Source organism: Homalodisca vitripennis, chromosome 5 (genome assembly GCF_021130785.1).
Source record: "Homalodisca vitripennis isolate AUS2020 chromosome 5, UT_GWSS_2.1, whole genome shotgun sequence".
In the NCBI taxonomy this organism is placed as follows: domain Eukaryota; kingdom Metazoa; phylum Arthropoda; class Insecta; order Hemiptera; family Cicadellidae; genus Homalodisca; species Homalodisca vitripennis.
Window position 1 is genome coordinate 17091367 of NC_060211.1, and position 72089 is coordinate 17163455.

The 72089-nt window shown below is 31.4% G+C and overlaps 1 protein-coding gene across 1 annotated transcript; it reads right to left on the reverse strand.

Moving 5' to 3' along the window:
* Window positions 1–940: 940 nt before the first annotated feature.
* Window positions 941–38876, reverse strand: LOC124363368. The gene is made up of 3 exons (XM_046818618.1): window positions 38800–38876; window positions 1661–1801; window positions 941–1052 (listed from the first exon to the last, which is right to left on the reverse strand). Exons 1-3 carry the CDS (start codon window positions 38874–38876, stop codon window positions 941–943), a joined length of 330 nt encoding a protein of 109 aa, XP_046674574.1.
* Between the last annotated feature and the right edge of the window lie 33213 nt (window positions 38877–72089).

The following is a 72089-nucleotide window of genomic DNA, read 5'->3' on the forward strand; positions in this document are numbered from 1 at the left end:
TTTGCCAATCTGAGAACTGAGTGGTTTTTATTTTGGCCTCCACATCCGTCAGAAAAAATATGTAAGTGTTCAATCCCTTCTATTAAATGATTTTGAATGTAGCTCAACAGAAATGAACAGACTTCATTTGGGCCCTTTACCACCAATTCCCTCATGATACATAAAAAATACTACACTGTTGTCTTTAAGATTATGGACACAGAAAACACTAACAGTGAGTTGTCTGAGATAAAATGTTTCTTGGACTGGGATAGTTGGTAGCTGTAAATTTTGGCATATAATCAATACATATGCCACCAATATTTTCATTAGTAGCAGCCTGTTCCTGAACTTCGTTGATTTTATAGTAAAACTTTTTAGCCCTGCGCTTATGGACTATTTTTTCAGCTACATGGACTCTTTTAGCTATATCATTCAAGAATTTACTTTTAATTTTTATCTCAAGAGCCTCACAAGTACAGCAAGTGTCGACCTGTGGACGACCAAAATGCAGAGTAAAATTTTCTTTAAATATTTTAAGATAAAAATTTGTACCCAATATCAATATCTGGATTCGCCTGTTTAAACAGTTTATACATCTCAAGAACATTAAGTTTTTCATTCAAGTAGCTATAATCAGTTGTACCATAGTGTGTTATTTTCACAGGAAAGGAAAGCGATATGTTCTTTAACTCTATTGACAAAAATTAGTTGGTTTTGCATTGCCCGGGACACTTTTGCCTCTCATATCCTGAGGATTTTTACCCTCTGTTAGTAGTTTTGTCAATCTCCTGATGCGGTCACTACTTATTCCATGTATATTAGAGAATGCAAGTTTGCATACCTGCTGCTTCCAGATGGTGTTGATACTTCGTAAATGAATGTATTTCCTCTATCTGGACTTACGTGATATTTTCACTTGATTTCCTCCGCCGTTTCTGTTTAACTTCAGTTGCTGCAATCAAAGATTGTAGATAGTTGTCTTGCTCATTTTAGACCCCAAACTTCTAAAGGTCTCAAATATCCGTTTCCGTTCTTCATCTGCCACTTTTGTGAAGCACTTCCGCCGACACCTGAAAAAAACAACAAATTATTTCTGGGAATATATCTATTTATTTAAAGTTTTTAAAGAGTTTCTTCAATGTTATAGATTATATTGCATCAATTAGGCCATGTTGCAATTGTTTGTGTGAGTGTGTTTAAAATATTTTTCTTCACTTTAACACATCAAATTTATTGGTTTCATATAAGGATAGAAACTTAGTCTATACCAAAGTGTATTGTGAAAAGGAATTTTTTAAAGAAAGTTTTAGTTTATTAGTGTTACTCCAACAGTAATAGGTATGCGTATGGTGCGTTCATGTATGTGTGTGTGTGTGTGTGTGTGTGTGTGTGTGTGTGTGTGTGTATATTATATATTAAATTGTGTTTACAGGATAAGAGCTAAAAAAGTAGGCTATCACAAACACAATGATAGAAATTATTGCTATAGCACTATGACAGCTAAGGTAGAAAAAACTGACGTAGTCCATAATAGGACAGTAGTAAATAATAAATGTTTTTACTTCTATCTTTTATAATCTACTATTATATGACATTTAAGAGATATGCACATAAAATATGTACAAATATGTAAGCTTAGTACTTGAACGAACATAATAAAAAGTGGAAAAATACTTACTTGCAATCTTCTCCTGGAGTTATTTCTGGTACTTCTTTTCCAGTCCAACTTATGTATGAGCTTCCTGAAACTCTGGCTTTTTTAATTATTTCGGCCTTGTACTCGGATTTATTGAGAACACCCTTTTTCCTTTTACGTTTTCTGAATCTCTAAATTAAACATCTAGCTCATTCATTCTGATAATGATTTTAAAATGTTTCAATTTCGATATTAGACGAACAAAGAAAATAGGCTACTCTTTAATATCCCACCATAACCTCAAACCTGGGCTGGAATTGTTAGTGCAATGTAAACAGCTGATCACTGATCAAGGTGTCAGCTGTTGCTGCTGTTCACTTGAGAAACACTATAAGTCACTGACTTATGGTGTTTCTCAAGTGAACTAAAACTTTGTGGCATTATAAAGTTGGTAAAAAAAAGTCTGACTTATGTTGTTTCTCAGAGGAACTGTGTATTTATATCTGTTGATTGCAAAAATATAAAAAACTAAATTTAGCTAAAAAATTGACTTATGGGGTTTCTCAAATGACCAATTCAATTTATAAAGCGTTTTTGTAGGAAGAAATCAAAGAGCGAAACCGTTTTTAAATGTACCTGTAAAACTACTCGAATTTTTCTTCATTATTCTAAAATTCTTTATTGAATACCCTCAACAGTTTCAATACTAATTGAAATATTTTAGCGATTTTCTATAGTCTTAGACCTTATCTTTTCAGTTAACGCATTTATGATATGATATAAGAAATAAGCATATCTTAGTTTTATATAATTATAGTTTTCTTCGTTTGGACGTTCAGATGTTCAGCGAAAATTCGTATGGTTCTGATTTTATGTATTGCGCGTGTATGAGCACTTCTGGTTCCGAAAACATTATGTTTCCGACGCCATGGTGTAGTTTGCCGTGTTGCCTAGATCAAGAATATGTATATACATAGTTACATGAAGGCCACTTCAGTCATAAAGCGTCTATTTTCTACTATTATAATTTTCTTGGGGTCTAAGATATATCTGGTACTATATATTTTAAGATTGCTTGATACCCCGATCAATAAAAATATATAAAATGTGCAGTTCTAAAAGCCATTATTCTGTCAAAAAACCAATTTTTTGTAATAATTATATTACATTGGTTGCATGATGATAAAGTTATATTTCGATGATTTTTAAAGTGTTCAGACTATTACATGAAGAATTTACGTAGGCTAATCTAAGCATTTCAAAATTGTCTTATCTATAAACTATGTTACATTGAGTTCGACGAATATTTCGCAGTCATCTCTGTTAGTTTTATAACCTATATCATAAACTTGAAAATATTTTTGCTGGAGAAATGTTTAATGATAAGAAGCAAAAGTTAGAATTTGATCGAATCAAAGTTGAAAATAACTGAAAATTAAGGTGGAAGGTAACTTTAGAACGGGCAGTTTACACAGAACTCATTTTAAATCTAAAGGATTCAGGTTTATCTTTGAAGTAGAGTAATTTTATACCTTTATTAAAACGAACTGGGTTTCCGTAAGCAAACATATGATTTATTTAAATGAAAAATAAAAGATCTTTAATTACTTCCACTACCCACTCAACTATACTGTTCCTTTCATCCCAAATATTTTCTTGCAGTTATATGGTTAAGATATTTAAGTTGAGATAGACGTGTTGGCGTTGTTAGGTGGGTGAGATTAATAAAACTCTCTCTTTTATTCAATAAACAGAATTTAGTCCCTTCTTCCAACTAAGTTATCAAGTTTTAGTAGGTTTTTGATCCAATCATAAGGCTTGAGCAATTCATTGTCAACTCTCCTACCATATTTTAATCAGTAAAAATTCAGCTTACAGTCTAAAATATTTGTGTACATATCTCTTTTGCCGATATTACTTTATTTTTAAATGTATAAAGATATATGTAGCAAACGCTACAGAAGCTAAATCTCTGCAAATCAAAGAGACCTGTCGAATTTATGAACTCGAATGAGCTCAACAAGACGTTCAAAAAATAGACGTTAAAAATAATTATAATTTGATACAGAAATTCCATGTTGGATCAGCATTTTGGTTTGGTGATGTAATATCTTCATAACGTGATTATATCGATATAGTTATTTTTTAACGTGATATTTATAAAAAAAAAGAATATTCAAACTCCCAATAGTTACAAAAAGTATTTTTAAACAATCTTTCCAATATATAGGTACTAAGTACTTCAATCAATTACCATATGTGGTAAAAATTTGTATAAACTTAAAAATGTTTTCTGAAAAATTAAAAGAGTGGTTATTTTTAAAACAAGATGTAGACTTTATGAATGTTTGCTTAGTATAAATTCTGTACATATGTTGACATTAATTTTAATTTTTTTTTCTCGTCTGTTTGTTGTTTTATTTTTCTTCTAAAAATTTAAATTTATATTATGTGAGAAATGTTAAGTTGAACTGCAGTACCACCTGATATAGGACTATAATCTGTATGTATATAATGTTTTCAAGTAAACCAAGCGCCGCGCAGAGAGTGTCTTTGGATGTATGGAGACTGGACTCATTTATAATATTTTTTACAATTTATTTATATTAGTTTAAGGATGTTGTAAATTTGTTTATATTTAATAATTCACACTGGCCACACATACTTGTAAATGGGGTCAGTTATTTCCAAAGACATTTTATGTTATATTCATGTAAATTAACGAATGGAAAATAAATAATAATTATTATTATTTATCATGAAAATGATTTATTGTGTCAATGTGAAGGTCCTGGGATAGTAATTGTATTTTTGATTTTGAATATCTAGTTCCAAGAATGTGCAAACTGCTACATACCACGAGACATTAGGGGTTGTTGTATGCAAAGTTTCCAATTCGGATATTTCTGGTTTTTATGATCACCAATGGCCACCAAAACCTCACTTTATTACACAGTTCCCTAGTTCTAAGTGTTTATCTCTACGTCTTTTAATTCCGGATAAATCGTAATGTTTGTGCTTTCTACCTTTATATTTTCAAAAAGGGTATGGCAGTTTCTTTAAAAAACGATAATTTTTAAAACAGTTTCAGTATTAGTAATAAAAGACTTTATTTAGTGTTACTAATAATTGTTCTTTAACTCTCGTACCAAATTTAACATCAAAAGGCATCTGTGTTATTTGATTGGGTATTATTAACACCAGTACATATTGGAAGCTTTCACCTACAATGTATTCCAATATAAGTTTATGGCATAGCTGTAGCAAAAGATACATGTGAGTGGGTGGCCAACAATATTATTATTCCTTATTCCTTATAAACTTTATCAAACGATACGCGTTTATACTGGTACAATTTTGCTCTTGTTTTAATCAAGAAGTTATCTGAATATTTTAAAATAAAAATAAGCATCACCTAGATGCTCAAGGTGGATTTTTCATCGATACAGAATCCACCCACTAAGATATGACCAGAGGGATGAATTTAATACCTCGGTGCTGAAATGGTTTGAGCTCGAATTTTCTTCTTATTTCAAGCAATAAATAGATCCCAGGAAGTAAAATAAACGTTCAAAAATAAATGTTTGAATATTTATGTATAAATATATTAGTTGCATAGCTCAAGATATAAAATATTACTAAGATTTGGAGCCTTTAAAAATGTTTAATATAACTTTTAGTTTCAATGTCATAAGAACTACACCAGCAAACAAACTTTTTTTATCGGAAGAATGTTGTTCACACAATTTATATGTTTAATGCTGTAAAAAATAACCTCGGTCCCTCTTTGAGCTGGAAAACTCTGGTGCCCAATTAAAATTCAATTCGAAATATGAATGTAATTATCGTAATTTAATTACGGAAATAAGAAGTTCTTTTCAATATTTACAAGCAGAGGTATTTACCACGGAACGGAAAAAATTCTCATCAGTTGCCTTTATAAATCCATTCAGTTTTAATAGAAGCACTTAGCGAAGAGACAAAGGTGGACATTACAACTGAGAGAGGTGTCATCTAGGAACTCAAAGATATAGTAGAGGAGAAAAAGTGTTTGGAAAATTGTATCTAAACTATAGAATTCTAACAGTATCAATCAGATAACATGACATAACTCTCGATCATTGGATTTTCATTACGTCTATATGTTCAAATTTGTAGTAAAAACCTTTACGTGAAAATTCCAAATATAATGACAAACGTAAATCATTGTCATACCACTACTTTACCCATATATGAAAAGCATACTTGTAGATCACACTTTTGTATTTGCAAAGCACTCAAAACTTTACAGAACATCTAACGTTTTACAGATGGAATAATAAATAAAGGGGACTTCAAAGAACGTAAGTTAGTATTGCATTGAGAATTAAAACTTGTGTGTTTCCATTCTAATATTACACAGTTTGGAGTGATCCGTTTATTATTATGTGACTGTGGGGAAATATATAAACTTTCATTTTATTCCTTTATTAAACTTAATATTATTATTAAAATGTATTTAATAAATTTACATTTACGAAATAAATTTAATTTTAAATCTAAATTTATCAATATTTAATCAGTAACGTGATATCAGCTGTTTGCGAGGATTGACCAAAAGTCAAATAAAATCAGTTGTATTGCAGCGACAATTGCACATTGTATAGCAAACGTCATTAATTTTTATGAATATATGTATGAAAACTACTTAAACTGTGTTCTTTGACTATTTCTTAAGGCCGTTACGTTAGGTCCAATAAAGATCGTCACATAGTACAATAATAGTAATAAACTGAGAAAACGCGGATAACCCAACCTAGAGTTACAACCCCTAAAGGATCCTGGCTCCTTTATAAATGTCGAGGCAAACAATGGTCAGTGCAGTAACAGACAAAGTCAATTTTAACTAATCCTCAAGAATTTACTCTATGTAAAAATTTAAGTGCATTTCTTCTAGGTAGTCTTTAAGGTTACACTATGCAATACAGTTTACTGTTTATTTCTCTTGCCAATACTCTAGATACTGTTAGTGATAAAAAAAGTATTTGCTTAAGCGGTAGGAATTAGAAATTAACAAACTTAACATGAATGGTAGCATGGTTCACCCTATAATTTTAAAAAGGTATATGTTATGTTAAGTGTATTAAGTGAAAATAAATAATCAAATAGCATTTGCCATTCAATGCTATAAAATAATACACAACTTAACCCATGGTTAAGATAAAGTATTAAAGGAACAACGCATAGATCATTTGAAGTGCAAGAATAGTGATAATCACTAACTTTATTGTACATTTAAATTATGCATAACATGGATAGTCACGTAATAGTAGTAACGGTACTAGAATTACTGATTATACATAAATACATTTAACTAAAATTTTCAGAGTAAACACAGTAAACCTAAATTTACAACGGATAAACGTTTTAAAGTCTTTAGGCAACAGAGTGTAGAGCAATACCAATTCACGCTTCCGAAAAATCTGTTAAAAGGATCATCATGTTCAAATCACGTTTTGCTTACATTGATGGTCTGAACTCAGCACATGACGTGGTATGAATTCATTATAATGCATTGTATAGATAATTTTTCAAACGTAAATGGGGATAAAAATAAATAAAATAAATAAATAAACATTTTACATAGGTTAGACCACTTAGGTACTAATACTTAAAAAAAGTAACTATAAAAGCTAAACAAGCTTTAACAGTAAAAACAAAATTCCAGCCAGTAAAATTAGAACCCACACCATGAAGAAATAAAAAGAACCTGAAGAATAATTGAGGTGAAGAATAAAAAAACCTGCCCCGCCGTCTCCCAACGATTGCCATTTGGTTTATTGTTTCAGATGTACAGGATGCTAAGTGACGTGCTGATATTCATTCCCTCTCGGCCTGTCACATTCTCTGGCGTGTACTGCGGGTTTTGTGTATTGTTGCGGTTGTATTATACTTATTGTTTGTGCCTTTTCTTAACTGATTCATTTTTAATGTGTATGCTTGATTAATTTGATTGATTTTGAATTGTTTTGTTGTCAAATGTTTAAGCTTGGGTGAGTTCATCACTTGATACGTGTAAATGAAGTGATATGTGTTTCGACACTTTAAGAAGAGAGTGGATTCCAATCCTTGAAACGTAGTAATATTATCTTGTTACATAACCAAGGAAAATCCCTTTATTCTTTGAAATAATCCATCTTTATATATGAAATATAATGGATGCATATATATTTATTTAACGTGTTTAAAATTACAAGACTTTTTAATGAATTTGTTATGTATGCCGATTTTTACTCTAAACGGTTTGATTATATAATACTATTATTATTCTAATTACACAAAATTCAATTCCAACCAAACAATGACCGAGCTATTAAATAATTATTGTTGCGACGCACCTAACCGTACCTAAATTACATTACCCATTGAAAGAGCACCGATGTCGTTTAATATTTATTTTTTTGTGTACATGTGTTGGATCCCTGCCATATGCATCCCTTTTCCTAAAAATTCTTTTATGAAAACATCAAAAATTACTTACTTATGTTTAATTTCACATACGTTAGTTTACATTCTAATTTACAAACGTTTTTCTTTAAAAGCATTGAACTATATATATATATATATATACAACTATATACACATTATTAACTTGTATAAATATATACAAGTTAATAATGAAAGAACGTCAGAGAACCACTTTAAAATTTTAAACGTTTACTATCCTCACAATGTTAATGGTTTTCAGTTTTGCTCACTTGTCGCTAAAAACTAAAAAGTAAAAGACACAATTAAAGTCAAAGTGCTCTTAAATTCAATAAAAATGAATAAAACAGATTGAACCTCTCTTGTGGCTGCGAGTTTGTTGAATCACGTTGTAGACAAATTGATTTAATCTCTCTAAGTACATATTAAGCATATTTGTTGTGCTCTTTATTGGAAAGTGACTGTCGTTTTATTGCTTGTAAAATCTCATTACCGACAAGGAGACCATTAAATCTTGTCATATTCTATCAAATTAATTTCTGAAATATTTTTGTTGAGGGATTGGATTGATACTGTATATTCGTAGGTTTAAATGTACAAAAATATTTTATGATATATGTCTCATGTAGGAAACACAATAATATTTATCTATAACACAAAAAAACTTTGAGAAATTTTAAAAAAATAAACGAACTTGAAAAATACTTTTTATTTGGTCCAACTTCTTTGGTTAAAATAAAAAAATAAATTGCTAACATTTTCCTGTACTTCAGATGTCACTTTAAAGGTAAATTGAGAAGGTGTATTATGATTTAACTAAGAAAAGAATCCCTATCCTAACAGTCCACACGAATCATAAATTTGTTTATTTCATTCTTTGAGGACTGTTATATCATAGCTGAATAATTAAAATTATATCTTTCACTTGAAATTATCCAAGCAAACTTCCTTATTAAAGGAGCCATGACTGTATTTGGGTTTTTATCAGATTTCGGTATTGTAAAGTTCTTTATATAAAAACTTTATATAAAAAAGTTAGGCAGTATTTTTTTTGAAATATTATATATTTGTAAGAAAATGAGATTAACTAAAAAGATACCTATTAATTTCATGTAAAGGTACCTGTAACCAGAACACATGAACTTGTAACTGCTTGTTAAAAATAAATTATATTTATTTTTCAAATGTCTTGTTTGAAGTATAACTGTTTTGTTCAATAAGCTACTCAAGGATTCTACTAGTCTTCATTTCCAAGAAATAGTGAAGCAGTCGAGAAATAATTGCATTGTAAAAGTTCTCAACCTGGATTTACTTCGAATTAATATACGGATTACTCTTAAGAAAGACATTGAATGTCTGTCGCCAATATAAGAGTCTGTATGATATTTGTTAGCGCTAAATTAACAGTTATATTAGCGGCTAATGGTTGGTTTTAGATTCGTAAATCAAATGAAATTTTAATCTAAGAATAATTATTTTTTAATATTTTTTAACCTATTTTACACCCTCCCTTCACCTTTAACATACTAGCGCCGCTGACGATAAATTTCTTTGTAAATGAAAATTATGTTCATTAAAAAAAAACCCGAAGCTGAGTGATAACAACGCGGAACATGTTCTCGGCCTCTGGACTGTATAACATAACTGGAAGACCTGAAAGTTGTAACAAACGTAACGACATGCATCAATAAAAGTTAATTATTTTTTTGACGTTTGTTCTTGAAAACTGTATAGTTGTAAAGGAAACAGGGATTTTTCATAAAATTTTCATCGTTCAATGATAACAAAAAGTCAGTAAAATTATAGTTTTGGATTTGCAATTCGATCTCTTCACCAGGCGAATAACCAACCTAACACATACCTAAAACTTTGGTTAAAATAAACAAATCCTACCAGAGCGTTGTGACACGCGTACGTCAGGAATCACAACCATGAAATTTTGAGTGAATTCCATTAACTATCAAACATACATTTAACAACAGCAAACAATTATTGAAACTTTATAAAATACAGGTCACATTATGTGTACACTCGCCGACCAATAATCTGACACTGAGGTTTAAGTAATGTTTTAAATTTTTTTAATCTTTTTGGTTAAAAACCCATCGGATCCCTTAATTACACTTGGTGGTGTACATGAAAATATACATCTTTTAATTCACCCTGAATAGTAATGGGCTACTTTTTAATATAACTGAGATGTGAAAAAAATCATCGATTCCCTCGTTCCTAACACCTGGTTTTCCCTCTCCCGAAACATTACTCTCTCTATGAAAACATCTCTTACCTGTTTAAAAATTAAAAATTTAAAAATCTGGTTCAGCTGAAAGGAACACTGATTATTTACTTTGTAAAATTATGTAAACAAAATAAAAAGTAAATTTTTGTAAATTGAACTTTTAATGACAAAAAAGTATTTTTGATTACAAACATAAATATATCATAACGAATTTAAATTCAGTGTAATGCTTTTGTTTGACTGTCCTACATTCAAACAACTGATTTCATGACATATGTGACGTATAAAAAACTACGTTCCTTTTTTGAAGAATAATTACTAATCTACTAATTACCTAGATAATCTTAAAAAAAATGGCATATGCCTTTAGGATCGTGATGATAAGTACAGTTCAATACTCGTCCCAAAATTTATATGTGTTTTTGTTCTACGGTAAATGAAATTTTGCCCCTCAGTAGGTCACTTTCAAGACAGGTAATGAAATGTAGCATTTATTTTCTTTTCATTATAATTTCCAAGGGATAACACTACCACGCTTAAAATACTTCAATTAATATGATAGTTGTAAAATAATGTTTCGTATAATTTACATCAAAATATTAGTAGATTCAGGAACAAAATAATATCTTAGATGATCTTAGATGAATCATTTTAGTATATCATAACTGGTCTTATTACAACAGCCGACATGTTAAACACAAACGAGTGATCAAAAATTACGGTTGTATTAATTAAATACCAGAGAATATGTGTTACCTGAGATTCAGCATTCCTGAGTTTTCTTAAACAAGGAGTTTATTGTTGTAAAATGTATTCATATATAATATTAAGTTGATAATTTTATCATCTTTTCTATATAAAATGAAATTTCGTATATCATTAATTTGAAGTATATTGATGAAATTTTTTTGGGATTTTTTGTTTCATAATACACACATTTTGTTCATTCAGTTGAGTTTCATAGCAGTATTTGAATGATAAATATCTACAGAACAGGTTAAAAAGTGATTATGTATTTGTTGAGGTATTTCGACTGCATATTTAGTTGCTACGACACAAAACATTGTGCATATTACAAAAATAAACATGTTAAAAATTTCCAAAAGTTATATTCATTTTGTTATAAGTTGTATTTATTTTGAGGTTTTCTTGTTGTTAATATCTCGTTGGTTATCCATAATACCAATGTAAACTTTATCACTACCGCTCAGACAAATCCCATAGTGACATGATTTATCATCGAACTCAGTCTATGTATATTGTAATTTAACCTCTATTGTAATTAAAATAAGCTTTTGCCATTTATAAAGTTTATATAAATGTTGAAGAAATTGTTTTACTGGTATTTTATCATGGCAGAAACGGCAGAATACAAAATAATAAAATCGTAAAAAGTACTGTGGTGTGCACAATCATCTGGCAAAGAGATTGGGGTCAGAGTTTCTGTGGAAGATGTAATTTTTGAAGTGCAATCTTTAAAGAAGTAATAGTAATAATAATATAATTAACTGAGCGTTAGAGAATACTAATAAAAGTGCTGCAAGCTTTTCATTTCCGTCTGAATATCTGTCTATCTGTCTGTCCTTTCACAAGATATTACAAGAGTGAATAACTCTTGAGTAACTCTTTAAAGATATAAATCATACTCAATGAGGAAGGTAAAGTTTTTAAATTTCTTTATTTTTGAATTTACTTTGAACTTCAAGAAAGAATCACAATTGAAATTGAAATAAAAAAGGAATTTTGTTAAATAATATCCCTTCGATGTGAAAGACCCTCATACCACACTCTATTACACTTTGTTACTAAATATATTCAGTTTTCAGGATTCACTTGGAAAATAATTTCTAGATAAACAAAGCTTGATTTTTTTTTAAAGATGAGGTCTGCTGGGAATTATAATCCTCACTGAACATAAACCTCGTATAAAGTTTGATTGGGACATACCTCCTCACTCACATGTTACTTTGTGTAGTGGTATTTTGTATAAGGGTCAATAGGTGTCATTGCATAATATAGCATAAAACATAAACATCGCATAAAATTAAGTAATAATTTAGTGATATTTTTATAAGTTATAATATTATTTAATAACTTATTTTATTTATTTCACTTAAGCAATTAACACAATTGTACTCAAAATTTGATACTTATGTTGTGGTCATACAACGTGATTAATGTAATATAGTCAATTACTACATTTTCAAATTACATTATTATATCTAATTAAAGTACATACACAATAAGATACAATTGATCCTATTTTATTCCTATTTAATTTTCCATGAAGAAGAGTAATCTTTACTTTACAGGACCACATAAATAATACTGCCTCTTTGCCTTGTCGAAGTGAATCCTCAAGTTGGAATAAAGCCAAACTCGCCTTACACAACCCTCAACGACTCCAATATCTCCTGTTGGAGCTCAACTCGACTTTACGATTATGAAGCACTTTAACTAAAATACGTTTCCAGATACACGATTAAGAGAAAATATAACACATTCATTATCTAAGCCCTCGGTATTTTTGTATAACCATTGTATCAGACATTGATACTCTTGATAGCCAAATTGTTACATCTTACCTCCTGTTAATAAAGTGTTCTAACAAACAAAAATGAATCGTTGATTAATATAATGATCTATTTAATTTATTATCTATTTAAAGTTAAACTAGTTAAATTTATTCAATGTCCGGAAGCTGTACCTCACTAGAGTATAAGAATATCCAGTAAGGCAAGCATAGAGGAATAAGTGTTAATCATCCACAGCGAAACAGTTTCAAAAGCCACTGATTTTAAAGAGACGAATATAAATGTGACATTTTGTAGGCACTTGAAAAAATAAAATTAAGGTTAGATTATATTGGCTACCTACTTCGCTTTGACGAATATTACAATAAAACACCTATAATAACATTTTGTAGATTAAATATTCAATTATGCATCCATAAAATGTCATTTTTAAGTTATTAAAAGCAATATTTCATTATTTCTTGTTTTATGTTTATTTTAGGAGTCATAGATTTTTATGAAGAACACTGTTTATTCGTTTATAACTGAAGTTGAGCTAGGCGGGTTTCGAGTGAATGATGTGTTTGGAAATCGAAAACACATACATCTACAACATTTACTGGCATATCCATACTGGCAATCCATGAGTTATGGTCCATTTTATACAGAAATTAAAAATGTATTTAGACCAAATTTTAACATTAAAATAAAATTTTACACAACAAATAAGTTAAATAATATAATTGGAAATCCAAAAAGATAAAATTTTAGATACAATAGAAGTGGAATTTACAAAATTAATTGTCAAGATTGTGATAAGATTTACATTGGACAGACAAAAAACCCAAAAACAGATTTAAAGAACACAAAAGATATTATAAATACGGATAAACTAAAAGTTAGCTAATACCAAACATGCATTAGAAAAAAATCACACCTCTAAAAACTATACATTATTAAATAGATTCCATGAAAAAGAAGAACTCAACGCTTATGAAACATTATACATGCAAATAACATAAAGATAAAATATTAAACATTGATTTTGGACCCATTCAAAATTCACCTTCCTTTAAAATACAAGTAAATTATTTTGATGCGAACTTTTATACATATATTAGTATTTATTTGATTTTACTTGTATTCAAACAAATCTTGAATTAAGCTTTATTGTTCAGGTGAAAATTGTTTTAAATTGTAAAATATTTATAGTATTTTAAATTGTTGATTCACACCTGACGATAGCATCTTTGATGTCGAAAGGCCTCGAGTGAAAAAATAAAATTATTGTATAATTGTGACTGTCCTTTTATAAAATGATAGAAAATAGTTTTTCCAATAAGAAGAGCTCCTCCTTCAATGAAATTCAAAATATTTGGGCTCTCTTTTGTTATATACAAAAATAAATTAATTTCATTTTGTTCAATGAAAACTTAAAATAATTTAAATTTAGAAAACAACAAAACTCATTTATAAGCAAGTTAAAAACATGATATTTTTAAAAAGAGATGTAATTTTAGTATAATTATTTTAAGTAAAGCAATGACTCTCTTAATGGAATATAGCGTATTCTAATATTTTAAATATATTTTTATTGTAATTGAATACACTTAGAAATAAACTGAAATACACAATTTGATATAAACATAAAACATGATTTTATTGTTAGAGATGTAGCCTCTAAAAGTGTTTTATAATAATAACATAATATTAATAAACTTTTATCACTTTTATACTTTTATTTTACGTACAATGTACATTTCGGAATCATTGATTCCATCTTCAGGTACAAATAAGGTTAAGTTAACCTTATTTGTACCTGAAGATGGAATCAATGATTCCGAAATGTACATTGTACGTAAAATAAAAGTATAAAAGTGATAAAAGTTTATTAATATTATGTTATTATGATTTTAATGTTCGTATAAAGATGTAAAACACCTTCGCACACCTCAAATTTTGGAAATAAAAGTATTTATTTATAATAAAGTTAATGGCGTCATTGTAAATATTATTATCATTAATAATTGAACTACTTATAGTATTATAATGCTCTAGTGTATTTAGAATGAACGTGTAAAAATTGTTGGAAGAGGTTTAAACACGTTTTTGTATAATAAGTATACAAAACTGTATATACCTTGATCCCTTTTCCTCTTATTTAATGATTATTTTGACGATGAAGGGATTATGGAGGAAACAGGATATTTTAAGAACATACAAAACAACACACAAACATTACATACGTTCAGTGATACAAGAATTTATTAAACTTTGTTTCGGGATCTTCCTTTTTGATCAATATCTTTCTTGGGTGAATAACCAATCATTGCATATTATCATACTATTAAATAAACTAAGCCTTACCAGGAGACGGTGTTAGCCTATGCATTATGTCACGAATCAAAAACATACTATACTTCAACTCCATGCACACTACCTCTAAAACATACACTTAATGAAAACATAACACTATTATTGAAACTGACTTGTAAGAGGGATATATTTGTCACCAAAATTTAAGAAATAATAGAATATGTAATTAATGATTAAATAAGTTGTTCATCTTTCAAAAATATTCTTCATGCTTTCTACATTATAATATCTACCCGCGGTAAATATAACTGAAACGTGATGTAAAATTTAAAAGGTAGACTGTGGTAAAACCTTCCACATCGCCTGAGAGAACACACAGCTAATGGAAGTAACTTTCGTTCTGGTATGTACTTATTTTTGTATGTTACAATCTAACTATAGAGGATCAAAGTTACTACATAACCATTGTGTTTGTAGTTAGCCATTGTAACATTGATTTGTATTTGTGTATATTGACAACTATCTTGATTAATTTATAGTTTTCAGTTAAACGAAAAGTTAAAAAAATCAGCATACTCATATTTTCAATATATATATTTTTGTGTAATTTTTCTGCAATAAGTCAAAGCTATGCAGTAACATCTTGTATTAATTAAATGTTTCTAAACAGCCATAAGGGTTTGAATATGTGTTAATTTAATGATAATATCATAAACACGCTAACTTGCACATACATGATTCCTACTATCATTTGAAATCTGAAGTTAAATATAATTTACTATTTTTCCTGTGTAATTAAATAAATAATACATTACTTCACTATTTGATAGTATTTTATTTGATAAATTCTGTTTACATTCTACATACTTTAAAATTTTAGACTAATTGAAGAAATATGTTATCATGTAATGATTGAATATAACAAGTACAATTGAAACTGCTCCGTGCTTACTCACAGCAGTAATACAAGTGAAACTTTGATAATGAGTTGCTTAACTTGAAGTTAGTTAAAGTATTCTCCCTTTATAATTGTGGGGGTTACCGCAAATATAAAATAGCCTAAAGATTATATTATATAGTTATGAAGTGCTATAAGTTATATCAAGAGGTCGTATTAAATCAAACATATTTTAAATACTTGAGCGCATTTAGGTTCTATTTTCTTTCATAAATATGTCAATAGTAATACAAAGAAGAAGTTTGGAATTCCAATGTCGACTTAATTATCTATAGTGCACCAAAAATGATGTTATATAAAACTCTTCACCACACTATTAGGTGATCGAATAGAATATTCCCTGCTCTTTCACTGCCTGTGTTTTATATTTTATGGGGGAATTTAAGCTATTGTTGTTATTAAGTTCCGTACGTTTTTGTATTTACTTTAAGATATGTATTGTTAAAAAACATCATTTAACCACCAATAAAGCAATAATACATGTTGTATATTAATACCATATTCAGAAAGATAAATTTAAGAAAGAATATTGTTTTACAAATTAACTACTCCACCTCTTCCGAATTCAGTCTATAACGGGATAAAAGATCGTAACTATAACTAACAAGGGTAGTGTACATATACAGGGTGTACATAAAGTCCTGCACGGGTATAATATTTTCTGAACGATAACAGATAAATAAACAAGATTTGGTACATCAATACTACACCTAAAAATCTACTTTTTTGAAGGAACTATCAGTTTTCTGTAATATCATGGGGACGTCCCGCAAGGAGTCAGAAAGAAATCTTAAATAGGAGCATAGGTCAATATGGACATCATTTTAAAGGGCTTATTTAGCAGAGTTTAATGCCGCAAACCACACTCAAAAAGATTAATCCAGTACAAAATGGCGGCTGTTCGAAGATTTTATTTGGTTACATTTTATTAGTAGCCATAACCCCAGTAAAGCAAAACTGCAACCAAACAAATACTGCAGCTAACTACTACATTATGCTTGTCAGTTGTACATAAGTGAATTATGACATTAGGTATCCTCAAGGGTTACAAATTTGGTCCTAATATATTGATAACAGGGAAAACCTGATAACAGTAACAATTAGAAATCTCTTATCTTTGGGTCGCAGTTAGGACTTTCCTATTAGCCAGTCTATTCATAGTAGGCTATTCTAGTTTTCTTGTTTTAGTAGTGCTGTCCATCCATTTTATCAGTGCGCTTTAGTACAAAAGAGTTTGTCGTATTGCTTGTAGTTCTTCAACTACATTATGTCGCTTGACGAACGTGAACGTATAACACTTCTTATGATGGTTGGTTGGGGAAATAACAGACGATCACACGAGGAAGCATGTTATTTATTTAATGACTACTTTCACGAAAGGCAGCCAATTTCTAGAACAACTGTAGGGAGAACTGTTCAACACTTTATGGAAATAGGAAGTGTTTCCGATCGTCATAGGTCGCTGAGATTTCTAATTGTTACTGTTATCAGGTTTTCCCCGTTATCAATATATTAGGACCAAATTTGTAACCCTTGAGGATAACTAATGTCATAATTCACTTCTGTACAACTGACAAGCATAATGTAGTAGTTAGCTGCAGTATTTGTTTGGTTGCAGGTTTGCTTTACTGGGGTTATGGCTACTAATAAAATGTAACCAAGTAAAATCTTTGAACAGCCGCCATTTTGTACTGGATCAATCTTTTTGAGTGCGGTTTGCGGCATTAAACTCTGCTAGATAAGCCCTTTAAAATGATGTCCATATTGACCTATGCTCCTATTTCAGATTTCCTTCTGACTCCTTGCGGGACGTTCCCATGATATTACAGAAAACTGATAGTTCCATCAAAAAGTAGATTTTTAGGTGTAGTATTGATGTACCAAATCTTGTTTATTTATCTGTTATCGTTCAGAAAATATTATACCCGTGCAGGACTTTATGTACACCCTGTATGTGATATAACAAGATTTACTAAGGATTCAATGAGGGACATCCTTTCGCAGGATATTCACCATTATCAAACTCGAAATTGCTTATGCAGAAATAAAGTTTTATTTTATAGCAATATTCGATTTTTAGATATGTATATCACGAGTAAAATTAAATATAACCTACAGGAAAAAAAGTAAAAGATAATGTTTCCAACCTCATGCCTTCTATAACGCTCAGCCAAACCCCATGGATGGCCATACACTGTCATCTAATTTCTTTACATATCATGTTTACACTTCAACTCGTTTTCGTGACATCTAAATTAAGAGAGAAGAGGAGTCTTATCAACCCTTTAAGTGATAGCAAAATATTGACAATTTTGCCTGTTCCCAGAGTTGCAGGCTAACGGTCCAACGACATAAATTATTCTTATAACGTCTTCAGTGTTTTGAAAAACTAATCTCCCATCAAATATATATCAGTTTGTTGTCTTGAGTTCTAAATTAAAATATTCTACTAATATTTATACGGTTCTGTTGTAAAATACATATGTAAAATATTAGCAAAAGTAGTAAGATCTCATAGTCAGTTTATATAATTGGATAATCTTACTACCGGTGACTTTAACATCCTATGTGAAAAATATATTCAGTAACGTTGTTTTAACCAAGTAAATCCTTAAGCATTATCACTCAATATTAATAGAAATTAATAAGTTTATAATATAATATTATATAGATGAAAATTGTCTTGCAATACACGAGTTTTAGTCAATGTCTCAACAATACAAAGATAAAATAGGGTGTAAAAAGGTAAAAGGAAAGAATTTCATATTTCAACATGAGAAGTTAGTGTTAATAATCCCTCCCTGACTCTTTAAGGTGATTTCCAAACCATTACTAATACTCGGTATGTGGATTGCTAGCGAGGACAGGATCGAGCAGACGTTTTTTTTCGAAGAAAAAGTCGAACCTTACGTTACTTGACTAGTTTGTTTTGCGATAGCCTTACCCGCTACAAAATGCCTTCAAGAATTTGTTATAAATCTTGAATTAATAAAAAATTCTGAACAGAATAAAAGCTACACGATGTAAGATGATGCTAACATCATACGCAGCAAAGGTGGCTCTTTTAACATTATTATAATAGTCTATTATAAACAAATGTAAGGATACCAATATTGTCCTTTGTATGAATCCAATGGAAATACATATCAGTGAATATAAAAAATATCCATGTTAATTTTATTGTTGAATTATTTTTTCTTATATAACTTCTTATATGATTCTTATTAGTTAATAAACTAGTTATATGAAATGATCATGTTATCTATGAATTAGTTTTCAATTCTACTTTGGCTATTGAACGAGAATTTATTTTCTTAAAATATTACAAACACATAAATACAAATTTAACTTTTAGCCAGAGCTACACTACTTTATATTTTTGATACAGGTGAATTCACTTTACACAAAATCATTCGTTGTGCCTCGAAGTTCATGTATTGTATTGGATATATTATTTATTTAAATAATTACTAATTTTGTTAAATTCTAGAATATCTATTACATTCAAAAATCAACACATTTGACCGATTGATTTGCTCCTTTAGAGTATAGAAACTGAAAATTGAATTGCGTGTGAATATATTTAGATTGGATTGAGGATAAAGTGCTAGTTAAGAATTGTAATTATTTTGGTGCAATAATAGAAAAGACCAATTGTTACACTGATAAAGTACAACATTTTACTTTATTTCGTAGTTTGTTTGCCCAATCAGAACTTTATATTCTCATTTCAAAGTATAAATACTTGAAGATGTGCAATGCTTATTCTATAAAAAATATGTAGTAAATACCAGTATATCCAAATATAAAATAATACAAGTTCAGTGGATGTGGTAGTAGTTTGTAAAAGTAGGACGTCTTTGCAAGTCAAACAGACTTTGAAAACAGGCCTCGCTGAGTCTTAAATTACGTCGGCACAAGTTCACGTTGCTGTTTTATAGCTCTGACATTGCAAAACAATTTCAAGCTACATTTCCCGTCTGCTCTACTTTTATAGTTAGAAAACGTAACTACTGTATGTTTTTTTTAATCTTTTATGATATACGACATATGGCAGTATTAAAGTTTATATTTCGTAGATCGTATTTATTTGCATTATTTAGCATGTGCAGTTCAGAAACAGACATTGTTTGAAAGCACAAATTAAACTTTGTCTTAAAGAAGAGAACTTGATTGAAGTGTTCTTACTTAGTGAACAGAGCTGAAAAATCCGAATACTATGATTATTTTATTTATTCCTTGTAAGTATAGTACATATATAGAGTTTACTCTATTAATCTTATACGAGTATTCCAATCAAACATGTGTTAAATTTTAGAAAATTGCATGTGTTACAGTTTCAAATATTAATGATACTGTTAATGTTTTGTAAAGTTAGTCAACACATAGTGTAGAAAATACAACCTAAGATTCTTATATATATATATATATATATATATATATATATATATATATATATAATATACAATTATCTAAAGTAGAAGTAACGTTCATAAAATTAGTTATACATTTTTATTATATTCGTTTCTAAAATTTACTCTGTCTATAAAGTTAGTCTTTGCTTACAATGGATCTCCATGTACAACGTACAACTGACAGTGTATAGCACACCGGGGTGTCTTACAATTCCCCCCCATTTTAAATTTCTTGTGAATAGATATTTAGTATTTTAGTGGGGGATGTTTATATAATTAGGTGAGGAGTATTTTATGTATGAATATCTTTGACTCTAATCCCCCTTAACGCGGATTTGGGGGTAAGTAAAAAATTTTAAATATGAACAACTAGAAAATGACACATTACTTTAAAGGTATTACTCAAAGAACAAGAATGGCACAAACCAAAGTTATCTAATGTTACTTTATCAAATATAATGGCCAATTAAAGTTTAAATCGTTTTATAATGACTCTATAATTTAAATTAAATTTAAATTTATTGCAAAGCAGATAAAATATTCACTCACAAGTTATTTTAATAACTTACGACACGATATCATAAAGAAAGTTATCACAAGAATTAACAAACAGCAACAGCAATAATCACGTAGCATTTATTACGTTTTTATGTCTGACCGAAGCCCGTTTCGAAGTTAATAATAATATAATAATAATAATAATATTTATTTTATTTCCCAATATTTACAATAGTAATTCAAAACATTTGTGGAAAATTACAGTCACCTTTATCCAGTACATGGTGACTAAATTAAAACTAATATTAAAGTAATAACAAAATAAAGATGTCTTAACAGTCTAGTTACCACAGTTCTGAGAATACCAATTGCTGATTTTGCTATGCTATATCCTACTGGTTACTAGTTAGTATGTAAGACACATTCAGTCAAATTTGACACAGTAAATGAACTCAATGCGTTTCAGACTTTAAAAGATAGTGTTGAATAGGTGGCAAAATAAAAATTATAACTCCCAAATTTGTTCCACTGTTTTTCCATCAGCTCTTTCTGTAACTTCAATTCTAAATATCAGAAGCATTTAAGTTTCAATATCAACACATCTTGTGTTGTAATACGCGGGTGTTTTCGTCAAAAAATCCACTGACGGAATATCATGAACTTTTTAATATTGTATGGAAAAATACAGATATTTTCATCAGTTTGTTAAATAATGAAGAATGATTTTACTATTAATTTCCTGGAAATGGCATATTATGAATTCAGTCAGGAAATCTGAATACGAATTCAACGTTCTAACCTCATATAATGTGTCATCGGAAAGAAGCCAGAGTGAATCCAAATTGTAATCTATATGTCTGTCTGTCTTTACGATAGTCTTGGAAGTTTATACGGGCTTGAAACTTGATATATAGGTTTTCCTTGGTCCAAGGAAGAAGCCTTTGTTTTGACTCCAAAAGTTCTCCAAAACTTCCAGATTAACATACATTAGTGAAACGAAAAAAAGTATCGTGATAAATGTATTTTTGCTGAAATTCATCACTGTTTCATTCGTAAAACAAAGGAGGAAATTCTTATCCTCTGACAGAAACATTGCTCGTATCTCGGGAATGTACATTTGGCCGATGATTCACCAGACATTCCATTCACCAACTTCTCATTGGAATGCATGGCATGCCGATTAATACAATGCCGCCTCATAAAACATAGTTGTAATCACTCGAAGCTGTTAGTGATTATAAGTGCAAGTCGTTAAATTTGCACTTAAACTTACAATACAATACCGTCAGTGCTACGTCATTCTTTCTAAACTATAACAGCATCAAAAATTTGCTTCTCCTTTACTTTATCTTGCTAATAATATTACTACTTAGTACGACTAATTACGTGATAAATATATGGTTAAATACGTCTTACTATTATTTCAGTAATGAAAATATCATACAATATTTCTAATACTTTGTTCTTTTCTAAAAGGTTTACATTAAGAAGGTTACATAATAAAGTGGTAGTTCTATTAATTTTATATTTATTTAATGAATTAGAATGTTTCCTGAATTATTCTATTAGAGAACTTTGAAAATACGCTACGCATATCTGCAAAGCTCAGAGATTATTTGGTACCCAACCGCTGATGCTGATCAGCATCAATGGAGATTTTCAACGTATAAATCGTTTCCCATTTTATATGCAGTTTAAGGATATTTTGGAATGACCTAACTTTTTTATGTTTACACTTAGCATAGAAAAACTGTTCAGTAATGACTATATAATGAGATGTTCGATTAAGAGTGAGTATGAAATGTAGAGTTGACTAACTTTGATCATCAAAAAGATATAAATAATAATACGAGGAAAATTTAGACTAATCGAATCGGACAGACAAAAACACTTATTTAGGATATGGTCTTTATTACAGGATGAATGACTTTAATAACAATCAAGTATCCTAACATAAATATTGCACTAAATAGAAGAAATATATTTTGTATCCGCCGAACATGTTTATATGAGCAAGTTCTTAAGAAAATTAACATTTTCAGTTTCATTAAAATTTTGTAATACTTGGAAAGTACATAAACTATTATCTGTATATACCACTTCGTATAAATTAATTACAATGGTATTAATGTAATTACTTACAACAATTTAAAAGAATATACATGTAAATAAAAATAAAAAGGTTAGTTAATTTGATTAAACTTCTAATAGTGTACTCATGATACAATGTTTACACAAAACAGTTCCTTACACTTATCAGGCTAATAATAAAATTTGTTTACAGCAGTGCAATTCTTACAGACATTTTCGAAACTTTAGAAGCCAGTGTGGGCATCCAAAGAAAAAATTGTTTTTTGGTGTGACTATAGGGTAAAAGATAAATCTTATACAAATTGCATATCCTTATTTTTCATGGTATTTGCTGTTTGATCATGAATAAGGCAGGTTATCTTTGTTTACATTTAAAGATAACAGTTGTTATCTTGTAAGGTTACAATATTACGGGGTTTCTAAACGTTTGAAAATGATTGGATTATCTTTACATGCAAATATTGAGGGCTCCTGTCCGATTAGTGTTTTGCAATTTAAACATCTAAAATAAAAATACATCTTCAGCTAGAGTCGACGCCACATGTGACATCTACCTGGTTTCCGACTAACCCTGGAAGGGATGTTTTAGGCTGTTATTAATGAGAATATAGAATACTGGAGTATAAGAACAAAATAATTTTTAAATATACCGAGCTCAATACAGTCTGTATTACCTTTTTATCTTGGTTTACTATGTTTAAGTGCGTACGTGTATTGTACAGTCTGAACCTTAGATAAGTAATACGAAAATCCAAAACTAACTATAAATCCGTTTGTTAAATATAGAATGGTTTTCACTAAAATATAAATAGATTCCAAAATAGCTAAAAAAGAAATGTTGTGAGTAATTAAGTTGTGTAATCTTATATAAGCTGGTTGTCTGAAAACCAAACTGGTCGATTTTAAAGTTAAGAATCAGTTACATTTACATTTTACTTGTGGTCTTTATAAATAACTTTTAAATAAATTAGTTTTATTAGAATGCGGCTTTGATAGTCATCACCATTCAGGTCTGAGAGACTAACAACGTTTGCTTACGAGATACCCATGGAGGAGTTTCTCCAAGTTATAAAATAGAAACAAAGAGAGAGTAATGGACGCGCTTCGTCTCTGTAACTTTTTGTCAGTGTTGGCACGAACAGTCTCAGGTGTAGCAATCTTGAATCTGGAGGTAAACACAATGTTATGACACGAGCTTCGAAGTGTTCTGAAGACAGGAAGAGTCCGTTTGTGAAAGGAATAAAATATTTACCGACAAAGACCTGTAGGTTAAACCTAATTTTGAAATCAGTGTATGGAACAGTAAATATTTACGTTATAATATGGAAATAATTGCGAACATAGCATATGCAAAGACATTTGTTGTGTTTGTGTATTTAACAACTATTACTATTATAATTTCCATTCCTATTGCAATATTAGTAGAATTTTATATCCGTTTAAATTGCAATTTAAATAAATAGACCTTGGACAGAAGAAGGCAGATGGGGACAATGACTTGAATGCAGAATGGAGACTCCATTGGACCACTGCAATGTCGAAAATAAGTTTCAATCTGTATAGCGGTTTAAAATTGAAAATTTAAAACCCAAGTACTACTCCCTATCATAAAATACGTTAGATAGGATAAAATTTCGAAAACAGAAATTTCGTGCGTTAATTTAGTAATAAAATAGGTTGTTAAAAAATATGTTCACCTATATTTTAAATTATACAAGGAAGGAGTAAGTTACACGGAATGTCATGTAAGACCTAGCTTAATTCTATGTCCCATTTAATTATCTATAGTTTTTGCAAAAAGACATATAATCATTAAAAAAAGAACTTTCCAGCCTACAGAGTGGATTGGATCTTAATTTCATTAAAATCGTACTTTTTTGTGTAGAGTTTTTGGAAAATTTAATTATATATATATATATATATATATATATATATATATATATATATATATATAGCATTGTTGTTGAGATATCCTGCGGATGTTTAGAATATCTTAAGGCTAACCAAATCCCTTACGAAGTCAATTTCCGTCTTGAAACACGAATCCTAATGCACAATTTTATATAAAAAGATTACCATTATACCAATTACCTCTTCAGATAACCAACAGAAAACAGACAATAACGAAAATTCATGTAAATAATGAGAGAAGAAGAATCTTTCAGAACTCTTAGTGATAGCTAAGTAAAATATATAAATTTTAAAGTTTATAATTCAGTTCATTCTCAGAATATTACCCTGGGTAATAGGCTTTGCTAATGCTCAGCCAATATGATTGTATTCAGTCTGTTTTCAAATTTGATTATTCTATAATGTTTTCGTTGCCATCATGGTTACCAATAAGACCAATGTAAAGATGTTCATTAACGGTTAGCCCAATCCCGTTGAATGATGACCACAATCAATAAACTCGAGGTTCCTTATAGGGAAATTAAGTTTTATGCAGCATTTAAAGTCTATAGGTATACATTTATTCATACAGCAAAACCTAAAATATAACCAGGCAAAATATTATCTACGCTTTGAATCTCTTAACACTACATACTGAAATAATATGTACCTGATATGTCTACGATATTTAAAAAATGTATAGCTCCATTATATTATATCGTACATTTTTTCACTAGGAAATCTATGGCCTTTGATTTTTGACAGTTGCGTGTGAAGCCGCGGGTAACTGCTAGTTCTCGATATATTTATGTTTATATTATTTGCACTTTTTCCCTGCAGTAGAAAAATTTCCCAGGCTTCTTGTTTGAAACGCTAATTTCTCTTCGATCATGGAGTGATCAATTATATTTGACGGCAGTAACACTTCTTAACACCTTCCCTGCTGGTGCACAATAGTGAAGTCGGCTACCCTTAATCTGGCTCTACGCCGTAACGCGTCTGCGCAATCAACGTTTTAAAGAGCTATTACCCGTAATTAAGAAATGAACCCAACCCTAAAGTGATTGACCACCTTAATGGTTCAACTTCATGAATTGAGTCATTAGTTTCATGAAGTTTCCCTACCGGCGCTGGAAATGGGAATATTGGCTGGATGAATGTGGAGTTGGCTGAAAATTTGTACGTTTGAATGTGGTTTGAGGCGATGTGAAAGTTTTAAATTTTAGATATTAATTTTAGAATATCTTGACTATTGCTATACATGTGATTATGTCCTGGCAATAAAAAAAAAAAAAAAAAAAAAAAAAAAAAAAAAAAAAAAAAAAAAAAAAAAAAAAAAAAAGTTTGAGTAGAACTTGGTAATAAGTGGATTGTAATCAGTCAATCTAAAACTCATTAAAAAGGTTTAATTTACCTAATTAGTCAGAGTTATTACAACTATCGTTCATCAATAAAAGTTCATTAAGCTATTCAGTCATTGTTCCTTATAAGACTTGGAACAATAACTACTTTTAATTTATTGGTCTGTTAAACGGTGTATCACTCTAGCGTTATGCAAAATTTTAATTTATTCATTTACTAGCTGTTACCCACTCCTTAACATAAAATTTAAAAATAAAAGTACATTAGCATGCTTAGTTAAAACACTTATGGTGTGATATAATGGTCTCTCGTGATATTTTTCAAACGTAGATAGACATACGTTCCGGTAAATAATGGGTGGTTCAAAAAGAGCGCCGGTTTTAAAAAAAAACCGGTAAATTTTATTTTATCGGTTGGCAACAATGTTTGACTTTGATTCTATTTCTGACTACATTCCGATTGTTGACGCAGCTGATATTTCTCTCATTAGTGCATTCTGTGTCTAACCATGGAGAAGTTTACTTGTGCGCAACGAGTGTTAATAGTGAAAACGTTTTATCAGAGTGGAGAGAGTTATGCGGCTACTATTAGGCGACTTCGCGGTACTCTAGGACGTAATGAAGCACAGAATGAATCAACAGTTCGCAGACTCATGAAAAAGTTTCAAGAAACGGGTTCAACAGTCGACCTCAAAAGTTCTGGACGTCGTCGTTGTGCCCGAACTGAACAGAACATTGAGGTGGTTCGTGACATGGTGGCTGTTAGCCCAGCGAAATCAATACGTCACCGTTCTCAACAGTTGGGTTTAAGATGTTCTTCTGTACGGAGAATTCTTCGGTACGATCTCAAATATCACCCCTATAAAATTCAGCTGACGCAACAATTGAAAGTGGCAGATCACCAGAAGAGACGACAGTTTGTTAATTGGGTATTAAGAAAATTGCAGGAGGAAGAAAACTTCGCAATGAATATCATCTTCAGTGATGAAGCGCACTTCCAATTGAATGGATTTGTTAATAAACAGAACTGCAGTATCTGGGGTTCAGAAAACCTTCACATGATTAACGAAAGGGAAATGTATCCGCAACGAGTGACAGTTTGGTGCGGCTTTTGGTCGGGCGGCGTCATCGGCCTTTATTTTTTTGAAGATCAAGAAGGGCAAGCTGTGACATTGAATGGAGACCGATACCGTACGATGATTAGGGAGTTTTTTGTGGCCTCATTTGGATAACATAGACATTGACCAGTTGTGGTTTCAGCAGGATGGTGCCACCTGCCATGCTGCCCGTGAAACAATTGTGTTGCTCCGTGACCGCTTTCAGGATCGCGTCATTTCTCGTAATTTCGACCATAAATGGCCGCTAAGGTCGTGTGACTTTTATCTTTGGGCTTATCTAAAGTCATTAGTTTATGCTAATAAACCCCGAACCATCAATGAATTGAAGGAAGAAATTCGACGGGTTGTCGGCCAAATTGAAGTGGAAAACTTGTGCAGTGATGGCTAATTTCATGGACAGAGTTGTTGCGTGCCAGCGTAGCAGAGGAGGACACATGCATGACATTATTTTTCATACATGAAATAGGAAAGTTAGATGAACATATTCATGTATTTGATTTCATATTTTCATTAAAATAAATCTCTTAATTTGATATATAAAACCGGCGCTATTTTTTAATCACCCATTATTATTATATCAGCGTTTATGGTTAAGACAAAAAGATGAAGAGTTACTAGATCTTATATCAAGTTTTGCGCATATAGGGGCATTTCTGGTTTAAATCATTTATATATCTGATGCTGCTGCTGAGTTTGCCTTGTAGCAACGATACAAAATTTACATTTGTCTCAAAATCCTACTTTGGTTAATAAACCACTTATTTCCCAACTCTTGTGACCTACGTCCGATCTAATATATTCCTATGCCATTGTTGAGTTTGTCTCATTATCTAGATGAATTAAATATATTTACCTACTTAGGAAAAAAAGCCATCTTCGTTTAAAAGTATCTAATTCCAACCGTTAAAAATTACTTGTAGTGTAATTTACTTACGGTATAAAATTTGAGTTTGCTTTATTATCCCGACCAAGAAAATATATACATATGTAAGTACCAGAAACCTACTTATATAGAAAAGGGTCTACTTATGTCTGTTGCAATCTTCTCTCGGTCTAAGATATTTCCAGTGCCATAATTGAGTATGTTTTGTTTTTACGATTAATTAAATGTACATACATGCTGAGGACTGATAAGACTACTACGGTAAAAGATCTAATCCAAATAAAAGAAGAGAAATCTTTAAGAGCTTTGCGCAACATTTTGAGTAATAATTTATTATGGGTTATGAATTGTAGAAGGCTTTTGTTGCAGATTAAAGTCTGGGAAAGAATGGCTTGTTGAAGCATGTTGGTGCAAAAATATCACATCACATTTTTCCAATTCATTATGTTTTTTAATTGGTCACTAACTCAATCTGAAATAAAAGTAGGGTATCTTTGACTTTGTAATCTTCATTATACCACTATTAAAACGCATATTATTAAATAATAATGCAACACACCAGTCTCTTAGATGTTCTTCAGCAGAAATACCGTTTTTTAAGTGTCAGCAGCTGTTTAGTGTCAGTTAATTTTGTATTATGAAACAAAGCATTATCATAAAAATAGTGGTGAAATCAATTAAACATATAGTAATTGTGCTGTCATAGAATACTGTTTTCACAAAATAAGAGTTGATACGAGTTAACTGGCTGTTTCATTTAATATTTAGCAAATTTAGAAGCCAAAATTGGAGCTTGGGTTTCCTTATTTTAGAGAATAGTAGAACGTGATTTTGAAGAAAATTCGAAAAGAAAATATTCCATAAGAATGTCCAGGTGAAATTTAAGTACAATCGGTTGAATAGATTACGCACGAAAGCAAAACAAACAACACAAAAGACTTTTGCAATTACAATAGTTATGTAAATACCACAAAATATGTATCAAATAACGTTTCTAAACACGATTAAATGAAATAGGCTGATTATATTATTACTTGGTTAGTGAATGTTATAGCCAAACAGATAGTATTGAATTGTTTAGAGGATTTAGAATAAATTACTGAGAAACAAGGTGATTCTGAAATCAGCAGATAAAACTAAAAAAATCTTATTAACATTGGACGTTTTAAACCAGTGGAGCAGACATCTATAGTAGTACAAATCCAAAAAGATGTATTTGTTATAAGAGGTTGCCATTGGTATTTCCATAAAATAATAATTGTCATTACCTAACATCACCGTTCAAAGCTCTACACATTTTTTGATAATTTTGAAGGCAGATATTCCATTCCACTTTTAGTATAGTAGTCTACCTGCAAATAAAAATATAAATTCTATCAAATCTAATTGTTAGGTTCAGATGACTGGTAGATGATGCGACGTTGTTGTTGTTCAAGAGTAGTAAATGCGACGTAGATGTTATTAATTTGATTGAAATATTTTTTATTGCTTTTTGAACCAACGTAGAGCAGTAATTGAGGTTTAAAATGCATTGGTTCAAAAGAGTATACATATCTGAAAAAGCTGATAAATAAACGACCTAACAATATTACCGCGATAAGCTTCGCCATTTCTCATACTCAACATAATCACGTACATAAACACTCAGTATCATACGAAATTCAGTGAAGGTCATACGAACGTTGAGGTAAACATTCCAGAGTACTGTACCTGCAGTGCTGTTAGGTAAACGCTCTATCGATTGTGTTGTTTGCTCATCAATTTAGCTCAGGGGGGACCGATGTGCGAGGTACTAATTTGTTAACTGCAAATTACTCCTGCACAAGTTCAACACTATCTGTCTATCGGGTGAAACAATCCTGTCGAGTAGCGAAGTAATTAGTAATGTTTCTGTAACTCACATGTTGGCTTTTGTTCTCATAATTAGTCAATGGTGTTATCGAGGCAATTAACTTTAGTACATCGAAAAAGTTAATATGTTTCTTTAAAATTAAATTCCAGTTTGAATTTACAGTAGAGGATAAATGTAATACATCAATAAGATGTCACACTTATTAGGCTATACAAAAAAATCAGTTATGTACTATTTAATTACAGAAGTTCAGCAAATCTCAAAAAAGACTTACATTCATTTATAAAATTACAATACGAGTATTACATTCATCGTACAGGCCAGGATTGATTATATCTTCCTTTGATAGAATAGATTGACTTAGTAGCATGGAGGATAAGGTCAATATTGGCGGTTGTCTGTGGCCAATAGAGAAACTGTCAGCAGATGTCGGTCAATACTTCCGGCTGTTTGACCTACTTGCTGACTTCCTGTCCTCCGGCAGCTGTGTGATTGACAATGTGGAATTACTTATGTGTAGCAGCTGTTGATTGCTTGCTTATAACGTCATTGTTATGTTGCAACAGTGTACTTATGGGATCTGATTTACTAACCTTTTTGAAGTAATTAATTTGCAATAGTATAAATTTATTTGATTGTAAGGTCTTGGTTGTGTTTGAAAGCTTTGTATTTGTAGTAAATCGTAAAGTAATTGGTTACAACTATTGTTATTTTACTATAAAACTAACTGCTTTAGTGAAGGAAGCAGAATCTTTCAGGATATTTGTCATTGTTCAGTGATAAAAATCAATAACACTATAATTCAAGAACTTAAATCTGATAACTTCTTTAAGTGCATAACTAGCGTAAGACAATTTAGGTTTAAAAAAGTCTTACCAGAGTGTTGTTACAAGCATAAGTCAGGAGCCACAACAAGCAAGATACATGTGAACTCCATACACACTATTTCTAAAACATGTGAAATTAAAAAAAAGTAATGTAAAGAAGTTTCATTTTACTAGGCGAAGTTAGGCCTAATAAGCCCTCTCTAACATTTGACTTGGGGACAAACGGCTTTAAAGTAACTTTCGAACCACTACCAATGGCCGGAAGGCGGGCTGTTTGCAAAGACAGGATCGCTTACAATCCAACCACCCAAGCAGCCACGCTACGTTGCTTGATCGGGTTATCTTACGATAACCGTTGTAACGAAACGAAGCAAACATTGTTAAAACCAAACCATTAATGATTACAGGTCACAATAGATTTGTATTGAACGACTGTTTCATAATGGATACAGTTTTATAGACTCCCCAATATGTCAGCTTATGCTTTTCTTTTACCTTACAACAGTTGTAAGTCTGATTCTAATACTAAATAAACCCTTTCCACTATTGCTACGCGGTGTGTAGAAACCTCGGTTACTTCGTTTAAGTAACATCGAAGTGCACACATTTGTGCATCTGATGTAGATCTAGAATGCAAATTAAGCTGGATTACACTACATTTTATATTATGTAACCCAAGTATATCTGATGTCAAATGAGCCGTTTTGAGCTTCTTCGTTGCCAAAATGTTTTCGATCTCTTTAGATGAGCATGGCTCCGGATTCGAGGATTCTAGTCCGTAACAGCACCAGATTCCAGAAGCTGCACTAAGAGGATGGTAAATTAGAGCTAAACTCAACATTCTGCTTCTCAGACTTTTTTTACAGCCTCACACCTATACTTGACAAAATATACCTAATATTACTAAATTTCATTCTCTAGAATAATCAAAATACTGAAACAATATACTTAAGCTTGCCTCATCTCATTAGTGTCACCATCCAGAATTTGGTGTAGAAAGGTTAAAAAGTAGGAATAATGTTTTTTCTAACTGACATAACTATTACTCGGCCGTGACAATGAATGTTTTGAAAACATCTGTTAATCAGATTATCTGTTGGAGACTTCAAAATTTGATGTCTTGTGTAACGAGAAGGGCTAGGGTGCACGAGTTTTATAACGATGACGATCGTTCCCCTCGTACCCTATAATTTTGGTGTCTGATATCATCTTGTTGTCCAATGAAGTTAATCCTTATTTAGATATTACAAACTTTAGTTTAGGGTGATATGAAAGTTATGTTAATTTAAATGGTAATGACGTTCTCGTAAAATGGATCATATGTTCCTAAAAATAAAAAATAAATTTAAAGAATCAAACGTATAATTATTAGTCATTTATAACATATCCACTTACAGTAACTAACAGCTACGATTGTATTAATTATTGATAGTATATTGTTGAGTTTCTAAATTTTATTAATGTTATAGCATTGGTCAACTATTTATTTATCGTTGCTGTTACTGTATTGTTATTATTCCTTGTTATTTATTGTTGTTTTTGTTATTTATATTTATAGTATATCACTCTGTTATTGCCTATGTTGTTCAAGTTAGAGCTTACATAAGACTGTGTATATTGATTATGATTTGTCATCTTGATTGCTAAGTACTTGATTTGTTGAATTACTTTTGTAAAAATGGTGGAACCGTTGAAATAAATAAATAAAAATAACAATATCAATTCATTTCTTAGTATTATCAATGAATATTGCAACCAATTATCACAACAATAACTGGTTAATGTACTTCATGTAAATAAGTTTATATACTGGAAAATTTGTCGGATTGTCTTTATTTATTTTTATATTCGGACTTATAGTTGTAAAATATAAATTAAAAATTATATATTTATTTAGTATTACTATTTTAGTAAAATACCATTAAATATTATACTTTTTAATCGGGTTTTATATAAATAATATTAACGGTTAAACTAAAATTAATGAGTAATTTTTCAATTATATAGGATTATTATTTTTATTGCATTTTGCATGTTTTAAAATTGTCATTATAGTGTGATGCTGTTAGAAATATGGAATTTTAGTTTAATCCTATTTATAAATCATATTTAACGTGAAATTATATTTTTTAGGATTTTGTTTAACATTTACAAGTTATTTGGGAGGCAATGCAGTCCATGTCTCTTTTAATTAACTATAAATATTCATCCTACATAGAAAAATATTGCAAATAATGGAAAGCCTATAGGTTCACACATGACACACTATCATTTCAACGCTTCCATGAATCTGTACCCATCCTGTCATCAGTTCTTGTGTTGGACATGCACAGTTTGGCGGACGCCAAGTGACAGATTACTGGCTATCTGCTGTATGATGGCTTTATAACCATGTTGTGTAGAACATCATGATTTGTGTCTCGTCATTTGTGTTGGTTTATAGGTCAGGTGTGAGAGAACGGTGATTAGTGTCGTAATTTTAATCATTGATTATTAATCTTTATCGTAGTTAGTTTACGTGCTGTAGAACGTTTTTAACTACGCAGTACGCATGGATATGTAAATTTATAAAATACCATGAGTCTTTTTTTTCTAGATTGATTCTTTTCTTTCGATTGTTTGATTGATTCAAGACCAAAATTTTACTTAAAAATCTAAAAAAGGGCTTCAAATGTAGGCGATAATTTATATACTGTTTATATTATGTATCTAGACAAATATACGCAAATGTGACAAAAACACCAAAAGGAGCTTAAATCTAAATGCAAACAGTGGTATATTTTTTAAATTTCATGTTATCTGCCTGTCTTTATGTGAGATATCTGACAGCCTGGCCAGTCCGGGGTGTCATGCATGTCACTCTTACTAGGCGGCGCTCAGAGATAACAAGGCGCTCGCAAACGTAACACCTGGTAGGCCTAGGCAGCCTCCTATATACGCATATGGTCAACATATAATTGAAAAATCCAATATTATGAGTGAATAATACAACATTCTTGATATAAATAAAAAGAAGAGATTTCACTCTGCAGAAGTCAGTGAATAAACACAGTGAATGAATGATGATGCTAAAGCCAATACCTAAATTCTAAGGGAATATTTTCTATTGGTCTAAGAAAATTTCTTCTAGTTTTGATAAGTATCTTCAACATTATTTGTTATAGTGTCAAGATCCAGCAGAAATTCCCAACCACCGGCTTGCCCTTAAGGTTTTAACTCTCTCCTATATAAAAATGACTGATAAAAATATAATAGACATATCTATTTTATACAATTATATATATTATAAATGTTGCATGTCGATTAGTAAATTTGTTTATAAATTAATATTCTGGAGAGTGTAACTATATCCATTAACATTGTCTTTTGATAAACGGTCATTGGTATATGGGTATTGTCATTAATTTTTACTTTTTATATATTGTTTACTGTATAATGTGAATCTACTACATAAGTGTAGGCTGTTTCATACATCTCAACAAAAATGGTTCATTATTACACAAGTTTTAAAGTTAACTATGCTTATTATACCTTCAAAACTATTTTCAATCACCATAATTCTTCCTATCTACTTTTATCATCCAGTTGCATTTATTAGGTATATCCGGCTTTTATAGTGTGTACAGTTTTAATTTAGATAATTTAGTTGTAGTTAAGAAAACATAAAAATAACATATACTATTAAATGTATAAACTTAACTTATAATAACTTGTGTGGTTTGGTTGATTGCATGTTCTAAATGAAGGTCATGCTATCTCAATTTTCAAACTCCAATCTCATTCTTCTAGTTTTTGGCGAAGACACTACGCTGAATTGATTTAGAAGAAGATGGCTTCTCGCATATTATACTGAGAATACTTTATAATACATTACTTGATATATCGTACAATATGTTCACTATGTGAAAACTTCAAGCATTAAATCTCGTGTTACGTCAAACAATTGCTTCTTTTTTAGAGTTTAGCAACGCGTTATATAAGAATTAGTATATATCGGCCTAAATTTATAAGCATTTTAATTTTTTGTATCAAATTTTTTAACACAGATTGTAAAAAATTCTTAGCAAAGTTATGGTTTTTAAATTATAATATTGGTGATTATATTGGAGCGAAATATTTTATTTTTTCCTTCATTACAGAAAAAATAGCAATGAAGGGATTTTCGTTGTAAATGTAATTACTGAAGAAAACTTAAATATGTAAATAGATTTTAATTGTTATCTATACAACTGCAGTTGTTACATAATGCAGAACTCTTGGTCACTGGTGGGAGGAGGGGATATAATGAAGTTACTTGAGTTAATCTCAAAGCGATCAAACTGCGATAGAGAAAGTTGTATCCACTTGAACCAGCCGCAACCACCCCTGCCTACGGCTCGCTAACGTTAGTTTTGAATGCTTTTTAATGGCTCTGGGGCCAAGCTTCGATCTTAATTAACTTATACTAACAAAATAGATACAAGGTTTTGTCTCACAAATTGACTTATAGAGCAATTTCGATATATGGATTAATATATTCCTGACAATGAACAGTTCAATAGTAGACATTTTTACCTTAAGGTTTGAATAACGTAATTACGTTTCATTTCACCAAATGTGAAGTGTTGGATTTTTGAATGCTATTAATAAATTTAGCTATTAATAAATGCTATTAGTTTATATAATCAAAAATATATAACTGGTGAGAAGTCTGAAATGATGGATTGTTTTGTATTTTATTTTCGCGGTAATAAGTTATGTCATTGCATTAAATTTTTTAGATGAATAATGAAAAACTTATGTTTCTAGAATTTCAAAAATACTTACAAAAGGACAGTCAGAATCCCGTCGCTTCGGTAAACATGGGTAGTATATATGAATATTCCAGACGTGTGGCATACTACCTTATATTGCAAACATCCACCTGTTATCTATGAGATAAATGAACGAATTCATACTTCTTGCCTGTAGGTTCCAGAAGCCAAGTTTGAAACAGAGTCGGATTCCACACGCTGTACGAATTGGAGCTTGTAATGGAGTAATAAAAAATAGTCAGTAACAGAAGTAATAACAATACATTCGCACAATACACACATTAACTCCGCTGGCCTTTGCACCCATCTACCTGTCTGTTCTGTGTCATCAGCTGGGAGCAAGTCATCCAAAATCTATTAATCCTCTTTGTAGTGAATTGAAATAATTTAATGGAATATGCTGTATCCATGAGAAACAAAATAAAATGGTCATATACACAAGATACTTGTTACAAGTTAATTTATTGACATAATGATTTAAACTTGATTTTTTATAATTATTGCATACGAAATAAAACTGAAACTTGATTGAATTTAATAAGAAACAATAAAAATGAAAACTTTGGGTTTTGTGTGCCAGCAAATGTCTATGGGTCAGCGAGATCGGTCATGCTTCAGGGATCACGTTGATCCAGGCAGAGTTATAAATACATATACCTAGACCACAGTCTATTCTTGTATAAATATTTAATTAATCATTGTTATTTTTTTCACAAGTTTTTATAATTGTGTTTACAATATAATTTTGAATATTGTAATTGAAAATTAGCATTGACGAACATCTAAGAATAGAAAATTAAAAAAACTCTCTTTGTTTTCTCCAAATAATTTCTACAGAACTTTATAGAAAACAAGAATTTTATCCCGTATTAGTCACTACAGTTATTGCAATTAATGTAATCAAGCTACGTGTTCCTAGAATATACTCAGACGGTTGAACAATTTTTTAATAACAGCAATATTTAGTGGCATGTAGTACTTTGCATATTGATCTGGTTTTAACAAATTCCTTCCTAAAGACCAACATTTCTTACAATCACTTCAGTTAGTATGCAACTGAATAATGCAACTTAAGGGCCTACCAGCATTAAAATCTGTTAATTTGTTACTTTATTAATTTTTAATTACAATTATTAGTGTCGAATATCCACTGTAATAAATCAAATATCTACATAAAATATAGATTAAAATATAGAAATTATTTCAGAGGTTATATAAACCCACTATACTTTTATTGCAAATAAATGTTGAAATTTATTATAAACATAGATAAAAGCTGTTGGTCATATTTTTTTTACCCTAAATTTTTACAAAAATTGTATACCATTTGTGCATTTGAATTTGTTGTCTCACACAAAATGTAAATTTACCAAAAAAATTGTGATGAAACAATATACAGTTTAGTCATGTTTTAAATAGAAGATTTATTACACTTTTGCTCGTTGTATAAAATAATATATTAAGGTATATAGATATGAAATTTTTATAATTATATGATTCTTCATCATATAGTGTATGAGTAACAAAATTTGTGATGGGTTTTTAAAATAACGGGTATTTGGAATATTTATTGATAAAATATTATTTCATACATTATTTAGCCAAATAGATAAAGAATATATGGTAATAGTGGGAGTCTATTGAAATATTCATATAACAATAATATAATAATCAGAAGGTTACCTAGCAATAAAAATACAAATGCTGAAACACACCGTATATAAACGTAAATACCTGATTTCTGTTATTTAAAGTACATAAAGATTCACAGTGATTACGTTATTCAGAACACTCGGTCACTGGAGGATTTATAATGAAGTAGTGGAAGTTAGCTGAGATAATCTCAGAGCGATCAAACTGTGATAGGGAAAGTTGTATCCGCTGGAACCAGCCGCAACCAGCCCTGCCTGCCGCCCGCTCTGAATAGATTGAATAGTTTTGCATGTGTTGGCTACGGAGCCGAGCTTCAAGTATTCATTAACTTCTATTACCAAAATATGATACAAAATTACGTCTCATATTTGTTATGATGAATTTCCTAAGCAATTATCATAGGAAATAGAGTATCAGTCGTAATAAGCAGATAGATTTTGAGAAATATAAAATATTTTATAAATTTTTTTATTAACATCGAAAACCCATTGAGAACAAAATATTATAACAAAAGGTTTAGTAGATCTTAAATATATTCCAAAAATACTTTTTGTTTTTTTCTTAATAGATCACTGAGTTCTGAATTTAAAAAATTGTAAACGTCCGCTGTATTGAAACGAAATGGACTTTTTAAATGGGAAACTTTGCCAAGTTTGATCTTTTTCAGCATTATTATAGACTTTGGTATAAAATTTCTTATGGAATTTTCGTGTAATCAGTATCTCAAAAACCAATAGTACGAACATAAAATTGCTCATTTAAAATGTAAATCTTATTAGCTATTTTATTTGTTATATACAAAATAATGCAGATATGAATTTTACAATTTTAAAGAGCTGCTATATTGAAACGAAATGGCGTACCAAGGTGGCCAACGAACATAGTTGATACATTTATGGCATTTTTATACCAACTTTCTGCTTGCTTGGGATGTTTTTGGTGCAGTTATCGTTTCCACAAGCTGCATAGTAAGTATGTAATAGAGTATGAAAAGATATTCTCCAACGTTCGGCCAAATTCCCTGGAATACCTTGCAGTTTTATTGAACTCAGTGTTACGTATAGAAATAAAACCTCACATAATCTCTATAGTTTACTAAAGTCTATAGGTTAGATTGTTTTCAAGGCATCGTGTGGTCTGACAGACAGACAAACAAACATAAATGACATATTTTAGCCTCTTGAGTATAAAATTAAAATGTTTTAACAAATTATTAAAAATTAATAAACAAAAATGACGAATTTAAAAGTTTTTTAATAGTGAAGTACAATTTGCATATCATATAACAGCCGTGGTAGACGAAACTTACATCATGCTCACAACCTGAGCCTGTGTGAATATCTGGCGTTGTAAATCAAGGGCTGCGGTTGCACACCGCTTTGCCATTCTGTTTTTGAGCGCTCTAAATCATAGAGCTAGGTAATTTTATAATGTTGCTCCATCAATTACTTACTAACAGCGTGTTTCTAACCAGAACTTTAGTGCATTCTACAGATGCTTCTTTTACTTTTACTTGTTCACTTTAGAGCATTATATTGTTGAAATAACAAAATCGATATGTATTGCATATCGTACAGTTTGTATAAGATCAAAAAAAGCAGTGGTTGGAAGAAATATAATTGCTGCTACTTATTTATGTATAACTTAAGTACATTTCATATTCGTAGTTAAAGGTTCTTTCTAGAAATTTTCTAAAAATTTATTTGGTTTTACATAGGGTATATTTATACAAAATTAGTTTTTCAAATATAACTCTCTTAAGGGGAAGTCGACCTCCAAATTTTTAAATTTTTTCGATTTTCTTATCTTGTCATATTTGAGTAGCTTAAATCTTCTAGTTTTATGGGCAATATATAGGACTATATGTAATGTTTTATTTTGTTTAGACCATGAAAAAATGTGTTAACACAAGCTTGCACAATGTTATGAGTAAGATTTACTGTCCCGCCGCCCAGCTCTGAGCTACAGAACTTTTTACAGTTACTTATAGTTTTGATTACGGTTATGTTGTATGGTCTTTGTATTTAAGGTCTTTGGAAATACTACTTTTTATTCCCAGCTGATGTTTTTTGTATTGGTACGACTGCAAATAATCATCATATGTCCAGTTTAGTTGTATGTGTTTTGATGAATTGTTGTTTGTGAGTGTTCAAGAGGTTTTATCTGAGAAATATTTTTGTTAGGTACTCTGTAGGAATTTTTTGAAAATGCCTAGAATAAGAAGAGTGTTTAATAAGAGAAAGAATGTTGGCTGACATGGTAGTGTTAGCACCAATGAACAAACCCCAAGTACAAGTGGATCTAGGCCTACTTCTTCATGTAAGGATGAAAAGTGCATCAAAAAGGAAATTGACAAGGCACTCAGTTGAGTACAATCAGTTCAGGGACAGTTCCTTTCAATATGGTGTAGTTTTGAACCAATTGATCAACAACCTAGCAGTGTGTAAGGAATGTGGTGGTTCACTGAAATTGATAATATCTAACCGAGTAGGCCTAGCCTACACAATGAGTTTGGAGTGCGACAACTTCAAATGTGAGGCCAAAGTAAGCCAGGAAAAACAGTGCTAAAGCTACTGTAGAAAATAGTGACAGGATTTATTACGACGTAAATCTCCGGTTTGTTTACGCACTTCGAGCAATCGGTATCGGACAAGAGACTGGCGAACATTTGCTGGCAAAATTAATTTCAACCAACCTTCAAAGTTTTCTTTCTACCAACAAAGTTCCTCTGTCAGCTTCTCAAAAGGTCTGTGTTGAGTCTATGAAAGAGGCTGTTGAAGAAGCGGTGGATGAAAATGATTGTTGTCGTGACATTGCAGCTGCGTTCGATGGCAGTTGGCAAAGGCGTGGGTTTTCCTCGCTGAATGGTGTTTTTGATCAACTGGCCAACTTCTTGATTGTGCTATTTTCTCTAAATATTGTATCTGCAAATTGAGGTTTGAAGGCAAACACAATGAGAACTGTGTAGCCAACTACGCAGGAACTAGCGGCGGGATGGAGGTAGAGGGCGTGCGGCAGATCTTCAACCGATCGGAAGAGAACTACGGTGTACGCTACAAGTATTACCTCGGGGACGGAGATTCAAAGGGATTTAGTGTTATCTCTGCAGAAAAAATCTATGGTGACCAGCTTGAAGTCGAAAAGTTAGAATGCTTAGCCTATGTTAAAAAAAGAATGGGTTCACGTCTTCGAGCCTTCAAACAGAAAAAATTCGAAGGTCGTGTTGTCCGATGGAAAGGACTATCGGTGGCAAAGGTAGGCTAACCCTGGTTGCAATAAATACCATCCAGCTATACTACGGGCTTAGCTATAAGAAGAAACAAGGACCAAGGTGTAGAAAAAATACAGAAAGACATATGGGCCACTTACTTCCACCTCTGTTCTACAAACGACAACCCGCAACACAATTTGTGTCCCAAAAGTAGAAAAATACCTGGTGCAAATATCAGAAGTCGGTCCTGGAAGGTTCTCCATACGATCATGAAGAGCACACTCATCTGCCAGAAGTTGTGATGATGCAAATAGAACACCATTTCAGAGACCTATCGAATCCGTTGCTCTTAGCAAAGTGCACGCATGGCGGTACCCCAAAAACGTTAGTGAATCGCTGAACAGTATAATAGGGAGCCGAATCCTGTGAAAGTGTTTGTTCGAGTTGATATACTGAAAAACAGTGTTTATGAAGCAGTGTCCAGCTACAACAAGGGAAATGTGTCCATGTGTCTCGTGATTAAAGTGCTAGGCCAGAACTGGGCCAAAATTGCGTCACGGCACTAAAGAAAAGTGACGCGGTACGAATTCAAAAAGCCGAAAAGCCGTCAACGAAATAGCAAATATATGCCGAAAAGGACACTACAATTGAAAAGGATGCTATTAGAGGAATGTGAAAGAAGAAGGTGAAGACAACCCATCCTATGTTCCAGGACAGTACTAAAATGTAAAATTCCTACAAACTTCAATTACATTTATTTTCATTCGCGATTTTGAAAATTATGTGTTTTTTTCCCTTCAAGTACATTTTTTTGAAAAGTATAATAGATAGAGGCCTGAAAACTTTTACACATACGCACAAAGTACCAATAAAAACCCTGTTTTAAAAAATCAAAAGACTAAAACTTTTTAAAGTTATGAAAGCTTTTTTTTTAAAAAATCTTAAAAACGGTTGCCAAGCAACTTTAAACAAAACAAGCTTATGCAAGTGTGTACTAAATACCGTAAAATAAGCATATTACAGTTTCAGCCTGATATCTCTGCAGGGTTTTGTGTAAAGTGTACCTAAGTTAACATTGAGAAGTATAGGAGGGACGACTCCCCTTAAATCAATAGTTTTAAAAATAAACGATATAATAATTTGGCAATGTTTGGACTATGAATGAATCCAGTATAGTATCCAATTGGACAAGCTTGTAACTGAAAATACAGCGGCTTGTAGTCTTGTAGTCAGTTTATGACAGCTGATGTTATTTGTCGTCCAGCAATTAATTACTGATTTCACCTGAAACTGCTGCCTGCGTTACTTTGGTTATATTATTTCGTTTGTGTTGTACTAGATTTGATTTGATTTGATAATTTGTGTTGAAAATGTTCCAATTGTGGTATTAACGAGAATATTGTCACATTGGTGGCAGATGTCTTGAGATATACAGAAGTGAGTGAGAGAATGATTTTAAGATATTTCAATATCAATTTTCCAGCTTCACTGTAACATACCTGAAAGTGTTACAAACAGAAAAAGGGGCCCAAACTTTCTAGAACAAATCATTTCCAAATTTTCAACCTGACCATCAGTTACTACGATTTATATTTTATATCCTTTAAAAACTATTACATAAATACTTGCTAATATCAGGAAACATAATAAAATTGTTTCGATCTGTTATCAAAAACCAATAGATCGCAGACAAAATTTAACTTGCTTACATGTTGTAAAAGGCTCTGATTCTTTTTACTCTAATGAGTTAAGCTTAAATAATTCTGTCAGATAATATAAAGCAATGAACTGATGACATGGAAATAATTACTGCACATTGCAATATCCGACATAGTACTTATAGAATTTTAGATTTATTTTTAAGGCAGTAGGACAAAGATTACAAAGTTGTTAAAAGTGCCAGATACCGTGTCAAAATCTTTAAATAAGTTTATGGATAATATAAATTTTATTCGTCTCAAGCTGTAGTTCGAATTGAAATCGACAATGTTTTTACTATATCAATGGACATAGTATATATATATATATAAGCTGTTTCCTAATAACCAGTTTGTTCAATCATTGCGTGCGTTTTCCATAAAGCTCTCGCATATCATTAAACGTAAACAATTCGTTAAGCTGGAGAGCAATTTCTTACACAGCGATTTTTAGTTTATTTAATAAAGCTCTCTTTATTTTCCAAGAAAAATAACAGTACAAATAATAACAAATAATATTCGAGAAGTTGCTGCTCTATTATGTTCAGCGATGAGTATATCCCTTTGTATTAAAATTTAAATATTGATGTTCGACCATTTTGTGAATTCACGGAAGAAAAAATACAACGAGATTTATTGTGATGTCAGAACTATTAACCGGAAAAATTACATTTAGTTACAAAGAGAAATAGACTGTAGTATTCCAGGAATAAAAATGAAGAGACGCACCAAAGAAATATTGTCCGTTACTTCCTCCGATTTTCAGCTTCAATAACCAGTATTAAAAAACCAAAATAACAAAATTGAGACACTAGTAGTTCTTTATTTTCATATAGCATTAATAACGATTTTTATATATCAATTAATTTTTATATTCATTGTAGAAGTGTATGTGTACAATGAAGCAAGTTGTTATTTTTTTAAATTGTATAGAGTTCATTTATTTATGTTGTGTAAAGAAATTTTAATATTAATTTGTGTAACTGCCAGCAGTTTAGTTTAGTTTAGTTTTTTTATGTAAAGTTCATATTAAGAGTACATTAATTTTAGTTAGGATAGCTGTTTTGGGAATAAAGGTTTTGTACTTTGTTTGTGCTATATCATGTCCTGTAGCTGTCATGTAAAATTGAAAATAAATAAATAAAATAAAGAAATAAATAAATAATTTACAATATACAGTCCTTTTCAATACGTTAAGGGGATACCTAAGGTTATTATATTGCTTCACAATGTCATACAAACCACCACCTTTAGTTTTCCACCTTTTTATTTAATCTGACAATTAAGTGTTAATGGCATATTAATAGTTTTATGGTTATGTGTATCCGTGGCATTGTTTAAAAAATTTAATGCTGCTATAAGTGCTAATGTTCATTTCGAAAATATTACCGGTACACGCGAACAATAATTGACTAGCGAAGCGAACAAGAGTATCACCTTGGTGTTTATTAATAAAGAAGTAGTGCACAATAACCCTTTTGTGTTTAACTTATATGGATTTTTTTACAATAAAAGTTGATAAAATAGATACTGTTAATATATGAGGAATGTTTTGCCATTGAATCTATTTCTATTAGGTAGGAAGCGCCACGAAACAAATGTAACAGTACACAGAAACCTTTCTAGTAAATAAATACTAACCTGGAAAGAGTTCATAAAAATATAAAAATTAACCAATTTTTAAAGCCAGCATATAGTATTATTTATACAACATTTTCAATAGGATTTTAATCACAATTATAACACACTAGACATCACAGCAGTAAGAAAAAAAATTATAATTATAGTTTCACAAACAGAATCTCACTGAAATCTAATAGTTTTGCTGGTGGCAAGAAGCAAGCAGTCAAGGTAGCAAAAACAATTTCATTCAAGAAATGATCCATTTAAATGCAGATACGTCAACGCCATGACAGCCGATTGTTTATAAATCTGCCATCCCACGTTTTACTGAGATACTCCAGTTTTCTTAACAAAGTAACTTAGTATAGAGTTGACCTGTGTCTATCCGACCGAATCCCAAACTCAGATCTCTGAAAGTAGATATTGTTAAGTTGAAAACAGTCATCATTAAAAGTCAAATGTTACTCACGCAATTATTCTCCAATCAACCCACCAATTTTATATAAACTAATTCGCTGTACATTGAACGCCTTTGCGTGAATATGTTTATTTATTTTGAATGTATTTCAAATAAGGTAAAGTAAAATAAGTTTTATATAATAATAATAAAAAAGTGTTACTGGATTATCAATTATTAATTTTTTAGCAGTTGATATTTTCCAGGAAAACGTTAAGCTTTCCCCTAGTTAGGTACTGAGCTATAATAATAATAAAAACATAATAATTATACTGAATACAAGTAATTGAAGAATGTAGTTCATTAGGAACACAGTATTTTTATATTACAAGTAACAGGCCAGATCTTAACAGCGAGCTTGGAGGAGAAAAATGCGCTTTATTATACAATATAAAGTAATTGATTATTACAAACTATAATATAAATACAGTAGTATATTCATGAACCCATTGCTATTTTACCCGTAGAGTTATCAATAATTAATGCCTTTGCCTTTCTTGTAGTTTGTTGTTACGATGAAGCTATTTGTGGGTTTGGACCAAAATCAAAGTATAGTTATAACATCGTTATTCAGCTAAAAAATATTTTTTCTGCAGTAATAAATTATCGACTAAAAACCTTTTTCATGGTAAATTTATAAACATCTTCACACAGGCCGCTTCATATTAACAGGTTTTTGACAATTTCATTATTTTGGGATATTCTTTCATAAAAAAGTACTAATAAGGCAGTAACCACTTTATAATTCGAAAAAATGCTAAGAAAACTAAATGAAAAACAATTTGAGTGCTTATAAACTTTTAAGTGTTCATCTTTGGTCAGTGCTAATTAGACTATAAAATTTCTCTGCAAATATAGTCGGAAAATAAATTTTCAAAATATTTCAATAAATATAAGTAATTAGGATAAGTAATAAAGACTAAGTGTAATCGAAGAAAGTGAGAAATTTTAGGTATTTTGTTAGATTTGTTTGTATAAAATGTGTAGTGGTTTGTTTTACTTCAGAATTTTCATTGTAATTATTCATTATAACTAACAATACCCAAATTAATTTCCTAGTTTAATATCAATATTTATAGTAAAAAATACCGATAAAAATTAAAGCCTACATTTTTATGATATTTTTGTACCCCAATTTATTTTTGAAGTTATATATCTATGTTTGAAAAATATTGATTATTAAAATTATATATCCATTTATAATCAAATAATACTGAGACAAAATTGGAATAAAAAATTGTGATAAATGTATTACGTTTTTAATATAGTTAATCATATATATATATATATATATATATATATATATATATATATATATATATATATGTATGTATAGGTACAGGGAATTATAGGCTGTATCTTAAATTTTAAAATTATTTGTGTCACAACATTGTCAATACATATAAATCTGAGCTATCAAATTTTTCCCAAATAACATACGATTATAAATGAACACTAGTAGTTACAAATATAATGTCAAAGGCTTTGAAAGAAAGAGCAGAATTACCAATAATGTCGCTCGAGAGACAAAACCAATTTATCTACAAAATAGTTGAACTTTTTACCAAAACATGTCGAGATTGCAATAAAAATTTCAATTCAACTGTTTAATGAGATTTTAGTTTTGTTCAGTGTGTATTTGTTAGCTTTTAGACAATTTGAACAAAACCCAGGAAATTATTATGCAAATACCTTATCAGACATTGAAGATGTCTAGAGCTGATTAAACTTTTACTTTGCAGACATTTCTATTTGGAAGCAAGTATTGTTTATCTTAAATAAGTTAAAGAATATCACATCACAGATTATGAAATGCTTAATATTTTAGGATTAAGTTAAAGTTAAAAAATGTGAGTGGTTAAAGTGCATTCTAAACGATTTCGTAGCAACCCAACATCGCGAAAACAATAAATAATTGATGAAACTTGTGCATGTTCATGAGAGGTAATCGATGGATGAGGAGCGAGTGGAAAATAACGAAACTAGACCAATAACTCAATCATTTTTCGCTTATTCTGTCAATTACTTGTTAGTGGGCTATGTAAAAGAAAATGTAAAGAATTTTAAGAGACTAGTTATATTAAAACTATATTAAATTTAGACAATTTTTAAAGTAAAAAGTTAATAAAATTGCATACATACGTTAAAATACTTCTGTTATGTAAGCTATGAAATGCTTATTCATGTTATTATTATAAAGAACGGATGAAAGTTAAAATTGCATTGCTTTTATATATAAAAAGCAAGTGCCACAACCGAAAAGACTTTATTTTTTTACTTAAATGACAACACTTTACAAATACCACATAATTTTACAATATGATCCCTATAAGGCATAATCTTAAGAATACGTACTTATTACTGAATAGCTAATATAAAATAACTTTAAAAACTTCCGCTCTGACGTGCAAAAGTAGCATAAGCGTGTATGTTGATATATTTTACTAACAGCTACAGGGATTTTACAAGATTTAAGATACAGTAGACAATTATTTTTATCGTACATAATAAAATATTTGTAACTGCTGAAAACATGACGTCTACTTTTTGTTATATCTGACTAATATTAATTCTAAAAATGGGAAGTGTCTCTGATGAAATTGTCATAACGTGACTTGTAATATAGTACACTGTACCTAAATATATAAATATATCAGATCTGTATAATACCAAGTGGAAATCAGAGCTATAGCCATACAAGTTTAGACATGCAATGCTTGTGATTAAGGTAGTTATAGATACCGGCTTCAAATTCTAACTTCGGCTAACTATGGTTATTATAACCTCCATTGTAATTATGATTAACCCTTACAAAATTGATGTAGAAAATGAAGTTCCTGGTTTGAAAATCTTTATATAATTTAATAACTAATAACATTTTAAATACGTACAAACTATTTTACACGTCACCAATCTTGAAATTGGCAACTTTGATTTGTTGAAAACGTTCCCCTTAAACGTATATTTTAGTAACAGTTTATCTTAATTTAATACCAGAAGTAGACTATATAATTCGTATCTATATACCTTTAAAGTAGGAGTAATCACACTACGCGTTGCTTAACTGACTTTGCTGAGGTAGCCTCAGTACTGTAAATTAACAATGACCTGTCCAATGACATCGTGTGACTACCAATGTTTGCAGCTATGCTTTCCATGCTTTTCCCGTTAGATAAATGTGTCAATGTTTTTATTGTACTTAGTATATAGAATATAACAAATCAATCAGATAAATATAATTTAAAATAATACTGAAATTAAAATATATTACGTTATGCATATAGTAAAAAAGCGATCTGATCCTTAAAAGATCCAATGGATAAAAATAGAATTGAAGGAGTAATTGAGTAGTTACCACCTTAGGACCAAACAAAAGGTAAACGTATCACCTTAGTCTTCCATATTTATGAAGGGGAACAGGTTCGAATATCGTCGGACCCTTCAGGCCAAAATACTAGTTTGTACAATAACATAATGATTGCTTACAGTGAGTTTTAAATTATGCTTTAGAACATAAAATTTGTAATTAAATATTATTATATTATACTGTATGTAATATTATAGTAATCTTTTAAAAGTTTGAACAGCCACCATCTGCATCCCAAATATTTCTCGATATATTTTCAAAGATGAATATTTTAGTGCTGAGTATCTTTTTATTTTATTTTTCTAAAACACTGTTCTTAAAATATCGTTCAATATTGTTCTTTTAAGTCTACAATCAAGATGGACGCCAGTATAGTGAGTACGGCTCTTAAAAATCCACATGTGCAGGTTTTACATACTCTCTAGAAGAGATTTGGACAATAGCCCTCAAACATTTAAAAACTAAAAGAAAACCATTAGTGATATCAACCACTCTGGTTTATAAACGATGTTTACATGTACCATCACATCATTACGTCTGCACAAACAACATCCAATTGTGGGTAATTTATAGCGTATCATGTTTTGTTGAAACCAACACAAACAACGATCCCTATTTTAGTAACAACGGTTTGAAATGTGATTGTTAGAAGTTTTGCATTTTTTAGATTAATATTTTGTAAACTTTACTATCATCATTATCAAATCCATATCTATTATAGTTTGATTTTTCCAAAGATGTCACTTTTAACGTAATACTAGGTCAAGTACGCCACACCAGGTATTATAGCAGACGTCACTGAAGTTGCATGCAAAATTTAAAATGTGTACTTCATTAATTCTCGTGATCTCCTGTGACAGAGAAAGAAACAGAAATGAGAGTGACATAAAAATTACGCATCATAGAACTCGTTCCTTTAGAAATGAAGTTTCATGCAAACTTTATTTAATGCAAAATTTAAAGTTTAAATAAGAATTATTTATATAATTATTTTTGCTTGATATTATTGCATTATAGTTTTTGTTCTATTAACTGGATTCATATCAGTGTTTAAATAATCAAAGTCTACACACCAAATTACTATAAAATTATGTATGTTTTGGGATAGTTAGGCTTCATGTGTAACGTGTCACATATTCGCATCACTTATGAGTGTATTTATTTTGCTTAAAAATATATTTACTTTTATATTTTCTCGTTGCCATCACGTATGTCCTTTACGCCAACTAAAATAATTTAGCTAACGCTCAGTCAAATTCAATGATGTGACATGTACCATCATATAACTGAATATTCCTCATATCTACATTTTAAGCCTGTTTCTTATTAGGATATCGTGCAAAAGTATAGAACATTATATAGAATGACACACAGGCAGACCGATTGAAGGAACACTTTTAAGTCCCACAAGTGATAGCCTTCTCTAACGCTCAGCCAATTGTATATTTTTAACAAATAAAATAGCGACAATTAAACATAGGACAGTTTTGTCTAACAACAGAACAGGTTATAAGTCAATCATGAAGCGTATATCTGAAAGTAAAGATAGGTTAAAATTCAGATTTATTGATTATTGTATTCTACAGAGTATATGGACCACAAGGACGTTCAGAGTTGTTCAGAAGAAACAGTATTTGCTATGAGGGTCCAAAATTATTCCATACAAAGCCCAATTTTCAATTGAAATCAATAAGAGCGCTCAGGATTTTGTGAGGGAGTGAGTTTGGCCCTTGGGATCCCCACACTTGGTTTTGAACTGCTTATGACCTTTCCTTAATTCTTTCTAATGAAAATTCAGATCTCTTGTAGTTAAAGCCCTTCAGACAATACAGAAAACAAGAGAAAAAAAACAACGTTTGCAAATCTTATATTAAAAAAGGTAATATTGGCTAAAAATGACAAATACAAATTTTTATAATAGGAATTGAATATTTGAGATAAGTATGACATGTTGTAGCATGACTTTTTACATTGTCGATTAAAGTAATAATAAATTGAAAACGTATTTCAATGTGTAGAAAATTAAACCCCTGAAAGGTCCCTACTCCATAGTTAAATAGTGGACATTTGCAACTTCACATTTCCAGTAACGAATACATTGAAAACTGGTATAGTATACATAAGGGAACAATAGTGGAAAGGGTTGATTTAATATTAATGTTGACTTTAATTACAGTTTATCTTCCTTTCAGTGCAGCTTCTGGAATCTGACGCTCTTACAAACTTGACTCGTGGAATTTGGAGTCATGCCAGAATGTGAAATGGAGCTAAACCTAACATTCACATTGAACCAAACCTTCCCACTATATCAAATTAATGTCTAAAAAACTAGGTTACACTATATGTTGTAGTATATGTGTCTCTGATGATTTAACGATGTAAAGAGTTAACTTGAGCTCCTTCTTCACCGAATGTTTTCGCTGTCTCCAGGAGTCAAATCTATGACAGCGGACAATTCCAGGCTATGCTCTAAAAGGAAGGTAAACTGGAGCTATACCTTTTCCGCCGACGCATTGTTATCTTAAAATTAGCTTATCCAAAAAACTTACGTATATTTAAAAAATTATTAGCAGAATGCGTTATTGATTTGAATAGTGTAATATCAAAAGTTATTTCATGCTCGTAAATAATATTTCTGTACGTATTAAGAATATAAAAATAACCGATTGTGTTTCATTGTGGTACCTGCAACTCATCCTTCTATTTAAAGCTGGCTAAATAATTATTTTGTACGGCAAAAGCTAACTGTAGTCTGTCTTGTCGTAGGAGAATAGCTCAGCTTACGCCCACACGTTGCTTGGATTACACTTAATTGCACGGGTCGACACCCTTACCGAGATCAGCTTGCTTGTACATGTTAGTAACTTTACCCTTTTGTTAAGAAAATATTACGTCACTTCAAACCAGTCCATTAACGTATTTATTCCTTACACACATCTATTTATTCCTAACTCTATCTATTTTGGAAAATGAAGGTATTGTTGGGAGACTATTGATATAATGTTTTGTGTATATTATTTTTTGTAGACATAATGATTTCCAAAGAAGGTGTAACATTTTAGATAAAGTGGTACTAGTTTGTAGTGATTTTTACAAATTGTACTATCCATTCTTCAAAAACATATCGCAAGCTAAAAATATCATAAGGGCAGTTCATTTTTACCGCCTAAAATCGTACAGCTTGATTTAAAATCGTCACCCCCTGCATTTTTATTACATAATAAATACAATTATTATCTCAAAACAAAATATAAATATATTAACTTATGAAATGATAGTTAAGTTATTAGCTGAATGTTTGCGAAGTCTATAAATAAAGGGGCTATAGATTTTATTTATATCTGTCTGGCTGTCTTTTCGTACGATATCTCGAAGCTTAATTGACATATAGACTTAAATCTTACATGAAGCTTTAATTTCATACGAGCACATTGGGTTTAGATGATAGTGCAAATCACCCTATGGGATTTAGCTGAGTTATGGTAAAAATTTTGACCTTGCTCTTACGGATAGCTACGAAAGCAACGAAAATTTGCAGAATAAATGCATTTTTAAACAAGCTGAGTACAATCATATAACATTTTTAACACGTTTTATGTCTATTTATGAAGTGAAATAAAAATAAAAGAGTGGAAAGTCAATGTTAAAATAGTGTAAAGATTTGATTTTACTTTTACTAACTTACCTAGCTCATTGGAACTTTTATTATTCAAACATGTTAACGAAATGTATATAATTAAAAAATGTGAATATTATCACGTGGAAAGTTATTTTGAGAACGATTTCATTTCTGGACATTGTTCCAGTAACCACAGTTTTTATCATCATTGTACCAGGGGTATATAAGGTTTTTTCTGTACGATTGTCTGTATATCTCGTCACAGGACATCTCGCGATGAAATAAGACATAGATTTGAAATTTTAAAAGCAACGTCAAAGAAATATCTTTGCACTTCAATTTATTCTTCAAAGTCATAATATTTTTTCCTCATTCGAAAATAATTCGTTTTTAATCTCTATGTACTGCATACCATGCAATAACCATAAAATAAGAATGAGCTGTTGGTATTATTTTAGAGGAAGCCGTTTGTCATATAAAAGTTTTAGTTTGCCACTGGCCGAGTCACTAATTACTACTTTAAGTAATAAAACAAGGCAGTAATAAACCTTGGTAGTTGAAGTATGTGATTACTTGACGAGGTTTTACAGGTATAGCCTGTAGTTAACAGTAGTAATAACGCTCGATTTATCACCTGAGGGAACCCCATCAACCTCGATGACATATTTGGGTGTCGGCAACTTTGTTGTCGGATGTCACACTGACCACCTCATCACCTCTCTTGTCAACTTCAGCCTTTCCAATCAACGTCAAGGCCTCTATCCCAACTGTCTCGATACCAGTGATGAAGAACAGATCGTGGATAGTGCACGATTGATGGAGGAAATATTCAAGCTTAAAATTACGAAACATGTAATTAATTCTGAAATTTGGCTCCTCTAATAATAGTCTGATAGTTTTCGCTAATATTTATGTCTCAGCTACAATATCTAGTTGAATCGATACGCGCATTTGCGGATTTTTCGTACAGTCTGAATTGACACCTGACCCCATTACTTATTTATAATTTCTGCACACTGTTGATTTTCTGCTCAATGTGATTTTTAACGCGATCGGATCAGGGAACCAACGCACCTATATATGCGGCTTATTTACAGTTAAGGTTATGAGGCCGAATTTCAATGTTTGAATAGTAAACTGAAATCGACGAATTCCACTAGCAAAAATGAAAACGGGTCATAGACAGAAAAAAAGGCAAAGGAATAAATAAAATCAACAAATACACTCACATAGAAATCAGAAAACCTCTAAAAGATTTGACCACTCAATAATGTCAATGTAGTACAAGCCTATATGAGCAGAACAAATAAAAATTAAAAAATATACAAAAAAAAACACCTATTAGTAACACGCAAGTAGACCGAAGACTCTGTAAAAAGTAAAGTCGTGATAACAGAAGCTGATAGCTACACAAATGATATTAATGTATAAATATAAACTTAGTATATTAATTCAAACAAACTCTCCAATAACATAAAGTTTTTTATTTTCGTGAGGCCTTTCGTACTCAATGAGTACATCTTCGGACTCACACAACTGAATGAAAGTAATAATAACAATAGTAACATAAACAATTTTGTACTAAATAAAAACATATGTCATTAAAAATACAAAGAGGTAATATTCTATGACAGCACAGTATGTTATATGTATATATAAAAATAAAGTTTATATTTAGTTAAATCAAATAAAGTAACGGTGAATTTTGAAAAGGTCCAGGTTCGTTGTTTACTAGATTATTTTGGTTCTTTTTTATAAAAATGGTTTCATATGCATCAAGGAATTTTTTATTTTGTACTTCTTTTAATAATTTTGCATTTGAAAAAGAGTGTCCAGTTTGAAGTGCATGTTTTACACTTAACTAACTAACAACGAACCTGGACCTTTTCAAAATTCACCGTTACTTTATTTGATTTAACTAAATATAAACTTTATTTTTATATATACATATAACATACTGTGCTGTCATAGAATATTACCTCTTTGTATTTTTAATGACATATGTTTTTTATTTAGTACAAAATTGTTTATGTTACTATTGTTATTATTACTTTCATTCAGTTGTGTGAGTCCGAAGATGTACTCATTGAGTACGAAAGGCCTCACAAAAATAAAAAACTTTACAATCTGAATAATGTTTTAAGTTTTTTTGCGATATATTTATTTATTTACCTAAAATTATTTTAAACTTAAAATTTGTGTTTTTTACACGTATATACTCAAAGGTGATGTAAACAAAGTATTCAAGTAAACTTACTTTCAAATACAAGCCACTATGATTTCAGTCTTATGTGTTTCAGTACTAATAAAATTATTGTCATCATAAAAATAGGTACGGTAATTCAAGATAAATTAATTTTTCAATTACATTGTTATACTGTCCAATGTATTTAGTTATAGTGCTGGGTAATTGCACTAAAAACTAAGAGTCGCAACAGGTTCTAATGAGGTCGTGTGCAAAATTCCAAATTTGTCACATTTATAATTGGTCCAAGAGCTGATAGCCAGTCTGTACTTTATAAGCACGTAATCAAATTTTTATTGAATTCTATAGAGGAATGTTTTCTAAGGAACAAATCCATCCTGATTTTTGCAAATATTGCTGGATAATATAGTTTTCAAATTACACTTTTTCTAAATTTATACATATAAAGAGTACCGTCAGACATATAATAGTTATATCATCGTCAGACAACTAAATAAAGTAGCTGGAAGTCACAACTTGAAGTTCTGCATAACTGTTCATGCACACAGATGGACAGACTTTTGGTTTTTTCGTTCTCTTAAGACAAGAAGCTTATAAATTGCACTTAGTCCTGTAAGAACCTTTGTGCTGCTTCCGGAGTGCTAGGAGTGACAGCCCTTTGGTTGATAGTTTGATACAATGTATGCATTAAAAGAAGCCTATTATTTAAATCTATTAATAGTTTTAAAAGTGTACTTAACTAAACACCACCCAAATGAGAATGTTAAAATTATTAATCTTAACGAAATAAAGAGTGCTGAATTGTTTAATAATGAAACCATCAACCATAATAAATCATTAAAGATTCATAAGCTATTCAATCAGGGTGTTGTTAATAATTTATATTACGACATAATTGTATCAATCACCGCAATAAAAGGTAACTAACGACGATAATTAGCGATCATGACAGCCCTGTAGTGTACGTGTCATTATAATTCCCACGTGACATTGAGTAATTTGTAAATGTTCATTTTGCATAACGCTTCAAAGATCCGTTAGCGTCTTGTGAGCAATTAAATGCTTCATTAAATCGTTTCAAAACTTGAATTAATGTATCATGAAATTATATAGCCTAATTAAATGTCGATAAAAATACATATATTGTTAATTCATTAGTAGGTTAATAAAAACCACCCATAAAAATATATGAACAAAGGTCCATTGTATCCAATTACGTTTTTATGCTAATACAATGAAAGTAAAAAATCTTGTATTGTAGAAAAAGAAAATAATACTGGTATTAAAATAAGTAATATATAACTGATAAAACAGGACCTCAGCGCAGGAGACATAAGAAACAGAAAGTAATGAACTGTAGCGTGATCCCTGGTAACTAATGGATCCTACAGAGAGAGTTTCCTGAGCGCCTTCTCAAAAGATCGTCCTTAATTGTGTTTGAACTCAGATAAATTTTTAAACTGTCTTTAATAGCTTATTGTACCACATTTATTACAATACTATGTTAATAAATCGTTATCATCACCGCAAGAATCACCAATAAAAATGTATTTCTCTTTAGCATTAAATAGTATATTTTTTCTTTAATGTTCTAAACTGGTTGCAGTTTTACATCTGATAACATCTGATATTAATACACTTATTCTTATACTTTGAAGATGTCGAATTATTTTAATATGTCATATGTTTTTAACAGCTAGATTACAACTTTCTAAAACTAAGGCAATATAATTTTCACTACCGATAAAGTCCCTTCTTTTCTTTAATTTCTAATAGTTGTGTAAGGGGTGATTGCCTTTGATTGGTTCAGCTGGGCAACAGTATTTACATCGGCTAATCAAGTTGATCCAACGAAACGTGTTACCCTATGTATGCTAACTAACATGCTGTTGTACTATTAGTGGGTAATCCTGTGGACCTATATGTGGTAAGGGTAATGTACTAGCACATATAATTCAGCCTCTCTTGGGATGAAGGCATTGGCTACCTGCCTACCTCTAGAAGATGCTTTGAATTACCTCAGGGATAAATGATTTCTATATGCGACGATTCATAGGCAGCGCGGGAAAAACTTAGTAGCCAGCTCTGAATTCATCAATGGAAACGTAAATTTATGATTCAATTTTATTTCCAAGCAAATAAATTTTAAACATTTCAAAGATTTCTCAGTAATTTGTGTTTGTATCCTTTAATTAATGAGATCTATAGTATTTATTTTCTTTTTCGTTACTTGTTGTTGCAGTTCTTACTTTTTTGTTTTGTTTTGTAAACTGTTACTTTTATAACATATTTATCACCTTTGTACGTGTCTATACGCTACTGTTAACTATTTATTTACATTGCATTATTTGCCATCTCTTTTCACGTTATTGTGAAATGGTCTGTACCGTTGGAATAAATAAGTGAATAAATTTCATATTCAGTTACGTGATAAACATCATCTCTAGAGATGCCTTTTTGTTCGTCAGGATACTTCGGTCCCGCATAGGATTCGGGGTATGTAACAAGTACATTAGTTTCAAACCGTTCAGAAACTGAGATTAACTTATTATCTCATAGAAAAAATAATCAATTCAGACTTATCTCAGTTTCACATAGATTTTAAGCTTGCCTATTAAAAATATATATTTATATATCTCGAAATGCTATCATGAGGGAGCATAATGACAAAATCTAAACTGTATTATTCTGAATGAAGTTATTAGAAGACAAAATGATACTAACAAAAACTATATGCAGTAATTTTATAGCCCTCCAAATAATTGTAACGGCCAGGTGATTATTGTAACATTTTTCTGTATATAAGTCCGAGCATACGTTAGCCCCTCGGCACGTATGTAAAAAAACGATACTGTACAAGCAAGAAAATAAAGTTTAATAAATGATCTAGCAGTATTGTTTTAAATGGGTTGTTAATGAAGCCAAATCTACGCTTTCTACCAGAAAAGTTTACTTACCAGCACAACTATAAATGCTAAATAACTATAATGCAACTATAAATATGTGTTTACAGTTGTCTGTTCTATCATATTGGGGCCATATTAGAAAATAAAAATAAAATAATACGTTTAAATATATTGTATGGTTTTATTTTTAATTTTTTCTACCTTAATATTTTAAATTTATTAAGTGTACAACAATATGTTAAATAGACAGGATTTATTGATAATATGAACCTTTATGTGTGGACATTAATTTGTGTTTAAATAGTACAAATTATTCTGCTACAGGAGAACTCAACGTATAAAAATATAACAACAAAATTAAACTTGTTAATTAATGTTATCATGGTCTCCAAAAAAATAGTGATTGCAATTTGAGTTTGTATTTTTCCTTTAAATTTTGACACTGCTTTTATCAGTCCAGTACATCATTATTTTATTGGGATCGTTAATTTTTTTCTCGGTGCAGTATTGAGTACAATTGTAGGAATTTCAGGTAGAGGATAGTAAAAACTGTAATTTTCACTGATTAGATATCCAGAAACATATCGGTAAATATTACCAAGAGTGTAACTGGACGAGTTAGTTGTAATTATTAAAATATATGTTCTGGATTTATGGGCTGTTCATCTTCTATCAGATAGAATAATGTGTTTTCAATTAATTAATTCACTTAAACTCACTGTGCAATTTTACTGCGACCTGCCCCCGCAATGGTGAGGTGAAATCAGAATTTTTTAAATCATTACATTTATTATATTGTTGAGAATGTGTTTCTTTTTAGTATCCAAACAAACTGAGACGTACTGGAGAGTATATACATAATAATATATAAGGGGTAGTTTTAATGTTTAGCAATTTAAATCTCAGTAGGTATTCAAGTAGAAATCTGCATCATGCTCTAAGCCTTACATATAACGGATAGTTTTATTTGAGAACTGTCATCCATCTATAACATTACCATTGTTTGCATAGTTTGTATTATTGTTTTTACTTGCCAAATAACAAAAATATATGAACCAAATGATTTTGCTGTATTAATTTGTGTTTTATTTTTGTGTTACTAGAAACTTCGCCACTATTAAACAACAATAGCTTTTTGTAAAGTAATAAAAATAGTAAATATTAACTTTTCTCCTGACAAGAAGTTACTTTCGAAATAGATTGATAAAAGTAGTGCTATTAATTATAACAGTGTGCCTAAATATGCATTTTAAAACACATGCTGACATTTGAACCTCCCTTATTTATTTTGCTTATAACACCTAACTCGGAAGTAAGAGATGAAACTTTTAAAAGCCAGAAAGTAAAGTGCAAGATTGAAGCGGTTGGAATCTTTTGAATTCAGATTTATTCAAATCACTCCATTAACGACGTATGGACGTATGTCTCCCACCCCCCAAGATTAATATTTGGTTGAATAGCTCCTGAGATTTGGGTGGTAAACAAACCTGGCTTTGAATGAAGTGTTCATACATTCTTTATAATACATTTTAGGTTTCTTATACAAATTCAGAACCACCTTTAGAAAATAAGCTGAGAAACAGGACCAAGTAGAAATCTCTCTGTGTTTCTACTTATAACACTAGTTTAAGTAGGTTCTTTAAAATTGGTTTACTTCTTATTGAGCTGCGTATTTCTTATTGCAATCAGATAAAAATACAAAAAAAATTTAAGAATTTAAAACAGATAAATAAAAAAAATACTTGACTTAAAGTCCGCACTGTAAGGCTGGTTTTAACATGCTTTAAAGAATAAAATTAGCTTTACAGGTTCTTATTTAGCTACAGTAATGATCATTTTCGCATAATGATAATAAATTAGGGAAAAGGAACTAGTTTTACTACCATGATGTCAATAACACACAATATGCTACTTTCTCGTGTTTGCGGTGTCCTATATTATTGACGAGCATTTTTCTTTTTAATTTTATTGTTTGGCCACAACAAGATAAGGCTTCAGCCACTGTACGGCAACTTCGCACCAAATGTCTGATCTATAATAACCAGTCAAACACCGAAATAAAATTTTAACTATGATATTATTTTATCATGGATAATCAAAAGTGAAGAAAATTAAGATGGTACACGACCGGTATTAAACATTTAGCAGAGTGTAACAATTGATATTCGCCTTTTCCTTACTTCAAAATTGACTTAAAACATATGTAATGAAGTAAACTTCCACAAAAACATCTTGTGAACAAACCAATGTTCTCCTTAATTAAAAGTGGTCCTTGGTTTGCTTAAATTTTCAAGCCACGTTAGTTGTTGAAGCTCAGAAATTCGACTACATTGTCATTTCTGAAGTATCAGAACTGACAATGTGAGTCACTCAGTCATATGACTTAAATACAAGTAACGTATACTGATAGGGCTTCCAACAAAATGGATTTTAACACAAGCTCTTTGTAAAACATCCATTGTTAAATTAATATTACTAAAATGTTTTGGGTTCGTCTCCCAAAGGTAAAAGCTAAAATAGATACTTAGGTAAGTCGAAAGTCTCCTGGTGTATAATTGCTGTCCTGACTAAAATTAGTGAGATCTGAGTTCTCTAGGAAGTAATACTTCCTAGAACGATGAACTATATCTATTTCTCAATATATATTTCAGGTCTAAGAACATACCTTAGTATATAATATATTAGCGTTGCAAATTATACTTTCCTAACTTTATTATGTAAAAAAATAAAATCGTTTTCGATTTATTTTAGTCACCAAATATTGTCCCTGAAAACCACACTCTCGGTTCACAACTTTATAAATAGCTTTTAAAACAGCGTACGTTGAGAATATATATATTTTATATATAATTATATAGTGCAATGCTACCTAAAGAAAGAAGTGTGCTTTAATTGCTGTATCTCAGGAAGCGCTATAAAAGTACGCTGTATAATTGAGTAAATAAAAATATACAATAATAATTAAAATTTTTATATATACAAGTCTCTCTTCGTACATTTGGAAATATTCTCATATTGCGACGTGAGTTACCGGTAGATTGTAAAGATTTATTATTTAAATCCAGAATATTTCACCGGTGACTCCTGAAGATGGTGAACTTTGGCGTCTGATAGTTTAATGAAGGTTAGCGCTATGATATTTGTTCCGTTAGGGAGCACCGCTCTGTACAGTGTTTACTTTTTAATTGTCGTGATGTTCACTTTTTATATTCAGCTAAACCAATATTTAAGAAATACACGAACGAAAAAATCAATGAACGTTTAGATTTAGCTCTTCCTTAGAAGCAGATGCAGTAACCTACCAGATAACTATAACAGGTAAAATCAGCTCAATCAAAGGAAACAACTGCGGTCAACCGAGTCTTTAGTAACCTAACTATAAAATATAACTATAATGAAATCTAATATGAAATATTGCTTTAGTAGAAAAACCATGTCTAACATTGATTTAAGCTATTTTACATGTATTTAACTTATACATTATTTTATGCTGTAAGATTTGACAGAGTAAAGAGCTTGTGCTCAGAAAAAATAGGTTTAAAGAACTTTATTATATAAGACAAAAAACGTATAAACAGATATTTTATAAAACGAATACCCTCAGTTTGTTATAAATAAGAGCAAAAGAAACAATAGAAGAATCCATGAGCAAGAAAATAAAAAAATGTACGAATATGCCGATCCCTAATGTGAATGGATCACGGAGAAAATTATAAGAGTAGGCAGAAAATATAATATTACAACCGCTTTTAGAACTTAAACAGTTCTAGACAAACTCTCGTGAATATCCATAAAAAAATTCACAAAAGACTGAAAAACTGCGTTTATAGTATAGCATGTTCTTTTAATAACACAAGAAATAAGAGAATTAAAGGACTAAAATTAAATAAAAAGAAAGTAATAGTGAAAAATTTTAATATTATTTGAACATTGCTCGATTGAAAACCATTACATAGAATAGCACGAAACCAATATAATACACTGCAAGAAGAATTTTGTAAATGTTAAATTTTACAGCCGGCATTGATTTTCTTATTAGAATCCCACTTTTACATGTGCTGGTGTGATTGTGCACGAGAATTCGCGTTCTCATGACTTGTGCTCATAAATTGAATTATGTGTAGTGACAACGACTGGAGTGGACTTTAGGCAGTTTCAGGGCACGATTGACCCCTTTTCTTTCCTTTCCTTCTTCTTTCTGTTCTTTATTTTTGTATCTACTAATACCCTCCATACCTGATGAAGAGGATAGATTTCAACCCTTCAAACGTTCGGCCTAATGCAACATATAAGGACGGCAAATATCCGAAATTCTGTTATACTTTCAAACCTTCCATTGTCAATAACAAACATTAACTAATTTTACTATAATTGTTACATATATTTATAAGACGATGTCAATTAAATAAACTAAAACAGGAAAAACCTAAGTGTTAAAAAAAACAGCAGCTTTGATGAAACCCAGTAGAGTCTCAACTAAAGGTGTACTACGAGACACCGGTGAATTATACCTCATTGAATCTGTAATCTATCAAGTCTAGCTAAATCACTTCCGAGAATAATCAAAGCCGTAATTTAAGAGTTCCCTTTAAGCATTTTACAGGATTGGTTATGTTCGTGATAACACATTAATAATTCATACACATGTAACGGGGAATATTTATGATTTTAAATCTCCTCTGAAATCTGCTCGCTGGCACACTATAAACCGCTGAGTCTGCCAGTGATTTACTCCAGTTGATGAAGTAATCAATAAACTCACGTCTGTATAGACATTTTCCCTTAATCTCTCTCATGGCTTAAAACACTTTTAGTTAGATTATGGGCTTTGAATACGATTGGTTATTTGTAAAAATTGATAAATTAAATTAAATGTTAAAAGTGGTAGGATATGTAAATCGTTTAACCGTTGAAAATGATACTAAAACATTTACGAAAGGTCACATAGCCTATATAAATTTTTTATAAATATAAATAATATAATGTAATAGAATATAAATAATTTGAAAAATTTAATTATTGTATGCTTATAACTATAACATATTACAGTTTTATAGTCACAAAATGTTAATAACGCTTTTGTAGTTAGTATTGTAATAGTTTCTAAAATAGTATATACAGGGTGATTCGGTTAGTGTTACCGGCACTTTCTGAGCTGATTGCACTATAAAAAATAAAGAAAAAATTTTCATATAAACATGGGTCCGGAAATGCTTCCTTACTGGGTTATGGCCAATTGAAGATTTCACCAAAAATTGTGTGCAGGAGGTCAAATGATGATTTGCCGCGTGTTTATGAAGAGATATTTATAGGCGAATGCAATTTTTTCTAACGGATTTTTAGATGAGAAATTGAATAAAGTTCAACTCATAGCTGTATCTCATTTTAGTTTTTTGTTATACTACAAAAAACAGAAATAAAATAATTTTGAAAACACTTTTTTTAAGGTTTAAACGGACAATTATTTTGTTAAATAGGCATTGAAGACCCACATTTTTACAAAGAAACTTGCAGAACATTTAATTCTGAATAAAATTATGTGCCACACACGGCTATTAACAGCGAATAAAGTATTAGTTTCTGGAATTTAATTTTACAACAAACCATTCTACCAAGCAAGTAATTCCAAAGCAAAGGAAAACCGCATTTTAATGACATAGAGTAGCCTACACATAAGATTTATTAGATGCAAATTTAAATTAAGTTTTAAATAAATTATTGTTTTTCATCTAAAGCTTATAATACTACGTACCAATTTCATAACAGGTGTTCAAAAATCAGTCCTTGTACTTCAATACACTTAGCAGCTCGCTTTCTGATAGATCGAGTTTATCCTCCGCAACGCTGCACGATTGTTTTTTATTTGTGCGGCGGCATCTTCAATTCGATTTATTAACTCTTCACGTTTATTTACTTTTTCCTGGTACACCAGGTTCTTCATCCAACCCCATATACAGAAATCTAATGGAGTTAGATCTGGTGAATCTTGGTGGCCAAGTGTGTGGTCCACCGCGACCAATCCATCGCCCGGGAAACTGCTCGTTTAAGTGAAATGAAAAATGAAATGAAATGAAATGAAAATTCCTTTATTTAAACAGGCAAAAAGTTAGGGCCTCATGGCTCTTTCTTACACTTAACCTGTCTGATCAATAATTATTCACAAATATTAACACTAAATCTACCTTACTAAATACATTAAATTAAACATTAATCTAAACACTAAAAAATTATAAATATGATACTTCTAAATAAATATAATAATTATACAATCATAACACAAAATAATATTACAACTTCCATTTTTGAAATAAATAATATATATGCAGTTTTGACTCACTCACACTCCTCACACACAATGCCAGCACCACACCCACAGACCCCTAGGACGGACCCGCCCCGACGAACCGTTCATGGTACAAACGTCTCAGTGCCCGCCACAAACCGCCGATCTCCCTCAATGGAAGTGATTTTTGGAGGAAGGGAGTTCCACAGACGACAACCCATCACTTGAAAAGATCTATCAAATACTAAAGTCCTGTATTGGGGCATTCTTAAGGTACGAGAACCAGAGCGAGTGCTTCTTACACTATCATGAGATATAAATTGGAAATAGTTACAAAATATTTTGGAAATCCAGATTGTAAAATTGAATGAACTAAATTTAGTATTTTATTGATCGTGTTCTTTTAATTTCAAAATATTTCCTTGGATATAGTACGGTGTAATGTGTTGGTCTCGTCTCACATCATAAACGTAACGTAAACAGTAGTTTTCAGTCCTTTGCAGCTTCTCACTAAGTACTAGTTGGAATGATTTTGTCAACAGTAGTTTTGATCCGTTCAGGTAGAAATCTTTGTAAGCGTTTCAGTGAGTGGACAGATGCAAAGACTTTTTTTACATATATCCCTCACTGCTTCCGTCCAAGTCAAATTCGAGTTAAATGTCAAACCAAGATTTTTCACTGTTTTGTAGTATGGTAAGTAGTTCCGTCAATAATTAAGGATTCAATAGTGTTCGGGTCCAAAAAGTTCCGTAAACGTATGTGGCATATAAGTATTGGTTTGGTTTTTGCATGGTTTAGTGTAAGCCCATGGTTTCCACACCATAAAACAATATTTTTAATGTCGTCATTGATCCTGTTGATGCAGTCATTAATGGAGTTAACGTCAAAGTGCAAGTAGATTTGTAGGTCATCAGCGTACATGTGATACCTGCAGTATTTGAGAACTCTGTGAATGTCATTTACATACAGTACAAAAGAGTAGGGGACCCAGGATAGAACCCTGAGGCACCCCACAAGTAACACACCCCCCAGTCCGAAGTCATGTCAGCAACCTTGACACACTGCCTTCTTTCTGACAGATTTGATCTCAGCCAATTAAGAACATGATCAGAAAACCCTACTACCCTTAATTTAGCTAACAGTAAACTTGTGGTTTACGCTGTCGAAAGCTTTAGAAAAATTCAAAGAGAGTAAGAATTGTACCCTGTCTATGGTCCATGGCGAGTCGTATGTCATCAGTTACCTTTAGCAGTGCAGTTTCAGTACTGTGGTTTGTGCGAAAACCAGATTGCTAGTCACTTAATATGTTATAGTTAGTCAGATATTCAGTAATTTGACAGTGCACATTCTCTCAAGGCCTTTAGATAGTGCAGGTAGAATAACTTATCGGCCTGTAATCCGAGCATGACACTGGAGCTGAGATCTTGTTGAGGGGGAGGACAAGAGCAGACTTCCATTGAAAAGGGAAAACACAGCTTCTTAATGACGTGTTTGAAGATTAAAGTAATAATAGGGAGGACAGCAAAGAGGATATTTTTAATGAGGCGTATTGGAATACCGTCATACCCCACAGCATTGCTGCGGATACGGCGTATAGCCCTCAACACGTCACCCTGTATCACTGGCTTAAAAGTAAAGTCAGGATAATTTCGCCTGTGATCAGGTAAGTTATGAAGATAGGTTAAGTAGTCATTCACTTGACCTTGGTCGATAGTTGGACTACAAGAAGTGAAAAAGGTATTTAATTCATTCAGATGGGATATGGACCTGATGTGATTCACGTTGCTTTCCAACCCCAAGGCTTTTAACCTTTCTCCATAAGTCGCTTGACGACTGTTTTCTATTCTCAAAAAGACTTCGCGTGTATCTCAGTCTGGAATTGCGTAGAAAGCTGCTTAACCCTATTCCTAAGTTCACGGTACTGGTCCATAAGTATAAGATCTTGGGAGCGCCTCGCTGAGAATTTCAGACTGAGAATTTCGTTTGTCATCCAGGGCACTGGACGCCTTTTACTAATACGCTTTGTCACTATAGGTGCATGTTTGTCATAAACACCCATGATGGTTTTATATTAAAATAATCCACCATATCATCTACAAATTCAAGGTTTTTCAAGGTTTTGCCATGAAATCATCAAAATATCAGACAAAAACGCAGCCTCATCCATATTTTTAGTCTCTGTATTTTATGAATCTAACCTGAGCCCTTAGGTATATTTACAAAATAAACACAATAGATTAGGTCATGCTTTGATATGGCAGGGACTGGAAGTTGCCCATGAAGGACGATATGCTGTGGTTCTGAAACAACCATAAGGTCAAGGAGAGTGTCAGATCCGGCAGTGTGGTGTGTCGGTTCCAGTGGCAGTATTGTCAGATTACAGGAATCGAGAATTAGAAGTCAGTTGTCTATAGTCATAGTCGTGATTGTTTTTCAGTAAATCAGTATTGAAGTCGCCCATGATCAATATTCGACTATATCCATGCATAAGTTGCAAGAGAGCATTTTCAAAGTCTGCCAGATGACCAGTCCTGGGCGGGCGATAACACACTCCCAGTAATAGTACATCCGAACCAGACAAGCCAATTTCAATGAAAATGAATTCGGGCCCAGCCGAGTACTCAGATGGAGATAACGCAAGCTGTTTACATCTCAAGCCCTCCCGGACATAAACCGCAACACCTCCACCTGCTTTCCCAGTCTGTTGTTCCGCTGCAGAGTATATCCGGGAAGGGCCACCTCACTTATGCGAATACTCGGCTTGAGCCACGTTTCCGAAATGCCAATCAGATCAAAATTTTGAGGCCGAAATATTTCTCTGATCTCATCAATATGCCCCCTCAGCGACTGAGCATTAATATGTGCGGCTTTCAAGTGTCTAGGGTAAGGCGCTAAGGAGCTAGATAAGATATCAGCTGTGGGGGATGAGGCGGGGAGGGGAGGGGGACCGGTCGGTCGGTGCGGCGACAGCTGTGCGGACCCGCTATCCTGGGTCCACAGTCCACGGTGGCGCGACACGCCCGCCCCGGCCCGCGGCCGCGGCACAGACATACCCACACACACTCACACACACACTCATCCACTCAATAATGCTCCTAACTATTTTCACCTGAGCCAAAACACAGTTACATGCTGTAACGGCTCCTTGTGCGAAAATAAAATAAAATAGGGGTGCAATAATAAAAATAATCATAACAATGAAATACAATAATAAAATGCTGTATAAAACTAAAGGTTTATAAATTTATATAATTAATTAAAATATGAATACGAAATAAAAATATACCAACAAAATAAAGAATATTTATACTGACATAAATGAAAAAGAAAAACAGTTATTTTCCCATGTAGAAGTGTTGATAATGTTTTCTATTTAAAATCATTAATGGTTTTATTACATGCTTTTTTTCTTTATGCTATTCAAAACCGAGTGCAATGTAAAACACAATATAAAGTAATAACACGTAAATTAATATATATATACATACAAACATACATACATAATAAAAAAAGGAAAAAAAAAAAAACTCAAGCCTTACTTTACATATAGAAAACAAAAATCATAATATAAATTATAAATAGTTTTTAAAAATTAAAAAAAAATGAAATAACTTCTAATTCAAGCTACTTTAAATAAATATATTACTTTACGTCCGCCAACCTTGTAGCCTTGCCCCTATGTCCACGGCTGTCCACCCACATCAACTCGGCCGTCGCTGGTCCAGCAGCTGCGCAGCCCATGGACTTTTCGACCGCCCGCCGGTACACCTCTTGGCGCCGCGCCGTCAGGTCCTCGCGGACCACCACGCCGGTCCCCTTCAGTCTCTTCTTGGCGGCGTAGACTGCTCGGCGGTCCCCGGTGACTCACGAAGGCGGACGATTATTGCCCGAGGCCTGGTTCTGCCGTCAGCAGCTGGAGGTTGAGGTCTTCCAACCCTGTGGGAGCGGCTGATTGACGCCTCCGTCATCTCCAGCCCCAGCTTCTCCTGGCAGAGCTTCACAACCAGGGCGTCGGTGTTCTCTCCCCCTGTTCCTCGGGTACACCGTAGACAACGGACGTTGCTCCGCCGGGTGTACTACTCCAAGTCATCCACCCGCTCCGCGTGCGCCACCTCCATCCTCACCATGTCCGTCCTCAGTTTTGTCAGTTCCTCGCTGAGTCGGGCTGATCTCTTGATTGGCTTTCAAGAGCGCAGGTCTGGACAGCTTCCTCGACCACAACCTTCAGTTTCGCCACAAGGGCGTCAACGGCGCCGGCGTGAGAAAAACATTCCCCCACGCACGCCTCGATGGATTGGTGCATTGTTACATTATGGGAAAAGTGGGCAGTGGGCACCATCATGTTTGATAAATAATATTGCACCTTCCTGCTAATGGAACATCTTCTAATAATAGTGGTAGTTGTTCTGTAAGGAATTCTAGGTACATGCGGGAATTTAGATGTCCCTCGGAGAATGAATGGTCCTATTAATCGATCTTGAATGAGTCCACACCATACATTTACACTAAATCTGTGTTGAAAGTTTTGCGCACGATTGTACTATGTGGATTTCCCTCTGCCCAAGTGTGTTCATTGTAAAGGTTGTTGACGCCATCTCGGGTAAATTGAGCTTCATCAGTAAATAAAATGGTTCTATGATGTTGACGGTTTCTAATTAACCAGTTGCAAAATTCCAATCGAAGAGGAGGATCTGTTGGTTGAATACTTTGAACTTGTTGTTTATGGTAAGGGAACATGCTATTTTTTGCGCAAAGTTCTCCATACTTCAGACTGAGACACTGCGAATCGCCTAGAAAGACGCCGTGTACTGACACCAGGACTGCGTTCAGTAGCCATGATTATAGCCTCTTCCATATCTACATTATTCTGGGCAGGGCGATCCCGATAATTATTAATACTAGGAAGTTTACCTGTTACTCTTAGGGTACGAAATGATCCACTGATCGTTTTTGGGTTTGGAACTCTGCAATTAGGAAATCGTCTTCGGTATTCTGCAGTAGCAGCGGTTGCATTTCCGTCACAAACGCCTAAGAAAAATACCATGTCGGCATATTCTTCCGTTGTAAATAACAAAGGCATTGCAATTGTGATAGTAATTACTTTAAAATACACTTCACTAAACAAACGAGTAGTAAATTAATTGTATTAAATTGCACTCATTAAACTAGTACAGAATTGGTAACAAATAATTTGGATTCCTCAATAATTTGCAGTGTATTGTTGAACAGCTGATTTGTGATACCAACTTATAAAAACATAATTTACCTTCTGTAAAGCTAAGGTGACAAAGATATGTTGTTACATGATGTAACCATTTGGATAGTCCTAAAAAGTAATAGTATTATTGTTTTTTAGTTGAGCATTAATCTATTAAAATCGTATTTACAATTGTATGCTAATCAATTATTTGTGTACCTTATATCATTACATTACGGTGTTTTATTTACTAAATACGTATTTCTTGCTTGGTAGAAGGGTTTGTTGTAAAATTAAATTCCAGAAACTAATACTTCGCTGTTAATAGCCGTGTGGCACATAATTTTATTCAGAATTAAATGGTTCTGCAAGTTTCTTTGTAAAAATGTGGGGTCTTCAATGCCTATTTAACAATATAATTGTCCGTTTAAACCTTAAAAAAGTGTTTTCAAAATTATTTTATTTCTGTTTTTTGTAGTATAAAAAAAAAACTAAATGAGATACAGCTATGAGATGAACTTTATTCAATTTCTCATCTAAAAATCCGTTAGAAAAAGTTGCATTCGCCTATAAATATCTCTTCATAAAACACGCGGCAAATCATCATTTGACCTCCTGCACACAATTTTTGGTGAAATCTTCAATTGGCCATAAACCCAGTAAGGAAGCATTTCCGGACCCATGTTTATATGAACTTTTTTCTTTATTTTTTATAGTACAATCAGCTCAGAAAGTGCCGGTAACACTAACCGAATCACCCTGTATATATATATATATATATATATATATATTATATATAATATATATATATATATAATATATATATATATACAATTTCAATGAAGATTCATTGAAAAAGTACTTGGTCCGCTGAGACTCGAATCCTTGAACCATTCCAGCATGCTACCACTACACCATAGAGCCCTTAATTTTTGAATTACAAAATTTTGTAACTTTCATATATGTGTAAATAAACAAACTCATATACGATCAGAAGGTCAAGTACCTGTCAAAAAACTGTTTAATTTATTAAATTTATATGAATAGCAACAGCCTGATTGTATTTCAGTAAAGATGTATTTACAAAAAAGTAAATTCAAAGATGTGACTCAAACTAGGATATATTTATTCCGGGCGAGCATGCTAACAATACTCCAAGACACTTTACTTATCAGACAGCCCGTCTCATACCACAAAAAATATTGTATTCTCAACTATTTGTAGTGGTAGTACATTAGTGGTAGTACATAGTGGTAGTCATTAAATAATGACTTGACAATTATGAGGTCTATTCTTATTTCTTAACAAGGTAGAGGATTTCGTGTTAACTTGTTACATACCTGTAAACCATTAGTGATTAATGCAGTGTTATTAGTTTAACAACATTTTATCATTAAAGAATGCACTTTAATTAACTGCCTCCGCTTTTAGCATAGGGTAAACTTCAAACCGAGTTATAAGTAGGAACTCATATCTAAATCATTAATCTGTCACTATAAATACTTACATTTTATCGTCGCAAAGCTAGTGAGTAATTATAAATACTATTTCTTGTTAATAATAATGGTTTATAACTTATATCTATTGTTGAAGAGAAACTGTATACTGTGGAATATATGAATTACAAACCAATAACTATAACACGTAAATTTTTTTTAAATTCATTACTATTGATACACTAAAGCTTTTACATTCAAATCATAATTATAGATTTCAAATGAGTTTCTATTTATAACACAGTTTTAAACTTTAGGCCCATGTAAAAAGGGAAGCCTAAGAGGCGTAGTCGGCAACGCTTTAGGGGTCTCAATCTCAATACGCCAGGGTGCAGTTTAGAACAATATACATTTATTACCTCGTCAGCGTCGCTACTGCTTGAATGGGTAACTGGTGATCCACCCTGTTATTGTAAGCAGCCTGTCTGTCCGGGTTTGTAGGTAGTTCCTTCCGCAGACGCATTTAAGAACTTGGTCCTCATGTAATTGTTATAGAGAGCTTTTCACCTCTAATTTCGTCTGTTAAAGTAAGAACTTTTTTATTTATTCGGATGCATTTTCCAACGATAAAAATCATACTTGAATAGTTCTTGAATGGTTCGCCACCGTTCAAAAGGTCAGAGCCACCGTTATGAAAACTCAATCTTTATGTAACATGATAACCATCAGTCCGTTTAAGAAATCCGGCTTTAGACCTGTTTCTGTAATGATCATAAAATATATAAACAAATTTCCAAAGTTTAGATAGTCAGCAGTGAATTTTTTTATTTATCAAAAGGAAACAATAAAAGAACAGTTCTATATGCGTCGGTAAAAATTTTAATTGTTTTGTCATTGTATAACTAAATCATTTCAAGTAAAGAATCAAGGAGAGGGGTTATTTAAAAAACTATCTAATGTTGACAAATTATTAAAAAACACATCTGCAAAATATCTATTTTGGGAGGAATTCCGTAAAACTTATATCAATTACTGTATGGGCAGCTCAATTAGCTTATTATAGTTAGTAAAAAAATCACAAAATAATAGTTTAGTAAAACATATTTTTACCCATAAAATATTATTTCCCATTTTATGGGTTCCCATAGGTTCAATAAAATGTAAAAGCCAGATGTGAGGAAAGAATGTTCCTCCATATTCCTATTGCCATATAATAAGGTCGTAGTACACCATATCGATTAAGAAAGGTACGAAGTTGGAGATGAAGGACCCACTATTGGTATCTGACTTGAATACTGTCACTAGTAGAGGGCTGATAGATAAAATGAAACCTCTGGGTAATATTTTTAAAGTCCCACCTTGGCTCCAGCTTTTGCGCCAACCACCAATTCATATAATTAATCATGGGATTTGTAGGCTTTAACCAACCTGTAAGTCATGTAAGTTTAAAATTAACACTTAGCAATAAGATTAAAAATGCTTCATGAATAATACAAAGTATTTTAGCATGTAATGTAAAAATAAGATAAAAAAGTTATTTCTATAAAACCAGTAGTTAACTAAATGACAAAGCACAGTCTATTTGTTGTATTACTTTGAAATATAATAATTATTTTTTTTACTGATAAAGCAACGGTATACAAGCTAGGTAGGGGCGTAACTGGTAAAAGAGTGCTCCTTGAGTTACGTTGTGATAACGTATAAAGGATGGTTATAAGCCTCTAACGTATTGATTTCACGGAAAAATATAACGCAACAATGTGATTAAAGCCAATAAAATATTGCGATTATTAGAAAGTAATCTTTCCATTGCATATGTCCTTGACAACTAAATAAAAACGAATAAATGTACGGTTTTTGCATTTTGAAATTAAATTAAATATTTGTCCCATAAATATTCAAGTAGTGTTGCCAGTGAGTAACTAAAGTTCAAAACTTTCTTTGCACAACGTTTTGACTTGCAAACATTGCCTCTGCAGTCTCGTGAGTTGAACGACAACTTCCATTCGCCAAACAAGTACTCCTTCCCAAAAAACTGAACTCTTGTAAATATTTCTTTAAGTATACTCAATAATAATTTAATACCTCAATAATACAGCCTGATTTAATTACCAGTTTCGCATAAATATATTCAATATAAAATGATCCAGAACATATTCCAAATTGGCACAAACTGGTAAATCAAACTATAGTGATATCAATTTTACCAGGCGGTCAATATCCAGCTTTAGAAGAATTCAACTGATTATTCTTAATAATATTAAATATTTTGTTCTTATCAAAGCTTTACATGGAAACACCAGTATTTTAGGGCTTATTTTAACATGAAATGCAACTCTTCTACAACTCCGATCATTGAAGAGATAGGTCATCATAAAACCTATTATACGTAGCACGTACTGTATTTTTGTTCAATGATGGTTTCATGCTTGCCGATATAGGTCATAATAAAACCTCTCATACGTAGAAGGTCTTGCACTGTTGTCCAATGATGGTTTCATGCTTGCCGATATATGTCATAATAAAACCTATCATACGTAGAAGGTCTTGAATGTTTCCAATGATGGTCTCATGCTTGCCAATACAGGTCATAATAA

Bases quoted from the DNA above. Each gene is read 5' to 3' on its own strand.
- LOC124363368 (XM_046818618.1), bottom strand. From the start codon at position 38,876: ATGGCAAAGCGGTGTGCAACCGCAGCCCTTGATTTACAACGCCAGATA. The intron at 1,802-38,799 runs GTAAGTTTCGTC...TTAGAGATTCAG, and splicing joins GCTCAGGTTGTGAGCATGAT to AAAACGTAAAAGGAAAAAGG. The intron at 1,053-1,660 runs GTAAGTATTTTT...TGTTTTTTTCAG, and splicing joins ACTCCAGGAGAAGATTGCAA to GTGTCGGCGGAAGTGCTTCA.